At 41.5% G+C, this 72,089-nt stretch overlaps 1 protein-coding gene across 18 annotated transcripts; it reads left to right on the top strand.

Moving 5' to 3' along the window:
* Nucleotides 1–17,155: 17,155 nt before the first annotated feature.
* tle3b (TLE family member 3, transcriptional corepressor b) lies at nt 17,156–47,163 on the top strand. Of its 18 annotated transcripts, XM_070917089.1 has the most exons (21): nt 17,156–17,214; nt 17,815–17,915; nt 18,133–18,196; nt 20,292–20,336; nt 26,541–26,603; nt 27,101–27,205; nt 30,445–30,477; nt 32,791–32,995; nt 34,091–34,107; nt 36,950–37,072; nt 37,984–38,034; nt 38,448–38,603; nt 39,551–39,686; nt 40,176–40,348; nt 40,982–41,058; nt 41,153–41,402; nt 42,254–42,501; nt 42,727–42,874; nt 43,023–43,173; nt 44,810–44,886; nt 45,775–47,163. In XM_070917089.1, exons 1-21 carry the CDS (start codon nt 17,191–17,193, stop codon nt 45,880–45,882), a joined length of 2,355 nt encoding a protein of 784 aa, XP_070773190.1. In that variant the 5' UTR covers nt 17,156–17,190; the 3' UTR covers nt 45,883–47,163. The 18 variants fall into 18 exon arrangements, with proteins under 18 accessions (XP_070773190.1, XP_070776249.1, XP_070779106.1 ...); XM_070920148.1 differs by lacking the exon at nt 30,445–30,477 and having other exon boundaries at nt 27,101–27,175; nt 32,794–32,995; XM_070923005.1 differs by lacking the exon at nt 30,445–30,477 and having other exon boundaries at nt 27,101–27,175; nt 39,551–39,659.
* The last annotated feature ends 24,926 nt before the right edge of the window (nt 47,164–72,089 follow it).

Below are 72,089 nucleotides of genomic sequence, written 5' to 3'. Positions count from 1 at the left end.
GCAGTAAAGTTGAATCTGCCCTCTCCAACTGTCACCTCTTTATTATTTTAGTGACTTGTCTTGACTATTGGATGTATTGTATTTGGTATAGAGATTGACTAACTCTTCATCTAGTGCCCTCATCAGGTCAAATTTAAATTTCTTTAGTGCATTATTTATTTATGACCAAACACATGCAAAGCTGATGACATTCCCATCAGCCTCAGCTGTACTTGCTACACTAAACACGCTAAACTAAGACGGTGAACATGGTAAACGTTATACCTGCTAAAAATCAGCATGCTAACATTGTCATTGCGATCATGTTGCCATGCTACCGTTGGCATTTGGCTCAAAGCACCGCTGTGCCTATATACAGCCTCACAGCATGGCTGTAGACTCTTTGTCTTGTTATTCAGTATTTATAAAGACACTATATACTCCTATAGTACTCATCTGTAAATCTTAGAATAGCTTGCCTTCTGCACATTATACAGACATCAGCTGCCAAAGCCACTTAAAAACAGCCTGACCCTGGATGAGGTGGTGTTCTGCGTGTGTGGCTCTTTGAGTGAGAGAACTGTCTGTTTGAGAGGCACTTCAGTCCGTTTCTAAAACATATTTGTGAGTGATGCTACAAAGAGCATGAACTTAAGTACACACTCCTGTAGCTGCTAAAGCTCCACATCGTGACCCCTGAGAGGCTGTTGATCACGTTTCGTAACAATCTCATCTTCTCAGGCCTGGAAGATTGAACGGCTCAAGGAGTTGCTCTGTCATTCACTAACAACCACTTGAACCTCGCTACCAAGGAGACCCAGGTACTCCCCAAATCCCAATTAATGAGAGAAAGGCTTTAAGAGGGTGTTCTTGACTCTGGCTGTGACAGCTTAATTGTAATTTTGGCGAGGCCCCTCTGGCAACAATCTTCTCTACTTGACAGCTCTGTGCTCCTGATTGAACTGAAAACCCTCTTTTGCATATTCATGTACTTACAAGTGAATAAAGTATAGTGGTGGAACATATGTCCACTGAGAGGATGTGTGCAGTCTATGTAGTTGTATATTATGTATCTTCATAACATGCTTCCACGGTGGATAATTGGAATAAATGTGTTGATGACAGTGACATAAATGTGATTCTGCATTTCAGTCAAATCTGATTAGTCCTCAGGAATATATCTTTATAACCTACTTGACTGTTTATATCCCAATAACAAGCCAGTGTACGTATCTTTTATTCGTCAGATAACCCGCCAATAGGGGCACACTAAGACATAATCCGCTTTAAAAAAGAGGAGAGTTCCCTGTTAATGGAAGAAGGACATTTTGTATGTGTCCATGTATATAAGAGCTTTGAGGAAAGGTTTTGTTTATAATTTAATTACTGAAGCCCCAATTTTGATTTATTTTCTTATAATTCTTTCCAACTAATATTTAATTGTCACTACTTACAATTAAAAATAATTCTAACACAATTCTTAAAAGTGATAAACTTTAACGTGAACCAAGTACAATTCAACCAGTCAAAATAGATTTACAAATATATTTATTTAAGTAAAGCAAGTACTTTGTTTCTGCCAGAGAAGACACAGATTGCTTAGTTAGCACACACTGACCACAGTGTTTCTCTCCTGATATTATTTTATAAAAAACTGTCATGTCAGTCATGTGATGCCCGATACATGAGCCACTTAATAAGGTCAGTATCGGCCGCTTATTCTAATCTAGCATCGGATCGGTGCTTTGTCTATCTTAGAGTTAAAACACATTGTCACAAGTAAAAAATGTCAATTGAATGATTTGAAATTATAAATTAACTGGTAGAAATCCCAGATATGTATTTTAGAAACAGCCTCACGGTGGATATATGCATGTCAAGATCTGCTGGCAGCTCAAGTGTTGGCCTTTAACTGTGTGGTTGACTGTTTCATCTTCTGCCCTTTCTGACTACATGTGGAAGTGTCCTTCAAGACACTGAACTCCAAATTGCTCCTGATCTACGTAGGGAAGAAATTGCAAGTGGCTTGGGACAAAATGAAGGAAACAAAATGGTTGTTTGATTAGACTTCAGGTAAAATGTAGATTTCCATGAACAAATGGGCCTTGAGTGTTATATACTTCTTAGGCAGATTAGCTGATGTTGGCTGGGGACTTGCTCCAATGGAAGGGGGCCTTGTCGTAGAAGGCTGTGCCCCCAGCTTTTTGCTTCTGAACATGGGAAATGAATGAGTAATAATACTGAAGAGAAGAGGGTTTAAGAAGGTTTATATGGAGTACATAAATCAGTGATTGTAGGGAGGTCATGTAATGCTTCATGTGAATGACTTCAGTGAATTCATACCTTCACATATCAATATATGTGAATATATTTTGTGGTTCACCTGCATATTTAACTGTAAACTTGGATGCTTCTCAATGGATATGTGGAGCTGGGTAAATGCAGTGCTGCTGTTTATTGAATGTGCATAAAGGTGGCAGAGTATGAGCATCTTATTTACCATAGTGGCAGACTGGCTTTCCTTCGTATCGTATATTTTTCTTGTTTATCACAAGTGTAAACAATCAGGAATCTGTGACAACTACAGCGCTGACCGTCATGTCATAAGTTCATCTAGTACGCATTTTACATGTGCACATCAAAATCTGTGAAGCTAGTTGGTGTCTCTACAAGCTGGTGGAGCATTTTAAAGATTTTTAGCTTGTGTCAGTTTTTGTATCCTTCCTTTGGGTTATTTATCTGTGGTGCACAAACTCTTTGCTGCTGTGGTGGAGTTTCACCCAGTAGACACACTGAACTTTGCAGCTGGGACTATTTCTTTGGTAGAAAGTAGTTCCAATGAAAACTGTTGCCACTAATGTATGTGGATAAAACATCCTGAGGAGCTGGGACACTGTCCCAGAAATGACATGTTGCTGCTGAGTTTTGAGCAGCACAAAAAAGTCTCGAAACATTAGCACATAAGGCCAAAGCTACCCTAAGACATTAACAGTATGTTGGCTCTTTACAGTCATGTAAGTAATACATCACATACAAAACTAAAGGTGTCTGCAAAATTACTGTATTTTTGCATTATCGTCTTTATTATGGGAAATCTAGTTTTTGTGCATGAAAGACCTACATTAGCATAGTATGGGTGCCTTGGTGCAGCATCCCTGACTTCAGACCATTACCATCAAGCCGATGCATACAGGAGTGAAAAGGCAGCAAGATGCATTAACAGAAGTCTTTTTAATGTTTGTGGGGGCATATTCTTCCTTTTATGAAGTGCACTATATCTCGCACGATTCCTTCTCCTTATTAACATAATATTAGCTTTGAAAAGACTGGAGCTAAATGCATTTTTCTGCATGAATAATGTAAGTAGGAGACATGTCGTCTTCCACGTTTCTTCTCCACGCATCGTGCAGCTCTTCCTCTCTGAAGTAGATGTCCCTAAAAGCCTTTCCTGGGAGAGTGCAGTGAGGTGGACAGCAAAGCAGAACAAAAGGTTATTTTGTTGAAAGAGGCAGAGTGGTGACAAATTATGAACAACTCATTACACTGAGGTGGCACTTTGTAGAGCAGCGAAACACAATCAAACATGGAGGATGGATCTCTGGGGGAGTGTTGGAAGGTGCTAATAGCTCCCTGTCACTGACTAAATGAATTACATTAAATTTCCCCAAAGACAAAAACCTCATTAATACTTCAGTGCGTTTCACGTTTTAGGATTATTTTTGGTGGTATTTCTGGTCTGTTAGATACAGTACTTCACAACTTTAGAAAAACCCACATATACTATACAGAAAGTGATAGAGGAAACAGAGGGTGTGAGTTTTTTGTAGTAACCTTGACTCCTAAAATGTACTTTTAATTTACTACCAAATAGTTTTAGCCTAACACTTAATTACTGCCTGCGTTATGTTTACTGGTTTTTCCAGTCCAGAAAGTATTACGTTCTCGTACGTAGTTTGGGGGAAACAGCTAGTAACTAAATCCACCTTCCAGCACCTCTAAAGTTCACTAATTAACACGTTATATATCTTGTTTGTTTAATCTGTACAAAAGACTAGGTGTAAAAAACGACAAGTGGTGTTTTGGAGAGTTATGTTCTGAAAGTATTTCTTGGCCGGACGCAGTGACTTTATGGAGATTTGTCGTCATGGTGACGTTCCTAGGCAACCAGCATAGACTCCTTTTATGGGGAACCATGGGATTGGAAATGAGGCTTGTGCACATGCTCCCAGCTCCACGATGATTGAGATTTACAAAACAGAACCAGGTGTACGTGCGGCTTTATAAATCTAACTTTATGCATACACAGAGTTTTATGCATTTGGCCCCAGGAGTCTCTGTTGTTGCCCCTGTTTCCAGTTTTTATGCCAAGGTAAGCTAGCTTCATATTTACCATACAGAGGTGAGAGGGGTATCGATCTTCTCAGCCAACTCTTGTCAAGAAAGCAAATCAGCATATTTGCCAAAATGTCAAACTATTCCTTTAAAATTTAAAATCCTATGGTACAACATCTCCAGTATGCAGTCTGGCGAGGCTAAATAGGTGTTTGAAAATACATTTTGTTTAGTTATTTGGGTCTAAAACTCCAGAGTTGGTGTGAGTTAATAAAGGGTTGAACTGCTGTATTATGAATAGTGATTCATGTCTTATCTCAGTTTCCTTCAGTTCTAATAGGGTCAGGGTCAAGTGTGGCAGTTCGCTGAGAGATTGGACGTGCAGCGACAGAGAAGATGAAAACAAATGAATACATGTGGTTTTAAGTGTTTCCTGACTTTAACACTGAGGAATTTGATTGGTAAGATATGATTAGGTATAATTAAGCAGCAGTTACAGCAGCAACATCAGATTTGCCATAGAAGAGTGTCTCAAGTCCACTCTCTACAGTATTGTCATGGGTCTAAGTTTCCTCTTACAGGGCTGTGGGGTGAAGCAGTGTAACCCTCCTCTAGTCTCTTGGATAGAGTTATCAGCTGTTTGGATGCTATGGTGTTAAAGAGAGCCACTGTGTGGGCCAGCACATGTTTCCCTGGTGGCATCATCAAATCCCCACGGCTGGACTCCCCACTTTGCTTAATATCCCTTGTCAACAACTGCTTTGGGTTCAGTTCTCGCCACTGGTATTCTAATCAGTCGCTATTATGGGCTAAACAGCTACACCGGCCCTGAGGCCAGCTGCTGGGCATGTTTGCATGTGTTGTGTGTTTGGATGTGTTGGATATGCGCCTGCATTGCAATGGCCTGCCAGCATGGGGGCAGCACAGTTTGTTATACCTTTGATGACACACATATACACACATGGACATGACTGTGGGTGAAAACAAACACACACTTCTTTGTAACAAGAGGAAATCTGGAATGAATTAAAAATGTATTAATTTTATGTTCAGGCATGACGAGTGATGACACCTTGGAGTGGCTGCCTTTACTAAGGCCTCCCTAACACACACAACTAATGCATGTACGCACTCCTTTCTTATGGTAGGACCTGGCTATACAAATGATACAAACTTTGATATACTGCTTATACGTTACATTGCTTAACAATGTCTTAACAACCAACCACTTCACAGCAATGAAGCTATTTCTGACCCAACAAACAGCCGTCCTTTAGGAACAGACAGCCCCCCTCCCAAAATAGGAGTTAGCTAACTACCTGCTATGGTTTTGGTGCTGAAAGTCAGATAGACGGGAGAGATGAGCACTCACTCTAAAGAAGCGTATTGCCACAAAATAGGACAGCTCAACAGTCACAAAAATCCTAAACGTTAAGAGCTGTTAATTAGACATCGGTGGTTTGGCCACGCCGAGAAATGAGATAGTCCCAAACAAGCTAGGCTACTTGAAGTCTGACACTGAACCAACTGCTGATGTACAACTGTTAACTAAGTCTAAAACCTGTGTCAGCAAAGATGGGAAATATCACAGAGTTGATTTATTTAAACCCCAGCAATTAGACCCATCCCCTGCAACAAGGAGCAAGGCTTTCAGAGAAACACCCCACAACATACTCTGCTGTTACTGTCTGCTTTGCCCAGTGTTAATAGACACATCACACATGCTGTCGCTTTTTTAATGTCAAAAACATGATGCTGATAGGTTGAACATGATTTTATATATAAACGATAAAGAATAATATATATCGTGATAGATATCAACATCAACTAATATGAAAACATTATCACTTTTTTGTGCCTTAACATTTTGACACATTAGAACACAACATTAAAGTTACCAGCAGATGAGCGACAGCTGTTTCCTTCATCTGAGTGAGAGAGAGAGACTGAATGACAGAAAGTGATGGGCCGTGGGCAGCGTGCCAGCCTGAGTGATAAGTGGACCACTGCAGAGCTATGAGTGTGGAGAAACCTGATAGCAGGACGGCTGCACTCAGCATGTTAGAGGTGAGGGACAGAGGGAGGGAGGGCATAACACCGACAACAGCATTACTTTTAAGTGGTCGGCTTCAAGATATTAACACTAGATGCTGTTGGATTGTGCGTGTGTGTGCTGAGTTAATGACACGCCGTGCAGAAGTGTGGTGCTGAGAGGAAATCAAACTAGACCAGTGAGTGAAGGTGAAACTCCATCGCAAAGTCTCGTACTTCTTTTGACGCTTTGTGAGCATATTTGTTTCAAATCCGGTGAATCAGAAAGCACAAACCACGTTTGCAACTGACAGCATTTTTTTGTGAGCGGTGTATTTATCTCACAAGTACTTTCTGTTCGAACTTGTAACCCACACAACATCTTAAAAACCTCGCTTTTGCTTTGATTGGTAAGACTTTAGAAAATACCCTGTGGTGCTTCCTTAATAGGTGTGTTTAGCTGCTGGTTTCCATTCTCACGTTAACAAACATACACTGCAGTGTCAGAATCTCAGCCCTGTTCCAGACCTCAGATCACCTCACACATTTCACATTTTGACGAGTGATTTGAAGGTCTGGTATTCCTCTAAAAATGGCTGTTAGAAGCAACCGAGCCAATCAGAGCCTTTGTGAGCAGGACTTAAGTTGGCTGGTCTTATTTTACTTTGTGGTCATCTTCTACTCTGCCTTATCTATTATTTTCCTGTATCAAGACACTTTGTTGTTTGTTATAACCTGGTAAATAACTCTATCTGGTTAAATAAACAATGTGTGTATTTTCTGTATCAACTGCCATTTTCTGCAACCTTAGGTTTGCAGAAATGTTACGTTATGCTAATATTATGCTAGCTGATGCAGTGTTGAACAGCAGTTTGGATGAAGTTATAGAGAAATTTCCATTCAGTCTAAATGTGAAACTGAAAGAATCTATACTTTAAAAATTCAGTCAACACTCTAACTTTAGTGCGATGACATCAGCGATACTGTACTTCCTCATTCCAGTTCCTTGAAGACAATATGATAGGTTCTGAATTTATTGCCGTGGGTGGGGCAGGGTAATTAGAGCTATTGATCTGGCTAAATGATAGTCTTCGCCTAGCGCTGAAGGGCATGTGCTCAGCAAGTCCCGGTATTATCTGATGACCCACGAAATCGATGGCCTGGCTGCAATCTCCCAGGTGATTTACCTCATTCCATTTATCTCACAAGGCTGAGTGGCTCCACATGCATGAAAACAGCATACAAGGCCATGTACCTTATTGCATACTCTCAATAAGCATGCATAAATGCTACACAATTTCCTCTGAAGTATACATGAGTGCAAACACATCTTGCTTACAGTCCTAAGGCGCTGCGTGTAAGGGCTTGTTCCCTTGGAAACCATATTTTGCTCTGGTCCATAATGAACTCAGTTCTCTGGTAGCCTGCAGAGTGACTGATGAAAAAAAGATCATTACAATGAGAAGACATTTGAAATGTCACCAAGATGTCAGGCTGCTCTCACATACTTGAAGATGTTTTTTTCCCCGTCCTTTCTAATAGAAATGGTACGTTGGAACAAGAAGCCACGCCAGGTGAGCGCAAATCTCTGACAATAATGAACAATTTAATAACAATTTACCAGGCTGCAGCCTCTTCAACCGTATGTATGTTTATCGGATGTTGAATGCTGAAATATCACCAGCACAATTGACACTTGAGATATGAGATATAACACATGAACAGAAAACCAGACAGGTGAATTACAGAGATAATAACAAACATATTAATGAGAAATTAATTGAAAACAATAAGAAAAATGCATGAAAATCTGAAACTTCACGTTCTTTTTCTTTAAAAAACAACAAACAGTAATATAAAGCATTACAGCAAGACCAATAAACTGTCTATTACCTTATTGCAGATGTATCAGTATCGTTGTCTGTACAGAAATGCCAAAGATATGTTTGAGGCAGTTTTGAAACAGTGCACATTACCAGCCAGTAAGAACACAGATTCTTTAATTGTAATAGATTCTAGTAAAAGATATTTACATGAGAACCACAATATTCAATATAGAAAGGTCACAATATGATCATGTGGAGAGACGATCCATGCCATAAAACATAAGTTCAAAACATAGAAATTACATTCATCGACAACTAATTTGCAACTATGTCTTTTGAAGGAAAGGTAACGCAGGCTGAATTACCTTTTCTTTTAAGATAATGAGGTATTTCATTGGTTTTCTGCCAAAATATCCGCTCTTGCAATAACAATATCCATCTATAGTGACTACCGTATTATTAAACTTAAAACTACAGACATTTTAATAATGCTTTATTAAACTTTCCATAGTTTAATAATAATGCTTTCTCAAATAAAGTTTAATAAAGATTGTGGTCGGTTAAATACAGAAAATGTCTGCAGCGTCTTGAATCACGAGACACGTCGTGATTGTTAACATTCAACTGAAGCCACAATCTTTCCCTAACCCGAACCAAAGTGCTTTTGTTGCCTGAACCTAACCACAGACGGGACTCTGAATACGAACCCCCGGCCTCTGGAGTCACAGTTCTGCACTTTGTATGACCACCTCCCTGTGACTCCGTAGCACTTCATTCATTGTCAAAAAAAAAAAAAAAAAAAAAGGTTTCCTGTCAACATATCAACATAATCCAGGCAGCGATTACGTCTGTCAGCAGAACATAATTGGAAAAACAATTCAATAACATGTAAACCTAACTAGACAGGGTTGACCAGGCGGTATCCTGTTTTTCACTGGTGTCGGTGTCAGTGGTAGAAGGGGTACTTGGCACCTCCCTGGGTGTGTTATCATTCACTCGGTAAAGGCAAAGTGGGCCTCACCATCATCACTAGGTTCCGTTTTTGCTCTCCAGCTGAAGGACATGATGAGGTCACTATGTCGACCTGCTTCTTACAGCAGCCACTTGGACGGTAATCACGAAAAATAACACCAACCCACTAAAGAGCCTAACACCGGGCTGGCCTGTAGACCTGGTCACATAGAGTGCTGACTAAATGAGGTTATTAATCACAGAGCACCAGAGGCAGAGCCATTCTGAATTCATGAATGCTCAACAGAGCCGGCTGAAAAAAAATACTCAATAGCAACAATTGTGAACTCATTTCAAACTGACACTGCATCTACAACAAACACTGAAACTGTATGAGCACTCAGAATTGTATTCTAGTGTGCATATGTGTATAAATGTGACTAAGAATAAATCTGAACATCTTTCACATATAGTGTGAAAGCAGGAATAAGGCAGTCAGAGTGTTAATATCTCCAAGCTTCTTAAAAGACGGGAACAAAAGGAAAATTTGTCAAGGCACTTTGAGGAGCCTCCTGCCTTTTCTCACTTCTTCACTCTTGTTTACCTTTAGTACCTCGACGAAACGCCCTGATAGACAGCTGTGTTTTTAAAGAGCTTACTTGTCACAGGTTTTCTTTGCAGAGGATGGGGCCCTCTTTCAAGGGGGGATTACAGCAAATCACCAGATACCATTTTAAAACAAGAAATTCCTCGAGATTCCTCTCTGTGTTTGTAATTCAGTTCTGTGTAACTCAGCTCACTCTGTTAATGAATAAAATACAATTTTGAGACTATTCTTACCCTTTGATGTGTGTGTACAGCTCCACTATTTCCTCTCCAAACATGCATGTGTGTAGGCCTATATATGCACACACACACACACACACACACACACACACACACACATACAGTATATACAAACAAATGCATGGACATATTTTTTGCTGAGACACCGCTCACGTCTGTGTTTGTCTCTTTTGATAAGGCCCTTTCATCTTGTTTGCATTGATTACAGGCTGACGAGTCACAGTGATACACTTAGGGGCCCTATTCATGTCTGCAGCCCCCGCGACACACACTGGGTCCATTGTGGTGAGGAATGTCTCCTTTCATGGCCTGAACTCGCCTGTGAAAGCATGTCAATAATCCCCAGCCAGTGGGTGCTTCACAATGCTGCTGCGACCATCCAGACCAACTAGACCACTAGGCCCCATGTTGCACTCCTCCAAGGAAAAGGGACTGGGATGGTTGAAAGAGCGGTTACAGTTGAATGGACGAAGTAATTAATCTGATGGATGCTGATAATCAAACAACTTCACAAAAGGTGAGAGTACTTACACAAGAAGAAAAGCACTAATCAATGTTTGAAGCAGTACACAATCCCTCTTCATTTATAACCACCTCACATACCGCGCCAAATATCTGGAGAACAGCTTGATTGCTTTGCACAGCCCCTCCTTGATTTCACGCTGCAGGCCTCCAAAAGGCGACCTGAACGTGGTTTCTCATCTCAGGAAGTATCGAGATCCTTGTGTACAGCAGAAGCAGGAACCAGCATCAGTTCGCTATAGAAGCTGTGGTTTTGGTTCTGAGGATTTGTTTGAGCAGAGAATGTGATACCATAAGCAGAATAAATGGGATTTGAGTCTTCAGTGGCCACTAAAGCCATTGAAAATATACATCAGTTATATTTATTTTGGGGCTGGTGTGAGTTGGTGTGGGAGGGGAGGGGGGGCAAAGGAAGGCTGAAGGAATCCATTGGCCAAGCTCTTGCAGCAATGGGAGTGAAAAGAGCCAATCATTGCTCTGTAAAGAATTAAAACCACCTCTGCAAATAGCCCCAATATTTGTGTAGTGCCTCAGAGTGGGAGTTTCACAGCATCTGGGTTTCCAGTGCAAATAAACAGTGCAGAGGTCTACAAGGGTGGACTGCCCCCCCCCCTTATCCCAGAGGTGAAGCCATCTCCTTTGTTGTTGCCTAATCTAGGCCTCTCTCTATTGAGTGGGATGAAAAGTGGATCTGTGTGTGTGTGTGTGTGTGTGTGTGTGTGTGTGTGTGTGTGTGTGTGTGTGTGACATATCCATGGCCCTCAATGTGTGAGATGAAGCTGTATGATAATGTCTGTTTGTATGTGGTTCTTGAATCAGAGTCTCAGGCCTGTGGAGACCGTGCGCTGTGTTTGCCAGTTCCCAGATAACCCACATCCTTACACTGGACCTACACATACCAATCCCAGGATCCTCAGCGCAGAGCAAACTGACAAATATCAGCACGACTGACCAACGACTCTGCAACAACAGCACCTGCCCACTGGAGATATGAGGAATAGAAGATGATGTTGATGTGCTAGCAGTTGATTTTGGACAGCATAAAGAGCCATACTTGACAACCTAACAGCTCTGGCTGTCACTGCAGAGTAGAGGTCATCACAGGTCCACTCAGTTCTTCCCCACAGAGACCTGACTCAGGACTTAAGACTTGACCTGAATTGGCAGGGGTCTAAATTATATTAAGTCTGATTGGGTCAGGGTAGCGTCCCATTGTATTGCAACAGGTCTTGCATTTGTGTGTCAATATGCTGAAGTGTATCAGAGCAAACTATCTGGTCATGTGGTCTGTCATAATCATCACAGGAGAAACATATGGTTTTTGATGCGAGATGGTGAGAAAATTTGGAGGAAACTGACGTGTTGTTATTGTTTTGGACCGCGGCTGCTTGTTAATTGGTGATGCATCACACTGCTGCCTGTGTTGGTGTTCTTTCTCTATTATTCAATTAAAAAAATTCAGACCCATTAAGACCTTATGTGAATGATTGGAGCGTGTGCAGCATGGTGGTTCCTCTGATGACATTAGAGAATTTGCTAATATACTTTTCTTTAACTCCTTTACATTACAATGACAAGATAGATGTGTGTGTTTTCAGTGTTTCTATGCAAAACATAATGCATAATTTGGCTTGAAGGAAACTCTAGATGAAAGGTAGGAGTCTGAACCACCTGAATGAAACATGCAGTGTAAGTATACAACAGGAAGAGCTACTCAGATAAGTACATCATTTCTAAACATGAAACAAACCTCCCAAAAACATCTCAATGTCATTTTCAAACATGGTGACACGAAAATGAGTAGGTTGAAATAGTGCCTTGGCAAGTGAGTTTCAAGTGATCATAAAATACTTGGTAATTTGCTCCCTCTTTATACTTGGCAACATCCCACATTTGAGGTAGAGGAAGAGGTTTTTAGCAATGCCACTCTTCTTGGGAACTTCTACCAGGCAGACTTTACAAACACACTGTGGTTTATTCTGTTTTTATCACCCTAAAACATTCATCACACATGAGAACAGAGACATTCAATCATTTCAAAGGTGGCAGTAATTTATACCAGAATACAGTGTGTAGATGATCAGATAGAGACACCGTAACATCCATACCTATGGGTAATGTAGTCTCAGCATAGCAAGCAGTGGAAATACACACAAACAAACTTTGCACAGAAAGAGCCTGTGAGGTGAAGTGAACCACTGAGCCACTCGTGGTCCCGTTTCCTGATAACGATCTTAGAAGTTATGAGTGTTTTCTACGAATGCTCTTCACGCTGTTACTAGCTTCTTAATGTGGGCTGTTCGATGCTGAAGGTGGTACTGAATACACTCTAATATACGTCTGCATATTTAACTGTTTGTAAGTCATGCCATTTATTAAAAATACATCCATCACAAATTGAATTGAAGAAATGTTTGAAGCTTAATGTGCAGTCAACGGCTTTCAGCTTACTGCGCTTTTATAATTCATGTCACTGGGTGGAAGTCAGTTTAAGAAAGTAAACTTTGATTTAGCTGCTGCTCGAGACAGACGTTATGCTTCAACTCATATTAAACCTGAAATAAGACAGCAAGGGTTCCTATAGGTGTCATGAATAAGCGCATCATCTATTGTTGTGTCATCCTGTCATCATTTCTGTGTGAGACAAACACACGCTTATATAAATAGAGAATATACCCTCAATAGATCAGTCGAGAAGAGAGAGAGGAAGACAATGATGGCATAAACTGGCAGATCAATTGCACAAATGAATGAAATTGTTACATGGACACAACAATTAATAATTGGTTGTTAATTATTATGATTTATCATAATTGTTGAATTGCTTTGTGTGTGTTAGTTTAGCTTTATTTTCTTATTTTCCAACACCTCATGAGCTTAAGAAGGTTGGTAAGATGGATTTTACCATCACTTTTAACCTTAAGATGCTTTTAGGCAACGAGGCTGCACAAAGTTAGAGACTAAATTGCTCCTGGAACCTGAATTCATGTATCTGTTCTTGTCTTAGTCCGTTTTTCTTATACTTGCAGTCGAGACTCATGCAGTCTGCAAGTATGTGTTCAAGGTCAAAGGTCAAACCACGGAGAGGCAGAGAGGAAATTATTTCAGTGGATGAGTTGAAAATTTGAATTTTTCCCATAACTCAATAATTAAATTTCCATACTTTTTTATTAAAATATAACACACAAGATTGAATATATCTCCATATCATAGCTCGCATTACGTTTATTAACTTTTGTGCAACACTTCTTGTATAATTCCACTTTTTTTCCCCCTCAAGGCTGCGTCATACTGAAGCCTCATTTGTAAAGATTCTATACATTGTCACTTTACAAAGTTGCTCATGCATTTTGGGATTTCACTTCAAGGTGGATTGGATATCTGACACTTCCCTCAGGAAGCTTGGATTTTGAGAAGTGCAAAAAGTTTATACAGTATGTTGCTCATACTGTCTACAGCCTGTTCTGTACTATGATTACAACCAGGACTGCTAAGATCATTTATCATTAGAGAGGTTTTGTGTGAAAACCTTCTTTAAAGTCTCCCAGTGAGTGTGTAGCTTACTGACATGCCCTCAGTGCATGAGTTATTATCCCAACTCATGTCAGAGCATCTGCAGGAGGGATACATTTGTTGCTAAGCAACAGCTAAAGATCGCAGCATGCTAGCTACAGTTATGCTCAAAATTTGTTATTCTTCTTGACTTTTGGGCCCTTTGTTATGCTACAAACAATATAAAATTGAGTTTATGTGAGCCTGATTAGTTCTATCTGCATTTTAGAAATACTTTGCCTTTACATAGCGTAGCTTAAGCACTAAGAAGAAATATTCATAAATAATTAACATTTTCTAATATCTGATTTATATACGAATATTTATATTTCATATTCTTCACAGACTTAAGTTGAAGTTTCCTCTTAATGTCCCTCTTGACGCCTGTAAATGCACCATACGTGTACTTCACTTTTAAAATCATCTTGAGGTAGAGATAGATTTATTTTAAACTTACAAAAATACTAGTAAAATTATAATGAAAGTCTATTATTTTAATGTGACCAAACAACTGTCCCCATAACATGTAACAACATCCTAATCAAGTCAATAAAATGATAAATATCATAAAGGCTCGCCAAACCTAGTCTACTTGTTTCAGGGAGTACAGAAACCCCATCCTTAAATTTAAATATGAAGGGGACGAAATGGACACCCAAAAATACAATTTTAGGAGAAAATGAGGGCAGAAACAAATGAGTGAAACGAGCCAATGTTTGAGCGAGGTAAAAGCTTTGTTTTGTAGCAAATGTTTTCATGGAGGAGGGGTTGAAGAGAGAGAGAGGGAGGGGGGGGGGGGGGGGGAATCAAACAGATATTTAGCCCCTACTGGCTTTTTTTTTCTCCTGCTTTTGTTTTATGCAGGGCTCTTTTTACCACATGGTAGTGACAGATTGTTTGAGCTGAAAGGAAAAGCCATTCGAAGCTAATTAAGCAGCCATTCCAGGCACTATTCGCAGGCAGGAGGGAGAGTAGCACAGGCATTTGTCAGCGCTGAACCCAACGTGGGTTTAATTGACAACCGTGGCTCCTGACTGACAGCTTTTCCAGCGCTGAGCCAATTGTAAGCCGCGCAGGAAGACAGCTGCGACACTATTGGATAAAAGGCAGTGAATGTGGGGTGGGGGGGGTGGAAGAGGACCCACGTGGGGCCGGGCATAGCGAGCAACACTTGATAGGCTGATATCCTCACGCGCAGACGTGTTGTAGCCTACCTAGTGCTGCTGATAGGAAAGCTTGTAGATGCTTGAGGTCTCGTTAGAAATAGGTCGATCAATTCAAGTCACTCAAAGGACACTCTGCTGTAGATTAAGCGGTATTCACATTTTCTGCGTACTTCGGGTCGTGAATGAATTTGAATGAGCTCCTGTTTTCCTTGGCATAGTACTAGGACGTATTTCTTTTTATCGGTGCCTCTATCCTCTCCTTGAATTGAGAGCAGGAAAGTGTGGTGTCCCTGTTTCAAAAGTGAAACTGTTGTTCGGGTTCAGACTAGCTTCACTTATACGTGTTCACATACTAAACATATGTTACCACATTTACAGCCTAATGCTTTCATTAAAATGATCAATTCTGTCTTTAGCTATTTTCCTGTTTACACCTGTATATTGTGTTTAAATCGGCATAATTTTTTAATGATGAAACTCGCAGGTGTATACTCATAATCTGACACGCTAAACCACCGGCTACAATGCGCGTACATATAAATTATTGCCTTTGTTTTGAACAAGCTGTTGAACGCACTGAATGTCACTGCAAATCCAAAATGGCGAACATGTGAGGTCACATTTCGCAGCCCAATCAGAACGCTGGTGTACTGAACATCCCCACGTGGGGATGCCGCACTATGATTGGTCACCGGTGCTAAACTCCTTCGGAGAACCCAATTGGTTAGCGCAGGGCCCTCTCTCGGCAGTCGGGTCCTCGTGTCAGTGCACAGTCTGTGTGTGGTACAGCGAGCGGCGGAGGAACTGGGTATACTCAACAGCAAGCTAGTGGTATATTTCACAACGGCCGACATTTTAACAAAAAACTCAACCCGGTTATTCGCCAAAAAATAATCTTTGGACTTACTTGAAGATTCGCGTACTACTACTGGATGTAATATAGGCTTCATTTGAAGTTGTCTGCCGTCAACAACTCGTCCCAATCGAGGGGTTTCCAACGTCCGACCGGACGGAGAGACGCTCTCCGCCTCGGGATCACCGGGGTTTTAAAGGACTCTCAAGGGGCAAAGAAGAAGAAGTGTATGAAAAATAGAGACGGCGACGGACATTTTCCGCCCATATCATTCCGTGGTGACGGTTACAAGTCAAGGATATTAAGCTTTGTGTCTGGATACTATTTTTTTTACCTGTGCAGAAGAGAGGGGAGGAATCAGTCCAGACAAAGGTAAAAAGGGCGACATGAAGAGAGCCGCTAACAAGACGGGTGGTGGTGGTGGTGGTGGTGGTGTGGCTTTATGGCAGCCGACTTTGAACGCAGCAGCTCCTTGTTTTCTCATCTTCCCGGACCACCAAAACAACCCGTTGTGTGTGTGTGTTAGCCTATTTCCCCCCTTTGTGGAAGACAACTCGTTAGATTTATGGGAAAAACAAAGCATCACGTCGTTGAGGGTGTCATGATCAAAAGTACCAACTTTGGGATTTATTTGATACATCGGATCAAACACGTTTTTGCTGGCAGTCTTGTTTCTCCCTCTGTAATGAAAATCCAGGCGACATATTTAGATTTTTTGACAGAAAATGGGAATTATTTAAGAAAAAAAAGATAAAAACATCGTAATGGCACAATGAAGATAAAAACATTTTTATTGTAAAATTGTCAGGGAGCGGATAGTAGAGCGGTCCGGTTAAGTTCATGAAGCTTTTAATTTCATTTACAACCAAGGTGCTACGGCCGCTTGCTGCAGAAAGTGATTCAGCTCCTCAGCTGTGCCCCGTTTTCTGTTTGCTTAGGTACAAAGGAAAGGCCGACGGGGTGATACATCCAGTGGTCGGGGTCTGAGTGCGCGCCTCGCAGCCGAGAACAGGGCTTTGTCCGCCGCCATCCTGCGTATACAGGGGAGGGGGTGGCGGTGATTTACCGCACCTTCACTGGGATTACGGAAAGAGAGAAAACACACCGAATTCCCTTGTGTAAAGGACGCGACATGTATCCACAAGGCCGGCATCCGGTAAGTAGCTGTCTTTGTTACTATTTGTAAATTGATGCAGATGCACCGCCCTTTAAAGTAGCCTAATTAGCTCGTCGGAGCAGAGCTGCTGATCCACACCTTACTATTTATGGTCTGCATCGGTGCTGCTGAGGCGCTTCACTCTGGCAGGAGAGAAACTGTGAGATCGTGTTTATTGGCAACAAGATCAGAGCTTTTTGTTGAACTCAGGAAAGTAGATCATCACCGCCTTCTCCTGTAAGCGGACTTTAATTTCTCTGTGCAGTTTGTTATAGTTGTAATTTTTTTTACAGTGCTAAAAGGTTAATTGTGCCCTTTGAGCAAATCCCACAACTTTGTGTAAGTTTTTTTTATCCCTCCCTCATCATCCTCTGCCTACCATGTAACATTACCTTGAGGACGGATAAAGCGACCCACCTCTGTCACTGCACATGTTGAGTGAAAGCGGCTCTTTCCTCCGCCAGCCGGGGCTCAGGGGAAATGCGACGACAAACCATCAAGAGAGCAGAAAACACACAGTTTACCAAGAAAGAGATGAGACTATCTGGACTGTGATGGCGTTATTTACACCTGCGGTATCTCCAACCTTGCACTTTTCAGGCACCTCACCAACCAGGGCAGCCTGGCTTCAAGTTCACTGTGGCAGAGTCCTGCGACAGGATCAAAGACGAGTTTCAGTTCCTACAGGCCCAGTACCACAGGTAATGACTAGCCTGCTGTAAACAGCACTGGCTTCCTGGAAAGAATTGGAAGAGGAAGCTGCCTGTTTTGTTCCATTTACACTACACTGGTGTTACACTCCTAAATATATCTGTTGGCTTAATATACCCAAATCAAAAATGTGCTTTAACTTCTGTATGTAGCAGATGTCAAACTTACCATGAAGCATCATTTTCTTTCTCTCTTTTCTTCCTAAAGTCTTAAAGTGGAGTACGATAAACTGGCGAATGAAAAGACAGAGATGCAGCGTCATTACGTCATGGTAAGAGCAATCATTGTAAAGCTGTGAATGTGATTTAATGCTGTATCCTCTGTTTAGCCTCAGGTGAACAGTCACAGGTGGTGCAGCTCTGGTGTTTTGCAAATGCCATGTCGCCATTTGTCGCTGCTTGGTATTGTTGACTCTCGCCTGTGTTTTCATTGGATAAGAAGGTGCAGCGGGCGGGGTGTGTGTGGAGGGGTGGTTGAAACTCTAGCAGGGGTCAAATGTCCAACTATTGATTGTGGGGTGTGACGACCCCCTCTATGGCTCTGGGGTCCTCTTTATGACCCTCCATCACCCCTCCCTGACACACCCAACACGACCCACTGGGGGTTAATGTCTGGTCTGCTGGCTTTATGGCTGAGCTAGAAGGTTTCCTGTATTTCATTCAGACCCTTTTGACTCACCCAGGGGTTGATATGGGGAGACTTGGTGTGGTTTTCTCCAAAGATCACATAAAGATAATGGACTACTTGTTGGGGCCAGACGTTGTCATTGAAATCAATATCACAATATCAATGAGAATATTTTTCCACTATCAATATCACAATGTGGGAAATATATGCAAAATCTCATCTAAAATAATCAAATTGACGTTCAGTGCAATGAACTTTTTTCACTGTTTTGCATTGCATCAGACAAAACTGGACACGTGTAACACAAAAACTTGCTTTGAATCACTAATGTGGACGATGTGATGTCATATCATGTAGTTTAATTGATTAGTCATTCAAAAGAAAATGAATCGGCAACTATTTTAAGACCTTTAAGTCTGTTTAGGTAATTTTTTAATCAGAAAAGCTAACCATTTGCTGGCTCCAGCTTCTCAAATATTAGGAATTTGCTGCTTTTCTTTGTCCCTTATGACCGTAAACTGAATATCTTTGGGTTTGGACATTTGAAGAAGTTATGTTGGGCTGTGATGGGCATTTATTCACTATCACATTATAGACCAAATGAGTCATCTGTTAAACAAGAAAGTAATCAGTAAGTGAATCAATGATTAATGTAATAGTTTCAGCCATAATATAATTACAATACAAGTCTGTATTAAAAGTCTGTAACCAACAATGTTAAACCATTGTGCAGCCCTACTACACATTTAAGCTAAGATAGGTGCTTGGTTTGTATCACAGAGCTGGGAAGGGGTGAAATGTAAAACTGCTCCAATACTGAAATTAAAACATGTCACATTCAGTTCAGAGCTCCCTGATGATCAAATAGAGACAAAAAAAAACAGTGCGGCTGCAAAGACAACCCAACACAAAGGTTCTGTCTAATACAGGAAAAGCTGCATTGTGCGAATGGAACGGGAACAATCTTTATCTGACGAGTGATGTAACTTAGACCTCACTCTTAGTTTGTGTATGTGCGTGCTTATCTTGTTTGTACATGAAAGGAATGACTTTAACCAAACGCAGCAGTACGTTTGTTAAATATTATTTTCCCTGTGAGGAACCAGAAGGTGGTGGGAGTAGCTATAATAAGTGGAAGCTGTTTGCTGTGTGTTTGATAAACAAGACAGACAAAGTACTAGGCTTTAGTTTGTAGCTGTTGGTGGGCTCACAAGCTCTTGGCAATCAACAGCAGATAATGTTGTTTTCAATAATAGTATTGGCTTTGTCTTGGGTTTTTGAAGCCGTAGACAGCGTTTTTAGCTCAAAGACTGGCAGCTCTCAGTAGAAGTAAATGAGAACAGTAGATAATTGTCTGTCGACTGTGGTTGCACAAAGAACATGAAGTTGTCAAACTCTTTGGTTAATGTCAGTGTGTGTTTTTGTGGCTCACCCTTGTGCTGCAACACGTATTCAACCTGTCTCTTTTTATTGTTTGGATGCTTTAGAGGACTGATAAAAATGTAATTTTTAACTGCCTTGTTGCACTAATGTTCTCCGTAGTGAAAAAGTAACTTGGGTTTCCTATTTTGTTGCACACAAGTAAGAAAGGGCTCATGAAGGATACAAATCTGGGATCATGCCTGACCATGCCTTACTTCTTTGATTCAATGTACCAATGAAAATGCATCATTGAAAAGTCTTTGTTTTAGGCTAACTTTATTATGTATTAATGTTTTCTCTTCTCTTCTGTCTTACAGTACTATGAAATGTCCTATGGGCTCAACATTGAGATGCACAAACAGGTATGTAGCCATATCAGGGATGATCTGTGTACAGCCAAAACACTGTTGTTTTTTCCCCCCCTAGTGATGAGGAATATAAACACACCTACACACACATACCTGACCTTAGTTTCTACCCTCATCCTTAAATGGCTTTAGGAGGCATACACATACTGGCTTCCTGTAGTGAAAATGCTGACAGGCTAAACAACACGAAGGGCACGCTGCCTGATGGGGATGGTTTGATAAGATTAAAGTGAAGTATTTGGCAGACAGTCTGAGAGGATGTGTTTTTGTGCGGTTTGTCCTTCTGAATGTGTGTGTGTGCATGCACATATGCCTGCACTATTCTGTGTCTGCTTCCCCAGTGCCAGCCGGGCTAAAAGCTCATTAGTTCATCTGCCACCCAGCACTGGGCATCAAGCTGCAGTTGAAAGATTTCTGCAGATGAATAGGGTGAAAATATCTGCAGCTCCCTCTACACCACCCAAGGAGCCGTTTCAGTAGACTGGAGGCATGAAGGAAAGGAGGGGGCAGATACGTTAAAATCATCTCAGCCTTGAAAATAATGTTTCACACCAGGCGTCTTTGTTGGTTTGGTTCCAGTTGTTCTTTGGCCTGTCATGTCCAGAGTTTTGGAGGCAGGTTGTTCTAGTGTTTGTGGAAACCAACCCTCAACCCAAATACTGTTTAGTTAGCTTAAACCCTCCACGCCACCCAGAGTGCACCCTGCTGTGTCACATCCTAACGTCTTACAACACAGTGTTGGAAATAAGTGTTGTCGTTTGATCAGCTTCTTAAACATGAAGATTTGCTACTTTTCTGTGTTTTATGTTATTGTAAATTAAGTATCTTATTCTTTTGGACTGTTGGTCGGACAAAACAAGCTCTCTCAGGATGCCATTTTTGGCATTTTATGGGCTAAACCATCAATCAAATAAATCAATTGAGAGATGAATCTAATAATGAAAATAGTTGTTAGTTCCAGCCCTTCTTTCATACCTGTAAGATGTCTGGAAGTGGACATTTTGAGCATTTCATCTTTAGTGTTTAGGCGTGTCCGCAGGATAAGGAGTGTGCACGCCGTCTGGTTGGCTGTAATTGGCTGGTTAAACGTTTGGTGTGGTTAGCGTAAGACATCTGCTGATCCCATGTCTGCTGTAGACACCATAGTCCTAAATTCAAGACATCGCCCCTCTATAAAAGTCAGATTAGCCCTGTAAAGAACACTGCAAAACCACTGTGTTTTGCTAAAGAACTGACCTGAGGCCTTTTGAAACCCAGATTTTCTTTTGTATTAACAGACATCAGCATAATCTTTTATTCAGTTCACTTGAAAAAAAAAAAAGCTTAACGTGATCTGACGATGCCCCTCTTTTATCTGTCTACACATACATTTCCATTTTCTCTGATTCTGTCTTTCCGCCTGTTCCCCTCAGTCACCTTTGCCTCCTCAATTCTCCTTTTCTACCTCCTCCTCGTGCCCTTATGTCTTTTCATTGCCCCCCCCCCCCCCCTCCGGCTGCCCCGCCACCCCAACGATTTGATGTGAATGATGGACCTTGTGTCATTAGCTGTGTGATATGATGTATGAGAGTGGGAGTTTGTCAGAGAGGGAGAAAGAGAGGTGGGGTGGAGGCTTCATGGCCCCTCAGATCCAGAAGGTTAATGGCATCAGTGGGAGGGTAGCCCAGTTGGAACAGCAGCGCACTGCACAATTCATCAGCTGTAGACACTTTTTGTAGCCACGTGGTGTGTGTGTGTGTGTGTGTGTGCGCGCTAACTAGGTATTTTCTGTTTATCAAGGAGCTCGCTGCCTCTCACTCCCCACCCCTACCCTCCCCCCATTCTTGAGCGTTTTCTGTCAGGCACTTATCACCAACAAGGAGGTTGGAGCGATGCAGGGTGGGGGAGGAGCTGCTTGTTGTGGGTGGATGCTGGTGGCAGTGGACAAAGGGGGTGGGGGGGTGGGATGGAGACAGGAAGGGAGTGAGAGGCTTCAGGGTAAATGGGTTAATCGACTGGTCCTCTCCTGTGCATCTCCTTTGTTTATCAATAAGCCCGGTGGAGTCGACGAAGCACTCTGAATAATGCATGATTCCTGCCACCTCCCTTCCTCTCTCTCTTTCTCTCCCCCTTCTCCCATCCCTGGTGAACGAGTGTTTGTGATGACATCAGCGAGAGGTAAACAGACAGCCCTTAGCTGCCCCTGTTATTGGTAAGAAGGGAGGGAGGAGGGGATTGGGGGGGGGCCTGGATTATTGGATGCAGACAGGCACATTACTTCGCTTGTATCAAAGATTTATTGCAGTGGGAAAAAAGACGTGATAAACTCACTTGTGTGTTGTTATCACTACAAAGCTGGATTGAAAAGCAGGGGATTGGGCATGAACACACACACACATATGCGCATACAAATAAATACTCATATCCCTTACATGGAAACACCAGTTGTGTCTTTACAAACACACACACACTGTAAATCAACTTCGACAGACACACAACTTCCCCTGCGCTGCTGCTGAGCTGAATGGTTGCTAGCGAAGGGATCCATGTGGCTGCCGGGGGGTAATTTGTTTTGACAGTGTCTCTTATGATGGCAAAGAGTGCAGGGTGGAGGTAATCACCCTCGCTTGCTGTCAATAAGTGATTTTAATTAGCGCAGCTCATTAGGCTGCCGCAGCAACATGCCCTGCTGACTTTGTGGTGTGGGTGTGGTGGGGGTTGCTTTGTTTTTCACTACCTCTGTTCTCTGTTGTGGTCCCTGTTTATCTCTTTTACGCTCGCCTACGTTCTGATTTCAGTTCTCTTTGGTAAATTGAAAGCAAAAGGAACACAAGTAGAAGAAAGAATTAACCATCAACGGATCCTATACCGTGCTATTATATTTGGCTGCTTACTTTTGTTGCACCATCTGGGTAGCCATTTTGTTTATCTGTGTGTATCCATTTCCTCACTTGTTGAGTGAATGAGGGAAACCGAGAAAGTGGTTTATCAAGGAGAGTCGTGTCCGTTTCCTGGATGGAGGAAGAGGGTGAAAGTAGGAGCAGAGGGAGGGAGAAAGAGAGCTTGTGCAAATGAATAATTTATACAGGATTCCTGGAATTGTTTGCCAAGGTGATGATGGCCGACCTGTCTCTAAGCCAAAACAAACTGACTACGAGAACACACACACTCTCTCTCAAGGGAGCTTGACGAGGTTATTGGAGGCTGTGAGACATGCTTTATTTTGATAGCCAGGCTAGAAGGGCTGGTAGAACAGTGTTACACAATTAGTGTCTGGGTGTGTGTGTGCACCCAAGCATCTGATGGTGGTTTTGTGTGTGTATGTCTGCACATATAAACTGCATAATTAATTCAAAAGTAAATCTATAAAAAATATTGTCTACATGATTATTTGAATTCTAATAAAATCAGGTGTAATCTGTTGGAAAACAGCCTGTTTGCATGTGCTCCCCTGCAGACACAGATGTCACTTCAGTTTTGTGTGTATGAGCTCAAAATAGAATGACATGCACATGCAAAATATCCTTCATGCATTTGTAATGAACAAGATACCTCTAAGTGGCTCTTTCTTCCTCTGCTCTGGCTGAAAAGATAATTCCCAAACAGCCATCTCTGCCCCCCCCCCCCATCTGTGCCACTTGGTTTCTGCGCCAATTGAATCCTCGTCAGAGACTCTGCTCTCCACTTGGGGGCTAATGCCTGGAGCGACAAACAGCCAAATGGCTTTCAACGCACCATTGACAGAGGGATGCAATGGAGAGAGAGCCTCTCCAAGCTCTGGTGCTACTAGACAACCCTGAGTACCTGTAATTGTGGAGCTGCAGTGAAAAGCTTCTGCCGGCTCAAAGGCTTCTGTTTTCAGTGGCTTTAAGTGACAATAAACTCTTTCCAGTGCCTGTCTCTGCCACTAAAAGCACTGTGGAAAATAGTGCCTCCAGAGTAAAGTGGGAGTCATTTAAGAGTGCTGCGAGTCACTGGATGTGATGTGTTATCAGTATTTTTCCCCTTCAAAACGGTTGTGAAAAAGTCATGTAAATAAGCCATGTGCCCATTTGCCCTCTCCAACACATGTGAGCTCTGTCTGAACAGAGCGGAGTGACTAAATTTGAAAAGGAAGGACAAGATGTAGCTGATAAAGGCAGCGATTCAGTTGAGGGGTTTTACAGTACGTTTCTGAGGTTGATGTGTGAGTCATGTTGGCCCTCACATTCTCCTAAATTGTCGCTGAGATATGACGGCGAAATGTGCGGCATCGCAATAATTAGGCCACAAAGAAAAATGGATGCAAAGGAAATCTGTTTCATTGTTTTATTTCCTGGCTCCAAAGTAATAATTTAACACTGGGGTAAATTTCAGAGGAAGCCATGGGTTCAAGAACATTTAACCTTAAAAACAAAAAACCCCGAACACAACTCGACATGATCTCAGCTCTCAAAACACCTGGTGCTCCAGTTCACCTCTCAGAAAGAGCTGCTGAGAGAAACCTGAGTTTTTAGCAAATGCACTAAACAATCCAACACAAAAGGCAGAGTGCACCTGAATTCCATGAATGTTTTTGGCTTCCAATGGTGGCTCTGGAGTGGAGATTTGCTATGAACAAATGGATGCCTTTCTTTGTGAATCGGTTTGTGGTGAGGGTTTGTTATGTTGTTGCTCTAATAGCCGAGTGTATCAGCATACCGCTGTTTCCTACAAGCCCCATGTTGCTCCCCTTGCAGCCATTTCCAGAGAAGTGGTGTGATACTGAAACACTCTAATCCTACTGTGTGTCATTGTATCCAGCCCCCGCTAATGATGATGGTTTATGAGTCTCCATAGAGCTCCCTCCCTCTCTTTCTTTCTCTCTCTCTCCATGTCAGCCCCCTCCCCACCTCCCCACTCCCAGTTATCCCTCATTAATTTCCCGTGCCGATCAGATCGACAGGCCGAAAATTCAATTTAATGACCTGCCTCTTTGCTGCGCCTAATATGATTTTACAGGCTGTTCTGGTCAGGGCCCCAGCCCAATTTACATAACGATCAGCCGTGCCAGATAGCGTTGCCCCAGCAACAGAAGAGGGGGAAGATGAGAGAGGAAGAGGAGGAAGGAGGGAGGGCACAGAGGAGAGTAGTGGATATTAGCAGGGAGGGGTGTGAAGAAGCATTTGGAGGAGAGAGGGGGGAGGCTGGATGGAGAGAGAAAGCACAGTGCGTCTAAGGTCAGACTGGGGGTTGTGAGATAATTCCTGACAGGCCAGCAAAGGTCTGTCCCCCTCCTCTTCTCTTCCTGTCTCCCCTCCTCCTAAATGAAAAGAGTGAGAGGGTTGTGCAAAAGGCTACTGGCACCTCCTGTCCCCCTTTCCCACTTTCTTTCTCCTCCCTCCCCCTTTCACAGTCAAACAAGGTTAAGAGAGAAAATGAGTGGAATGCAGCAGCGTATAAAACGGCGGGAAGGACCTCGTCACCCCCCCTCACACCTGCTGGGCCTCCACCCCTAATCTCTCAGAATCAATTAGTTCACCTCCCCCGGTTCAGTCAAACTACATTACCTTAGTGTCAAATCAGAGCGTTTCACTTCACCATTCATCAACCCCACACACACCCCAACCCCTTCTCCTTTATTCTGCTCTCTACTTTTGTGTTCCTTCTCCTCTTCCTCCTCTTTATGTGGAAACAGATTTTTTTTTTTAAAAGAAATGGGTTTTGGCAAAATGTCTTGGGACATTCAAGTGCGGTAGGCAGCGCAGAATATCTATTTATCCAAATGCAGCGTTGTAAAGTGCTCTATGTTCATCGAGCCCTGCAGTATCATCTTACTGTCCCAGCTAATATTGCTTGGTCAATACCAAAGATGCCTCTGATTGATCGGGCCGGAGAGTTAACCTGTCTGCTTCAGCGTGCACCCCCCCTCTCTGGGCTGTAATTATGAAGTATGGACCTCATTATGGTCTCTCCAGCCAGATGGTATTAGCATATTTCAGCCTCCTAATGAAATAAGGCTTGAGTCTAATGGAGGCAGGAGAGAGGGGAAAGTAAATTTGTTCTGAGGGCGGTCCCAATTTAGTTAAGAAATACATGATCTATCCAGATGGACGCTGCAAACATTTGTGTGTGTGTGTGCGTGCTCAGATACACACCCTTTTTGTTTTATAGGTAGGTTTAACTACTTGATTATATTGTTGCCCGTGGCTTGTAGTACACGGAAAGACCTTCTAATGCTTTCTCTCTCCTCTCCTACAGACTGAGATTGCCAAACGTCTCAATGCAATTCTGGCTCAGATCATGCCGTTCTTGTCACAAGAGGTGAGTGTCACCCCAGTTTGCAGCATTTTAAGAATGAGAATAATTTAATTCACTCTGCGCAATAGCCACCCTCATAATTTCCTGTTATTGAAGTTATTGAACAGAGGCCCTGTCAGGAATGACAAGGCATCGTCATAGTACAAGACATGCATCCATTGCATAATAGGAATACAGATTTGAAGCAATTATCTCAATCATGAAAAGGTTATTGAAGTGACAATTTTAGCAACACAAGCCCTGTGAATAATGCATTTTAATCATAAAACTAAACTAAATTATTTTAATGGCTCGCCATCACTAAGAAGTGCTGCTCCTGTTCCTTCTCCACCTGTCGTTATTCAACAATAGCCAAACCTAATACAAAAAAAATTTAAATCAAGTTTTGCAGAACCTACAGGCTTTTCTGGAAAACAAAGTAGATGAAACTTAACATGCAAAGAGCTTAAAAACATTATTTTCTGTCATGAATCTAATCTTTGTCTTTATGTGTCCTGCAGCATCAACAGCAGGTGGCTCAGGCTGTTGAACGAGCCAAGCAGGTGACGATGACTGAGCTGAATGCTATCATCGGGGTACGTGGACTTCCCAATCTGCCTCTCACTGTGTGTATACCCCCTTTTTCTTCCTTCATTTGACCTGAGGCCAGGGGCAAAACTGCATGCATAGAGGAGGACCGGCACTGCAATACAGACATTTAGGCTATTTAAGCACGCTACTTTACAGGTTTATTTCAGCTTTAGTGTTGCTTGTCAGAGATAACCTGGGAAAGGGCCTAAATTCAGGAGGAAAATGGAGTTGAAACTGGAATAAGAGTAGCTTAGTGTGTTTTCTTCCTCCTGTCTGTAGCATGTAAATGTTCAGACTGAATACAAACTAGCAATGTAGTGTCCTCTTCACATGTGCAGACTTGCCCCTGTCTCCAGTGGTTTATTATGTTTTTATATGAGTTCACAATGTTTGCAATGTGCTGTCAATATGGGTGTTCACTGCTGTAATTTCTCTGATTGTTGGTTAACCATGGCCTGTCAGCACGCAGGGTGCAGCTCCTAACAGCCGCTCTGCACTGATTTTCTCCTCTCAGACGGAGTCAAAGAACATCTGATATATAGTAGCACGGTCCAGACTGAGATCAGATCATTGGTGTTTCTCAGATTTCACTTTGGCTGCACTTTAATTAGATAAAAGGTTCCAGCCAACAGGCTTACTCCGACCTCTGACCCAATAGCAGGAGGAATTAGAGTGGTCAGGTTGGGACAAGCGTTGTGATTGCAGCAGAGATTACAGCAGTATGGACGTAGCAGGTCCTGAGCATTAGTAAGGGGTAGTGGGTAGAAGATTTAGGCTGCTGCTAGCCTTGTAGTCACACCATATAAATGGCCTAAATTAGCTACTTTTGTTGTTGTCTGTTAGAAAATAACCAAAAATGCCCATCACAATCTTCTAAAGCCCAGGGTGTCGTCTTCATATTGCTTATTTTGTCTGTTTTAATATCACATAAGACAAATATATGCTGCAAATCCTCACATCTGAGTGATGTGACGATCTCTGTGAAACCAAAAAAACAGTGGCTTTGCTACCAGTTTGTTGACAAGTTTATAATGTATACTATATATAATATAGACTTGGAATTGCAACTCTGAGAGACAGTTGTTAACGTTATTTTCCCACTTGGCTGATTATAATGACGTGTACGCAGCATTATGTCTCCAGTGTTGATGTATTTCCCAGTAGGGTTTTACAGTCTAGGACAACTCTTGGCTTTTAACTTGCTGGGTTTTTTTTTTACCCTGATTATATTAAAAGTACATTTTCTCATGTTTGATTCGGTTGAGAGCATCTGCAGCAATCAGAAACTTTAATAGAGGAAAGGACTGCATTCAAAAATCAGTAATTGACCTTTTAATTGTGGCTACAACCCTAAACACACAAAATCCACTCTGGCCAAACATACTTTTCAGTGATTTGGTCTTTCATCTGGTTTTATTTAACTACTATAGGCCTAGCTGCTTTTTAATAGCCGGCTTGGACCCAGATGGATACCTGACCCTTTTGATTAGCCCTCTGTAGCAGAGGTTAGTCAGTGGTTAGCTAGCCCCACTGGTAGGGGGTCAAGTCTAATGAGAGGCAGATATCGAAATTCGATTAAGGTAAATGAGCCAGGAGCACAACCCCCAGTTTTCAAGATAATTACATCCTATTTCCTTTTCTTTCTTTTTTTCCCCCTCCAACCAGCTCAGTGAGACTGTCCACAACAGGAGTGACCCTGCCTTCATTAAGGGGGCAGGGCCAGGCAGAACACACACACACATTAACACACACACAGGAAAACAGACTTTAATTATTGGGTCGAAGACGTGGCAGGTGATCAATCTCCATGTCCCCACAGTGTGAGCGAGGCGGTGTCTCAGAGATATTCAGAGAGCATCAGGCAGCTACCCACAGCAGTTAGATCAGAAAACAGATTCAAGTTCAGACACATTAACACACACATGAAAGATGTTTGCCCTGCAGATGTTTTCACCTGGAGCGCTGGCTGTCGTTATGTGAAGCAACACAGTATATATTAAAGTCCCCCAAACATCCAGCAACCTCACCCTCTCATCATCATCTTCTGGGACAAAATATTGCTCTTTTATATGAAGCTGAAATGATAAGTCGATTCACTGATGAGTCAATAATCGTGCGAGTCATTAATGAAGCAAAAAGGCTAAAAAATGTACCAGATCCAGCTGCTCAAAGGGAAGAATTACTTTTCTCTGTTTTATGTCGTTGTAAATTAAATAGCTTTGAGTTTTAGCTGATGGTTGAATAAATCAAACAATATGAAGACATCACCTTGGACTGTGGGGAAATTGAGTTGGGCATTCTTCAAGATTTTGTGATAATTACAAAAAATAAAGTCTACTAAATGATTAGTGAAAATTGAATATCACAATTTCTATAAAAATCCATCTGGCGTTCCCACCAAGTACAAAACTAAGTGAAACCGACACCAGGAAATATGAAAACCTTTAAATAGGGTCCTACGCTATGTTTTGCATATGTTTTTGGCCCGTGGCGACACATGATTGAGTTTGATTTGACAAGTGTCAGCAGTGTAGTCTCATTTCCATGCTCCTACCCTCATTTCCGTGATTTCAACACAGGGCGAGATTGTACTTGGATAATGTTTAACGACTCGGTTACAGGTGGTGTGCTGCTTATCGTCAACCCTTATGTAAATACTAATCTGTGGAACACAGCGTAAACTTTTACACTGCCTGCTTTTGTTTTTGATGTCACTCTGGTTCATTTGCTAACGGTGAAGAGAAAAATGTGCATGTTTTTATTTGGGTGTGCATTTTTTCGCACTTTTGTAGAAGGTTATATTTCCATCTGGTTTGAGTGTGAAGGCCTTTTTATAAAGTAACAGTGACTTATCTACACGTTTGCTGCTTGTTTTTTTTTCCAGTGTTTCAGGATGATTGTACCTTTTTTATGATTTGTATATTAGTTAGCTTTATTTTAATCAAGGTTAGTGTTAGAGTTGAAACTTTGTTTTGATAATCAAAGTTTTTTTAAAGAAAAAATGCCCCGACAATCCCTCCTTCCCGCCTCTTACATGTGAATATTTGGTGGTTTTCTTTATTAGTTAACTGAATGTTGGACTGTCAAAAGAAACAATTTGAAGACATCACTCTAGTCTATAAAAAGTCTAAAAATGAATCTGCTGATAAATTGATGATGAAAATAATTGTTAGTTGCAGCTCCTAGTTTTTATTGTCCTCTCCAGTTTTCTTGCTTGTTGCTTGTATCATTTCTGGCTGAATCTCTCCTCTTCCTCTCTCCTTTGACCCAGCAGCAGCCGTCTCATAGTGTCTACCCAGCCTTCATGGTCAGTGTTCAGGAAGTTACCAAACACAGAGAAATCTGTTTTTTTTGTGTGTGTGTTTAGTGTTTTGAACTGCTTCATGGCACTCTAACATGTTGTTTTGTGAAAGGGAGGTGTTGCCTTTTGCAGACAAAGCTTGACTCTGGTATGTTTGGATATATTTACCTGCTTTACTCAGGTGTCAGAGATTTGACAGCACTTTATTTCTAACCTCAATCCTGTTCCAGTACTGAAACCAACCAGGTTTGTTCTTGGCGTAGGGTGTAGTGGTCTAATCTTTGTCGCAACAACTGCAGAAAATATGATGAGCCACAGAAGCTGTTGTAAAGCACAGGATAAGTAGGTAATGTGGCGATCATTGCCAGACTTATTAAGACAGTCTGCCAGCTGGTTTGTGCTGGTGCTGTTGATGCTTGTTCCACCTGACAGTACTGTTCTGCAGGGAGCCAGCTTCGCCTAGTTAACTTTAATTGCCTGTTTCCTGTGGAAGTTGCCTGAGCTGCGGCGGCATTTACACATAATGAAAAAAGATAAGTGTGAAAGGAAGCCAGCTCTTTATCCATGAATATTGAATTGGAAGCAATTTATTTTCTGATTCCCCCCCCCCCTCCTCCCCTCCTCCCCTCTTTTTCTCCCTCTCCCCTCCTCGGCTCTCCTCGCTCCTCTCCTCAGCCATAGCTCGTTAATGAGGCTTCTTGATAATGATCCCTGCACGCTTTTCCTCATTAGGCACACTCAATGGGGACATCCCTGCCTCAATCCCTCGCTCTTTCATTCTCTTGTTATTTTCTGATTCTGCCTTTCCCTCTTCTTCTTGTTCTGCCCCCCCCCCCCCCCCCCCCCCCCTTTTGGTTTTGCTTGCTTTTCCTTTTTTCACAGCAAACAGGCTGCTCGGCACAACAGCACAATATCGATTAACAATGCCGCCCCTCAGACGCTTATATCCATTGTACGATTTCAGGTCCAGCTTGACACAATGAGCTGACTGAAATATGGCCAGCTGCTAAATAAACCTTTTAAATGTGGTAAGCCACTATATATACCCTCGTCTAGTTCATGTAATGAATGTATGGATGAGGTTATTCGAAGTTCTATCTAGCAAGCAGAATAGCAATCATGTTTTTTTTGTTTTTGGAGAGGCAGTTGATGGATGTGCTAAGTGTTATTTAACCTTGTTTTAAAGCACTTGCTTCCCTCTTGGCTGAGTGGCTATTTAACTCCTGTCTATCTACTCACTCCTCTCTGGCTGCCTCTCTCACACAGACGTCCGTGGCCTCTTGGGAGGTGTGTGTGTGTGTGTGTTATCCTCTGTGTCTGTGCTTAACAGCATTTTGCTGGAGGAGTGGGCATGCTTGCTTGGTTTTCCGGAGTGTTGAAAGGTTTTGAGGTTTTCAAGTGTAGACCTATTGATTTTTAACTGTCCCAGCTATGATTGAAGCACGGTGGTTTGGGAGGGAGCAAAACGCTCAGTATCATTTCTGACGATCTGATATGAAGAGTACCAGATCTGCAGTGTAAACCTGGAGGCAGGCTTTTCAGAGGCACAATGTTGTAGCTCATTCATGTGCAAACCTTGGAGCCCAGAGCTGCTTCAGCCAGCGTTGTGCTCAAACTATTAGTTAATCGACAGCAACTTTGATAATCCTTCAGTTAAACGTCAAATATTCTCTGGTTTCAGCTTCTCAAATGTGAGGATTTGCTGCTCTTCTGTAAATTAAATATATTTCTGTTTTAGACTGTTGGTCAAACAAAACCAGCAAGAAGACATCAGTTTGACTTCTGGAGAGAAATTATGTAGTAAAAAAAAAAAAATACTTGACGGATGAAAATAGTCCTACTTTGCACTGCTGTTTTAGCACCCTCAAAAAAAAAGATTATTTTATTGATGTGTAATTTAATGTGATAAATCAGCTATAATGTCTAAGTCTAAGTTGTTAAAATGTGACTTACAAAGTTTATTTTGGGGTGATAATACACAACCAAAAGCCAGAAGACCTTGAGAGTGGGAGATAAAGTAACAATAACACAGAAATGTTTTGGAAATGAATGTGTTGTACTTTCAACCAAATGATAACCATACCGTACATCTACAGCTATGAACCCAAACTGTTTCCCCCCCCTTCAGTGAATGAGCTGGATCAGCATGTTGGCAGTCACTGTCAGGCTGCTATTATGCATAAACGGTTTGGCCTTGAACTAGATGTTGTCAAAGCCAGCCTCTAATGCATAAGTAGAGTGTGGTCATTCATGGATTCACTTCCCAGCCGACCCACTTGTCCTCTGTCTTGTCTCCTGTCTCTCTGCGTTTGTCTATAGCAGCAGCAGCTTCAGGCTCAGCACCTCTCTCACGCGGCCCACGGCCCCCCAGTCCAGCTGCCCCCGCACCCCTCAGGCTTGCAGCCTCCCGGTATCCCCCCTGTGACGGGCGCTGGCTCCGGCCTGCTGGCTCTGGGTGCTCTTGGCAGCCAGGCTCACCTGCCTGTAAAGGATGAGAAGAACCACCACGACCTGGAGCACAGAGGTGAGGAGCACAGCCTGCCGCGCACACACACACACACACACACACACACACACACTTTAGTACTGATGGGTGATTGTACCTGCCAGCATCTGGTTTAACCAGCCCGATACATTTATCACAGAAACATGTCGCTGTATGTGTTTCAGTGTAAGCGTTTCTGTACAGATTCAGTGAGAGGAAATATTTATTCAGGTTATTCTACTTTTACTTACTAATTTACTCACCAACATATGATCATAAAAGTACAGTTTATACTAACATTAGGAAACAGGAAAGAAAGAGTTTGTAGAATTTGAACACCAACACAATTGCACACACTGTCGAGGATAAAAAATAAGTTTGTGACAAATTAGTCATGTATCACAAATACAGCTGTTAATGTTGATCTAATAAAAAAATGACATCCTTCTGTACCTTTTTTATGTTCTTATAAATCACCCTATATAAAGCGTCTGTAAGTTGTAACTTAGGGCCTCACAATAGGTTAATAAATAATTTACTAATACTTTATAGATCAGTTGTAAGTTATATGATCAAGTTTTGGGTTGACAGGCTGTGAAAAGTATCTCTTGCTGGTCAGTCGTTAATAGTCAATTATTCAAAGTCATTAATAAAGGCTTATGGCTTTCTCACTTTTTAATATGCCATTAAGTCTGCAGTTATATAGATTAATAATTAATGAATTCATTAATATAGGTTTTTTTTCTGTTAATGAATAATTAATAAATGGATTAGGTCCAGATGCCCCACAGGTCAGAGGTCAAACAGTCCATTAGAGACCTGATGAACTAAAGATCTGAAAAAGACAAAGCAAGAGTTCTGCTGGAGGAGGATAAACACCAGACACCTAATGGCTTATAACTGATTTATTAAGCATTAATAAAGTTATTAGTTACAACTTCCTGTACCTTCTGTAAAAGGTGCATTATTAGAAAGTGGTACCCAACTTGCAGATCAGAGTAATCTTTCAGCTGAATAATAATTGTATTGCTGTTATCTGATTGGAGAGCTGAGTCGTGGTGGTACTAATTTGTGTTTTGCTTTTCTCTCCTGGCCCCTCATCTTTTCACTCGCCTCTGGCCATTCCTCTGAAAGAGCGCGAGTCGAGCACGGTATGTTGACTCTCGCCGTCCCCGTCTCCTGTGTGTGTCTTGACTTTGCCGGTCTCTGGCTCACTGTGTTTGGTGATTAGGTGTACTTTACATAGACTTAAGCCCACTGTTCAATAGAAATTCATGCTCTCGGTCTAAGAACGCCCACATTTTTGTGCTCAGGAGGGTTGACTGAAATCAAATAATGAAGTCTGGCCAAATAAGCCAGTGCCATCTAATCCAGGTGGAAAATGACTCCAATCACTGTGCGAGGATTAGCAGTCAGCTACCTCCTTTAATTTCAGCACAATTAAAAGCGGCTTTGACTCTCCGTCTCTTCTTCCCTCACCACTTTAGAGGATTCACTGTTGCATGTGTCCAATACCGACTCCTTTTCATCTAATTTTTCTTTTGCATATACCTTTTATTTTCTGTTCTTTCTTCTTCTTGTCTCACACATTTACTCCTTTCCACCACTTTTTTTTCTCCCTCACTGTCTCAAGCTTCCTCTCTCTCTCTGTCTTCCTTCTCATGTTAAAGTCCTTGTTTATTGGACTGGCTTAAAGCTCTCAGTTAGCTGGAGCGTAACGCTCTGTTGGATCTGCTCGGCCAGATTGAGTTCCCATTGACTGGCCATCCTGAATGAGCCCACTCATGTCTGAAGGGAACCCAAACTCGTCGCACATCTCGTATGGTGACGAGCGGCTGCCAGTACTACCTTACCTGATCTCCTCGCCATCCTCCTCTCCCTCTCCTCCAGTGCGCACACACACACACACACACACACACACACACACACACAGTCTTCCTGTCCTGTTCTGTTGTCTCAGGTCATCTGATACCAGAGTTGGAGGCAAGTGCAGGGTTATTGAGTCTAAGCAATCCGTTAAAGGTCACAGGCGCACAGATACAGACAGGCTGTAATGCTGTAGGAGAGTTTTGTCTGTCAGACAGCATCTTCACACCAAGCCAGACTGAAACTCTCTGTGCAGCTTTCTTTTCCACAACAGCAGCTGTTTCCACATTCTGACCTGAGAAGGAGGAATGTCGAAGTGGCAGAAAGCTGCTGGGTTGGCTGAGGGTAGTTTAAGTGTTTGTGTGCCATTAACTGCCCAACCACAGTGTTTTTCTTTTTTTAATTGTCACTCTCCACTTTCCTCGGCTCAGGAGGTCTTTTTTTTTATGTGAACCTCTCACTCAGTTTTCAAGCTGTTACGGTTGTCTGCTGCTCTTCTTTCTGCTCCCGTCTTTAGCAGCCAAGAAGTCAGACATCTTCCTTCTCCCTCTTTCATCATATCTTTCTGTGTCTGATGAAGGCAGGGATTTGTTGAGCTGCCTGACAGTGTGGGCTGGCCTCACGGTTTGCTCGCCTTCACCCCCCCCCCCCTCGCCTCCCTGCCTCCCTGCCTGCCTGTCGGCCTGTTTGGCAGTGCCACCCCACCCCACCACACCAGTGCCCAGACTACAAAAACCCCGTTTGCAGCTTCTGAGAGAGTGCCAGCCTGTCCGGGCATTCCCAGTAGTGGGGAGAACTCATTGCCACACTGCTACGCTCTCATTGCTTGCCAAGTTCCTTTCCTGTTTTGCTCTCTTGTCTTTCTTCCTCTTTTTTTTTCTCATTTTCTCACTCTACCTCTTTCATGGCTCTTTTCTCTGCTGGCAACACCCTCTTTGTGTCTCCACATTGCACTCTTGTCCAGGTTCCCTCAATAGACTCTTTCTTTCCTTCCTCTTTTTTATCCTGGTTGATTTTCATGAACTTTGCTGTCATTTTCTGCTATTTTGTCACTGACCTGGACAGCGCACACAGACAGACACAGATACACACACAGACACAGAGACACACACACACACACAGACTTAATGACCTGCAGTCATTAACGTGGGTTTTACAGTTACACAGTGAGAGATCCTGGTCACTTTTGTTTTTATTTGCATGTACTTGCATGTCACAGACAGAAAAAGTGCAGTCAGGAATGTAAGCTGTGTTTGGTTTGAATTGTTAATGTTGCTTCAAGCGTGTCTCTGACCAGGTCACTGTGAGGGACTACAAGAGGATTAGATGTCAGGTTGTGTGTGTGTGTGTGTGTGTGTGTGTGTGTGTGTGTGTACTAAATATCCCATGCTGCACTCTGCTCACACCTCACCTTTTCTCTCCACCTTGACTTCAACTTGCAAGCTGGGTGATGCGTAGGGCAGATGATGCTTTTGTCTTCCAGAGGCGTTTTGTGTGTTTGCTCAGCTGCCTCATCTGTTTCCTCCTTGCACCAGTGCCTTGGCGGCGGCAGCAGCAGGGCTAAGCTGTCCCAGAATCCTCTTCTGCACCTTCTATCCCAAATCAGTCCAGTTCAGTCCAGGAGCATTGTACGTTTAGCTTTACAGTCAATATTGTCACTGCTCCGACAAAGGAAAAGGCTCCAGAGAAATGCCTGGACTTAAACACACCATTTAGTAGTTTCTGGCTTTTCTGGTTTCTGAGGGTTTGTCACTTGTCCCAAAACATTTACTTGACTGAAGGGCATGTGATTATTTTTTTAAGTCACTTACATCTTGCACCCTAAGCCAACAGAGAAGTTTATTTATTTGCAAGAGTCACACAGTTTGTTACTCCATATCATGTCCAGATGGGTGAAGATGGAGCAAGATGACATTTACAATGTTGGCTGAGCTCACTTCCTCACATAAAATGTTCTAAGCTGCAATTCAACATGATGCAACACACAGAAATGTTCATAGGAGTTGAAGCATATATGCCTCAGTATATTATATGGTTATTGACAGTTTTTTGGGATAAGAATCAATGACATAGCATACTCTGGGGCAACTCTGATGTCATCTGGCTACATGTTATTGTTGTTGGCAGAATAACTCCGTGTCGCCATCAGACAGCCTGCGGGCAGCGAGTGAGAAGCACCGCGGATCTTCAGATTACGGTCTCGACTCCAAGAAACGCAAAGTGGACGACAAAGACAGCATGAGCAGATATGTGAGTGTTTGTGTTTTTATTAGTTTCTTTGTTTGCAGTGTTGCATGAATGAGTTTAGTAGCTCTCCTACTGTAGCTGTAGGTGGGCTCCTGAGCTTGTTTCTGCTCGTATTTGAACTTTGATTAACACTGTATTAAGCCACTCTTGAAAAATATTAACCTTTAGAACAGAAATTAAGTATAAGCAAACCAAAATATAGCAGGAACACTAATTAACAGACAGTTTATTATTATTATTTATTATTTCATTATAAAATCACCGGGTTTGGTAATGCTTCATTAGGGGTCTATGAATTCCTAATAATTTCAGAGAAAGTGACCTGGAAAGGAGTATATGTAACCTGTAGTTTACTTATAATTAGAAAAAGACAAATTACAGCGTCCAATTAATTAATTCCAATCAAATATTAAGGCAGTGTATCCTTGAGTCTCAGTTAGTGTCTGAACATGCAAACATTTGCAGTTTGTCCACAGGTGAGTATACAATTCAACATATATGAAGGATAAAGTTTCCTATAAGGAATGAAAATTAATTTACTTTCTCTGGATATCAACAACTGACTAAAATAACAGTCTCAGAACTGTGTCTCCATTTTCTCTATACTTACTACCAAGTTACACACATCTTTCCAGGAAACTGCAATTGTTAGGAAATAGTGGACCTGTAAAATAAAGCATTACCCCGTTTCATTTTCTATCTATTATATATTATAGTATTTTAACCAAATAATAAACAAATGCTACTGGTGACTCAATTTTAAAGTAAAAACAGGTTACAGAGTCCATAAATCTGGTGTGGTCTTTCATTTTGATCTAGTAGTCAATAATTGGACTGTACTGGTTTATGCTTGCTGTCATTTTACACTGTTAGTGGTCTCCCAGTAAGATGAGCCTGTCGCTCCTTCATTTCAGGACAGTGACGGAGACAAAAGTGACGACTTGGTGGTGGATGTTTCCAATGAGGTAAGACTACGTTTGAACTGAGCTGCTCAGCCACATTCCTCCGTGTGAACACCTCGTAGAAACTAAACACAGCTCTCTTTTGTCATTTGTCTACTGAAGCCTCAACACCTTTCAAAAGCATTGCCAAAAAGTCTGTCATAATATTTGTTGTGTGTGTGTGAGTGTGCTTACTTGCTGCATTTCTTTTGCCATTCATGCATAAAGTAAGACAAAGAAAACAAAGAGAAAAGGGAGTGACAGGTGAATGAAAAGTGTGTGTATGTGTGTGAGGGAGAGTACGAGCATGCACAAGTATATTTATCTGTGTTTGCACATGAGGCCCCGGTTTGTTTGACCTACATGTACATGCCAGTGGCTTTCCTCCGGTCTGTTTGCTCAGTCTGGCTTTCTGTCTGTCTCGTTTAACTCTGTAGGATCCGGCTACCCCTCGAGTCAGCCCCGCTCACTCTCCTCCAGAAAACGGCCTGGATAAATCACGAGTCCTGAAGAAGGATGCCGCCCCCAACAGCCCCGCCTCCGTCGCCTCGTCGGGCAGCACGCCGTCCTCCAAAGCAAAGGACCACGCCCATGTGAGTGTGAGGGACACACTGAAAGACTAGAGAGAAGATGAAATAAGGAGGTTACAGTGGAGGGGGTGAAGGGTGAGCTGACAGACTAAAGGGCATTTGTCAAGTGAAGTGGGTGTCTGTGTGAAGGACTAATACGTAGGAGGCTTAGCAGTTAGCTGCTATGAGGGGCTTGAAGGGGCAGAGGGTAGATGCACTCTCAGGAAATCAAACCCTGTGGCTCACTCCTCTCAATCTCCTTTATGGCTTACCCAATAAATGGTCATTTCTTCCTCGGCCCGAGGCTGTAAATAACCTGGAGACGCGGCAGCGAGGGAACTGCTGTCTCCCTCTTTTCTTGCTTCGTCTCATCTTGTCCCTCTCCATCTCTTAATACTGAAGCGCTCACTAACCAGGCTAAAACAATCCTCACGCCTCGGTTTTACATAAACCATTTCACTAAGGATTAGGACAGATTTGTAGCCCACATCACTACCCTCCACCTCCCATGAAACCCAGCTTCTCCCCGTCCCTCATTAGTGTGTGTCACCAGGCTAAACCCCCGCTCCTCTTACTCGATCTGCAGAGGAAGAGAGATGGATTAATTGTGAGAGAAGTGTTTGGGCCACCATCTTGCTTGACTTCTAAGCAAAGGTTTATACCCCAACCACACACACACACACACACACACACACACACACACACACCCCATGGCTGTAGTAATGAAGTGTCAGTGTTAGATTGGATTACCTTGAGCCGTCCACTCAGATTGTCACTCTGGATTTCCCTGCCAGTGGGGGTATTTTTGACTCACTGGGGGATTTTTTTTTTTTTTTTTTTTACTCTGGCATGGATGCTGTTTCATTTATGTGTGTGTGTGGCTAAGAGTGAGAGTAAGTGGACTTACAACTTTCAGTAAGAGGGTACAAAACAAGGTTGCATGCAGAGGTTAAAGAGTATCTCTGTTTTAGAATGACAAGTCATCCACACCGAGCCTGAAGTCCACCACACCTACACCAAGAAATGAGGCCCCCACACCAGGAACCAGCACCACTCCAGGACTGCGGCCTCTTACAATGGGCAAACCTCCCGGCATGGAGGCTTTAGGTACATAAACACCTTCACTGTCACACTCAAGCGATTCATTGATTGACAAAAAATAAGCAATTTTTTGCTATTTGGTATTTTTGCTGGAATTATTTTTCTCTGAAGATGAACGGAGACGTCTCCGCAAACCTGATGATTAAGCTTTGCTGTTGTGAGAATTTGCTTTAGATTTTGAAGTATTGATCGGGCAAAATAAGCATTTTAATGGCATCAATTTGGGCTTTAAGAAATAGTAATGGACATTTTTCACCATCTTGTGACATTTAATGGACCAGATGATTAAAATTTAAGAAAGAAATCTGCAGATTAATTGATGATAAAATCTTGAAAGTTCATTCGTGACCTTGGAAACAGTAATTGACCAAACAATCTCACCATGAGGTCCATTATTAGCTGTTCTGGAGCTTTCGAGTATATCACAGAGTTGTCCAGTCGTCATGGATTTAATAAAAAAAAAAATCAAATTCACACGTCTTCTCTCGTCTCTAGCCGCCCCGGCCCTACGTACACCTCTGTCCATTGCGGGCTCCTATGCCAGCCCGTTTGCTATGATGGGTCATCATGAGATGAACGGATCCCTGACCAGCCCAGGTGTCTACCCGGGTCTCATTTCACCACAGATGAGTGCTGCAGCTGCTGCCGCCTATGGACGCTCACCAATTGTAACTATTCCAGCTTCTATATAGAATTTATGAATCAAATGTGTTTATAACTGAATGAATGAAGCTCTCCACATATATTCATTTATATATTCCTCCTCCATCGGTTTGACACAACAAGCGCTCGCCAGCCTCTGTATGAATTATCCTCCATGGTTGTAGGTTGTTAGCCTGTTTGCAAAATGACTTTGAGAAACTTTACATTCATCCTGTATTTCCATAGCTCATTGTGAATGTTTCTGCTTGGCTGGCTGCAGCTTGTGGTGTGCACATAATGAGAAAGTACAAAGACGCCGTAGTTCTTTTACTTTGATGTTAGTTAGTTAGCATTTTAAAGGCTTTATAAAAAAAAAAAAGGCTCGCCCCCAAAATGCATCTCCGTGTTTGAAAATCTCCCAGGCTTTCATTAGCATTAGCAAGTGGGATGTTGTAGCCTTGTGTAAAGCTTCTCTGTATGCAGTGAATCTGAATCTGCGCCTTTCAAGGGATTTGCCTGGAAACAATGGTTCAGGAGTTCCTCTAGGCGTTAGCAGATAAAGTGAAGCATACATTTTAAAATTGAATATTAGTTTAGTGTAATTTACTTTTGCCGGCTATCGGTTGTTTGTTAACTCTTGGCTCTTCTTGCTCATGCAGGCAGCGTTTGACCCTCATCCTCACATGAGAGCTCCAGGCCTGCCAGCCAGCCTCCCATCCATTGCTGGAGGAAAACCGTGAGTTTTAGATTTTTGCTGTTTTCTCATTAACAGATAGCAAACACTTCAAAGCTCAAAACTGACCATCTTTCCCTTCCTCTGTCCTCTGCAGAGCTTATTCTTTTCACGTGAGTGCAGATGGTCAGATGCAGCCCGTGCCCTTCCCTCCAGATGCACTGATAGGACCGGGCATCCCGCGCCACGCTCGCCAGATCAACACACTGAGCCACGGGGAAGTGGTGTGCGCTGTCACCATCAGCAACCCCACACGTCACGTCTACACCGGCGGCAAGGGTTGTGTCAAGATCTGGGACATCAGCCAACCAGGCAGCAAGAGCCCCGTGTCCCAACTCGACTGCCTGGTAACTACTCGTTATTGTTTTTTTAACAAGTCATGGCAGAGGAAAATGTTTGTTCAAGAGTTTCAGATCTGTTATTCCTGTGGATGTTTCAAAGTGCTAACAAGGCATCCAGAACATGTACTCATGTTTCATGAGGTTTCTGCTGTTGGTGTCCTTCATTAAGATTTTCTTGAGCATCAAATGTAGCCTGACTCCACATCCCAGCGTAGTTTCCCCCCAACAGACAGAGATGTGAACAATCCAGCAAAGTGTTTCACTGCTGTGCTGCAATAATCCTTGGTGAGGAAAAAAAAAAGCCTGCTGAGTAATGATGTTCTGATTGGCCAACCTTGTCTGCCATTACCCAGCTCATTACTTCCTCCCAGCTGCCTCCCATTTCTCATTTTGATACTGCGGCTTCATGCCGTTCAACTCATATGGCCTCCAACACCCTTAAGGTGCGTCTAGAGTGCAATTGGGTCTTATAAAGCCATCAGGGTGCTGTTTTAATTCGACCAAGAGCTTCCACAGTCCTATTGATCTCTGTCTTCCTGCTCTCTTGGAGCCTGGCCAACAGCTGCTGCCCCAGTCTCTCCCTGCATCTCTTGTTAAAGCTGACATCCACATCTTCACTGAAACACGAAAGCAGCAAAACCAGCAGCAGTCTAAAGGCTTCACTTGTCAAAGAAAAGCTCCTCTTGAGTTTAAGTAGAGAGGGTTTTGATGTGGACACTGACGTACGCTGCTAATCTCTCTTTTCTCAACAGAATTGTAAAAGTTTGCTCTTACCCTCAAATCGTCTGATTCATGTAGATATTTCACCCGTTACATCCAGTCATCAAGATCGTGACAATACTTGTTTTCTGTTCCAGAACAGGGACAATTACATCCGCTCCTGCAAGCTGTTGCCTGACGGCCGCACCCTAATAGTGGGTGGCGAGGCCAGCACGCTGACCATCTGGGACCTGGCCTCACAGACGCCCCGCATAAAGGCCGAGCTCACTTCCTCTGCTCCAGCCTGCTACGCGCTGGCCATAAGCCCCGACGCCAAGGTCTGCTTCTCCTGCTGCTCGGATGGAAACATCGCCGTGTGGGACCTCCATAACCAGACCCTCGTTAGGTCAGTGCTCTGCCATATTAGTAAAAATACATCCCCTGAGCCAAACATTAAGCACATAATTTAAGACTCACTCACTTTGGATGTGCGTTACAGGCATCCTTTAATACACAGCTCATTGTTTCTGAAGAATAAAATAGTTGGCCACCAACATAAGACACCCTTATTGTTGGAGCTGGAAAGGCTTTCTCCTCCTGATGTCATGTTTGGTGTCTTGTGTTGTTTCAGGCAGTTCCAGGGCCACACAGATGGAGCAAGCTGCATCGACATCTCCCACGACGGGACCAAACTGTGGACCGGAGGGCTCGACAACACTGTCCGCTCCTGGGATTTGAGGGAGGGACGGCAGCTCCAGCAACACGACTTTACCTCACAGGTAGAGTTTAAAACAAATGTTCCTTTCATGCAATACAAAGTTGTCCAACATCGCTGACACATCTTTCACATTCAGTGTGTCTGATCTTTGGTTGAAATACTGTTGACACTTGTTGGTGATTATGTCTAATTCAACTATGTTGTTGCAGATCTTCTCGCTGGGCTACTGTCCCACTGGAGAATGGCTGGCTGTGGGCATGGAGAGCAGCAACGTGGAGGTGCTTCACCACACCAAGCCTGACAAGTACCAGCTGCACCTGCACGAGAGCTGCGTCCTCTCACTCAAGTTTGCCTACTGTGGTAAGTGACCAAAGGCAAAGAGGCTCCTTGATGTGTACACACAGACACATGGGTAATATAAAACATCGTCAGGGATTTAAAGATGCTAGTGAGTATTTAAGGCTAATTGTGCTATTTTTTAGACTAAATATCAAAAATAACATAAAGGGAATTTAGTATTCTCCACCAGAATTACAAATCAGCATAGAAAAGTCTTTGTAACAACATTTAGACCATAATGCAGAGAGTCAACTTAATAAATAAATGTGGAATTTTTAGAGTTGGTTGGTTGCTAGTCTGTAATTTCTTAGCTAAATAAATCCTACTGCCCTGCTGTTGAATGTTGTGAACGTGGATTTCTCCAGTTCTTTTACTGCCGTCCTGCCAGGCACTCTGCTAGAAACCACATCCTTGAACTCTGTGTGACGGCGTGAGTTTTCACTCTAGATTAGCACTAGCTGTAGCTTCAGTGTTCAGTCGGACATATAGCTACTACAGTTGGTTACTGGTGGCTGTGCTGCCTTCCATTTAGCTTTTTTCTGTAGATGTCGAAGTGACTGTTATTTAGTCACTTGCAGGGTGATTAAAATGCTGTTAATTGTGAGAATTTGTTTTGAGTGCTGAATTGTGTTGAAATGTCAGATGGACGTTTGCTCACGTCACTGTACAATTTAAACTAAAGACTCGTAGCTGAATTAACAAGGAAGCTGTTATTTTACAAAAAGGCTCATTAGAGAAATTCATCACTGCTTTTGCAGTTTGGATCATTCTGCCTGTTGGGCAGACCAGCTGGTTTCAAGTTTGAGGCTCAGATAAATGAGATTTCACTATCGCCTCACTTCTTTTTTTTTTTTTCTACTTTTTTTGCCAGAACTGTCAGTATTAATTTCCCCTCACAAGACCCCCCACAGCACAGCCTCGTATCTCTGCCACCACAGAACGGGTTAATTCAAATGAAGCTCACTGCTTCAGAGCTCTTGCTGTCACTAATTAAATCATTAGCCAACTAGTCAGTCGGGTAATTAATCAGAGGGTGATTTAAATAATTATCAGAGTGGAAATGGTGTGAGTCTCCTTCATCATGTGCATTTTATGATTGTTAATGTAATAGTGTTTATGGCAATTGATAAGGTTACTACAGTCACATGTTAGCTGTTGTTGTGGATTGACGGTTTACTGTAAATCTCTATTCTAAGCCTAGAAAAGACAAACAAAGGCGTAGGTTTCGTTTCAATTGGGGGAGATACATATTAAGCTGGAGGTCCTTCCCCAAGAAATTTTGTGTGTCAAACACTTAATTTCCTGCATTCTGGTGAATTTTTATGCTCCAATTTGTGCATTTTCTACATCAGTTTAGGGTAGAAATGTTGTCTGTCTCTGTTTATGTAGAGGAAAACAAAATGCAGGGGACAATTCAAAACATAATGGACTATACTGCAGTAAAGCCCTCGGGCATTTTGTATTAGTTAGCAAACTAGCAAACCACACTTAAATTAAACATTAGCTGCCATCACAACTCCCAAGGTTTTGGCCCAATATCAGACCTCCTTCTAGGTTATACTGCGGTCAAACCAGCCGTCATTCGTATCTCTGTGGTCGTGTATTAGCACACATACTTTCAGATTATATCCTCAAGGCGTCTGTTCTGTGTTTGCAGGTAAATGGTTTGTCAGCACAGGGAAGGACAATCTGCTGAATGCATGGAGGACTCCTTATGGTGCCAGCATATTCCAGGTAACTAAGATAAACACAGACTCACACAATTAAAGTGGAAGTATAAAGGAACATTACAGCTTGCATCATTTGTCTTTAACCCTTGTTTAGTGAGATAAAGCTCTGAAATACTGTTGCTATTTTAAAATGTAAGATTACCTGTATTTTGTAACACAAACTGTTCCCAAGAGTGAACCTCCACGCTTAGTAATCATGCAGATAGTTCAGACATGTGTAAAGCTAAAAGTACTTCATGTTCATTGGCTGTTTATGAGTAAGTATTTGCATATTCTCAAATTACTAAAACTAAGAAACTAAATACTTAACAGTTATTTTCCATTAATTGTTTCAATTACTTGTCAAGCAAAGATATCGAATAGTTTCTCGGTTTTATATGATTGTAAACTGAATATCTTTGGGTTTTGGACTGTTGGTCAGACAAAGCAAGACATTTGAGGACGTCCATTTAATACATTTAATAGACTAATGATTGACTGCAGTTACTACTACCATTATGGCCAGCAGCGCAGTGTAAGATTTTTGACAGAAGTAGTTTTTTCTTAACATTATATTCTATATATATAATATATATTATACTCAGTCAAGACTCACTCTGTTTTCAGTGTTGTTACTTACCGGAAAACCATAATTCTTTCATCAGAGGGACATCAGAGGCTCCTCCAGCTCGCTATATGAGTTAATCTGACTAGCATGGTCTAGTTAACAGCCAACAGCTGTATCACTGCTGATGAGTGGAAGTCTCTTTAGTATTTATTTTCTGAGACATGGACCTAATTATATAGTATTCAAGCAATTCAACAGTAATTATAACGCTTGCTTCTTAAGAAAAACTACTATGTAACATATGAGGAAGATTTAATGGTGACTTCTGTGATTTTTACTTCACAGTCGAAAGAGTCGTCCTCTGTCCTGAGCTGCGACATCTCGGCAGACGACAAATACATTGTGACAGGATCTGGTGACAAGAAGGCCACCGTCTACGAGGTGATCTACTAGAGAGAGGAGGCTCCTGCTCTGCTTCAGCACTTCTAATGAGATGACTTTTACTTTTCCTCCCGATCATCCGTCTGTGGACGCCGCCGCGCTGAGACGAACTAGAGATTTGGCAAACTCAACAGGATCTGTTGGCCTAAGGATGCTTGTGCTGACTGTTTTTGTCCTTTTTGTTTTGGAGGGTTTATTTTTTGGGCTACACATTTTTTTGTGACTTCTGAATTTTTCCCTTGAGAATATTTGGGTGTGACCCAATGAAGCGGCGCTTCATTTCTGAGAACCTTGTTCCCCAGACGTCTTGTGAAAAGTGTACATATCGGATTAAATAAAAGACATTTTATATATATTATAAGAATATATATATTTTCATGTCCTGGGTGTACTTGTGATGATTTTTTTTTTGGGCCCACTCTGTCTTATGCCATGATGTTTGAGTGGGAGAGCAGAACATAGATTAGAACTTTTTAACAATTTTAGTCTTTGATTTTCTTAAAGCACACTCTCCAGGCTGACCTTTTCAGAAATCAAACAGAGGAGCATGAAACTTGTAAGTAGGACGTTTCGTGGAGATTTTAAAATGGCCTTTTGTCACAGTGCTCTTACCGGACGATGAAAACGTGGAGTCCTCTGAATCGGGCAGCGCCTCGGCTGGTTTGGAACACTGTGAGACCGAGCGCGACCCTATGATTCAGGAAACGAGATGGATGTAAATTTAATTCCTATATATAAAAAGACCTTTTTAAAGTGTACATCTCTGTCTGTGCTATCTTTCTCCCTGTTTGTTTTACCTTGTTAGATTACGGGAGATAGAGAACGTTTAATGTTTAGCCTAACCCTTGGACCTCAGTTTGCAGCAGACACAAACTGGATGACAATGTGCTTTTTGCTAACTTGACGTAATATGGATGTTGAATTGCACCATTGATTTCTTGGCTACAGACTAAACTAAAACAGTCCAATCTGCGCTATTGGACTCATCCTTTGTGTCTTATCAATATTCCTGGAATGTTGTTTGGTCGGCCGTGATGGCGAGGCAGAGACATGAGGAAGGAGGGAATGGCAACAGAAATACACAAATTAGAAGATCAAGTTTCTCCCGTGTTGTTAAGACAACAGTGAATAATTCTGGTTTGTACACTGTGCTCCTGATCCTGTCAGCATTTCCCACAAGAAATTAAAAAGGGGCGAAATGCGCCAGTCCCTCTGAATCACACCAAAGTATGTAGCAAATGCTGTCAGCACTGAAAAGACATGTACAGTTGTTAATAAATCAATAAAACAGTTTTTGTAGAATAATTTCCTTGTGATTGACCTACAAATGGACTCTTCTGATGTTCTTCAGGATCTTCTTTGTGCCTTTGGCCTTTGTGTTGTGAGAAGCATCAGTCTTTGACATCAGGGCCAAAGCATCCATTTAGGACACTGAGATCATGTCCACCGTATTTGTTTTTAATTAAAGGAATAGTTCGACAGACATTTGCTTTCTTGCTCAGAATTAGATGAGAAGACTGATTCCACTCTCATGTCTGTGCCGTAAACATGAAGCTACAGCCGGGATATGGTTAGCTTAGCATAAAGGCTGGAAACAGAGGGGAAACCGCTAGCCTGGATCTGTTGCCTGGCAACAACAGGATTCCTCCAGAACGTCAGTACTCCAGGCCAAGAAATAGTCTGGCCGTAACCCCCCCCCCCCCCCCCCCCAAAAAAAAACACAACTTGTCAAGCTATTCCTTTAAAAGTACAGTTTATAAAACACCCACCATGCGCATGTTTTTAATCTCATATGTTTAAATTTATCAACAAAATAATAAATGAATTGGGGCTTTAGCATTTTACACCTTTATGTTCACACAAGAACAGTCAACTGAAGAAATAGAAGAATAAACTGTTAGAAACCTGGTGAAGTTTGTCTGAGGTTAGTGGGGGGGGGCAACGAATGACCTCAGTATTTCTAAAATCCTGAACAACACTTGATTGGTATCTAATGGCCATGTATCACTAAGCTCATATTTCTCCCGTGTCTCAGAAAAGTTCAGGAGTTAGAAAGGAAACCAGTATTTGAGGATTGTCCGAATGATCAGTTTTGACTCACCTCAGTGTGACCATGGACTCGTTCAGTCCTCTTGGCTCGTCTCCGTGTGAAGTTCACAATTACATGTTGATCTCTGAAGAGGAAAACACACAGCATGAAACATATTAGTGTTCAGATGGCAGATGAGATGAATCGACACTTGAGCTTTTGTTACATTCTGAACTGTTTGAATAAAAACAAACACGTTAAGGGCTGAGAAAGTTATTTACTGTAAGTAGTTCATGTAATGGCTTTTGCTGGTTTTACTGGGACACTCTTGAGGGACCGCTACAACCTGCGAGAGATGAGAGTCATGTGACTGATGGAAGCCAAGCCAGCACTACCGCTAACGAGCTAATCTGCTAGCATGTTCACTGCTAACTTATTGGCTACAGTGTTATCTAAAAGACCAAGCTGACTGTGGGTTTGACGATGTCGTTTTATGCATTAAAATGTAAAGGCTACCTTGCAGGTCGCAGCGGTCCCTCACGAGACTCCCCGTTTATCTACCAGTGTAAATATATGACCAGATGCCGGTCTAAACACCAACCTGGTACTGTTCTCGAGTTTGGTGTTCAGCCTGTAAATTCAAAAACACAAAAAAACAACCCAAATGCCAGTGTTGACAGAGAAATCAAGTTGTTACTGTAATGGCTGTTAATGGGGACAGTTAAATGTCACAGTTGCGACACACAGACTTGTAATATATTTGTCAGCACACACACTGATATGAAACAAGTGAAGTGTGACGGAGAGAGAGGAGATCTAAACTGAAGAAAAAAGGTGTGAGAGAGACGGAGACGGTTGTTGTGAGTTAATGGCTTTGTTTCCAGACGGGATGGTTTGTGGTTTCAGGCCTGCTGACAGGAGTAATGGTGGGAAGGATGAGACACACACACACACACACACACACACACACACACACACACACACACAGTGACTACTCTGTTGCTTCACTTGAATCACAGAGCCAGCAGAGACACATTCAGTCACACTCACATTTCACACACACTCCCACACACACCTGAGAAAAAGACAAACTACTTTGGGAATTTGTGGCTTTGTGCTGACTTCAGTGATGATTGTGAAACAGGATTTGAGGATAAAATATCTCACAAACGAATGTCATGCCAATAACAACCAGCATATGATGATGAAACTTGGCTGTTTCTGTTATGTATTTGGTCGAGCACAGGCTTACATACGATTACTCATGATGTATACTATAAATGTCGGTGTCTGTGAATCCTGTTTTACTGACTCATCGCCCTGAACAGTTGCCACGTCTTTTCCTTCTCTTTCTTCCTCTCCCACGTCCTTTCCCACTCTCTTGTTCTGCTCCCACCACAGGTGGTGAGTGCATTCATTTTCACTTTTGTGGGGGTGCTGGCTGTAAGGCTGTGATTTCTGACTGTGAATGTGAGAGAGAGGGGGAGGGGGGGGGGGGGGGGGGGGCAGGGTGGTTAGGGATGCAATATGGGGCGATTTCTTTGCCATGCATTTCACCTAACTGTGTGGGCTGGAGGCTCTGTACATATGGCTGAGATATGCATGAATACATGCATATTATTTTCTTCAAATAACATCAGTGGTCCTTGTGCAAATCTGTCTGCTAGAAATTAGAAAGTAATATATACATGTATATATTATACATGTATATATTACTAAATGGTTTTGCCTGATACGTTTTAAAGGAAACTGGTGATGGTTTTTCAGGTGCATAAAGTGGCACACAAGTCATAACAAGGGGGTCAGGGCGGACCATGGACCAGGGTTTGTGTTTAGGTTAAGGAAACTAAAATACTTGAGGTTAAGGAAAGATAGTGGTTTTGGTGAAATACTGAGATGTCTGGAAAAGTAAATAAGTCCTGTTTTGTGCGTTGACTTTTCAATATTTAACCAAGATGAAGATCCCTGACGATGACTAAGTGCTTTGACCTAAACTAACCATAGAAGGAGTTTAATCCAGACAGAATTATGTTTCCTTAAAAATGTATTTGCTGTTGCAAATTAGTTGTAAACAAACCTTCCCTTGACCTGGGACCATCGAGCTCCGCCTACATAATATGCATATACATCCAATCACAATGATGGAAACATCGAGATAACTGAACAATTATTAATAATGTGTAAATGAAAAGGCCTGTGATAAGATGTCATTATGCTGATGACATATCCTATATCAAGATATGGGCATGTTAAAGGATAGGTTCACATTACAATACCGATGTGCCCATCACAAGTGTTATATCGCTATCCCTAATTGTTCTTCCAGTCCACACTGGTCATAAAGAGGGTCCGTTCCTAAAGTGATGGGGGACAAAATTCACAGTCCTCATTCTGTGTAAATATGACTCAAAGCTCAACTGAGTCAGATTTAGTCAAATCAGATGTGTATCTTCCAGAGTTTTGGTCATTTTGGCCCACTTAATTTGCACAGAAAGAGGATTTTGTCTACCATTACATTCACTGAAATATAATTGGAAGGGATCTCTTCACAGCTAGTATGAACAGGATGTTTCAGTGTTCACATGTATTGTTTTAAGATGTGAAAATGTGAACCTATCCTTTGATATCAGGCGTAAATGGGTTATATGGTTGAACAGGTAACAGCCTCAAGATAAAAATCTCAACTGGCTGGTTTGCTCTTGTGTTGTTGACATAAAAGCAAACCAGTCCAGCAGTAGTTTTACCTTCGCATCAAATGTAAAGATTTTTTTTTTTTATGTGTGTGTTTTGATATTTGCCTAAATTGACAAAAAAATATAAAGGAGACATGTTTAAATAAACAATATTTAAAACGTGTCCCGCCATTTCACCCAATCCATAAAAGACATTTTCCCTCCATCTCTGCTAAAAGCTGCCTGTGCTCCAGTAAAGGCTTCTAACCACTTTGAGAGGCTCGGGCCTGTAAAATCCTGATGCAAGGCGTTTTTGTTCTCTTGACAGTCGAGAGCTTTTGCTGCAAAGGAGAAGTGATGCAGGGCTCTACCTCTCTCTCCTCTACATTTCTCTCCTTGGCCCATTTCAGCGGGGAGGAAAAGGTTTTTACTCTCCTTTACCTGACAGCCGTCTGATTTCATCTCTCTTTTACAGCACCGTGAGACGAATTGGAGAGCAGAATGATGAGGCTTTTCTCTCTCTTTCCATCTCTTTTCTCACCGAGACAGCCTTTTATGGTTTCATCTTCCTCTCCATGCCATTGTCAGCAGTTACACCCCTCCACATCTTTCTTCTCTGTGTATCCCCTCTGCAGTGGCAGCTCCTATAAGCACATCGATTGGGCTGAACCAAGTAGCCCGAAGAAAAACGAGAGAGGACTGTATGAGGGTGCAGTCGCTTTTTTTTCCTTTAAAAGAGAGGAACAGATAAAAAATGAGAAGCTCTCTCCTTTCTCTCTCGCTCGCTGGATAACCAAGTGCTCGCGGAGAGCAGCGGGAGATTAAAGGGAGCTTGTGTAGAGGCAGAGAGCGCCGGTGCTTCAGCTCCCAGAGGTCATTTGGGTCCCTTTGATAGTGTTCGGGCCTCGCTCCATCTTCTGACCTGTCCTTAAGATGAGAAGCTTTCATCAGTCTCTGCTGGACACAAGAGCCCACTCAGGATCAGGGGCTCAAATTAGAGAAGGGCTTTGTGTGTGTGTGTTGAATTTTCATATTGTTATGTATAATTCAAGGCTTTTACTGTTCCCTTGATCTTTGATCACACAGACTGCCGAGAACAATGTTTAAACTGGATTTTTTTTTTTAAAGGATTCAGGTAAGAAAGAAAACGAAACGAGGAGGAGGCTTCCTGTGGCCAGCTAACAGGACTGTATACTGAGTGTTGACTGTATATGATAGAATCCAGTGGATCTGCGATAAATACTACCTCCGTGATGCTTCTCAGGTTCATTTTTTGTCATGTCAGGGACGTGTTGATACAACACTATTGTGATTTTTCAGTGAAAGATTTTACACAACACATACTGGAATCCAGTACAAACTAAGGCTTCTTAAAAAGTAACTTACTGTAAATCCAAATCCACTTTCTAAGTCACTTTATCATAATCAATCAATTGATCCTGGTCTGCAATAGTTATAGTAGTAATTCTACCCAGTCGACCAAAAATAAATGAAAGTTAAAGATCATAAAGTTGAACCGATACCTGTCTGTCATCATCTCAACAATAACTCAACATTACTGTTTAAGTAGCATTCAAATGCATTTGTAATTGAGGTACAGTTCAGCAGGGATTCGTGTTAGCGTGTTCTCCAACATGTTGTAAATCATATTAAGCAATATAAAAGTGAAGCTGATCAGATTTCCCTCCTCATACACCCCGTCCAAACTCAAGAACAGTTCAATTAATTGCTTTCACACTGTCATTTCACAGATGAAACGTACGCGAAGGTACGCTTATTTGCTTTCTTGCCCAGAGTTAGATGAGAAGATTGATGTCACTCTCATGTCTGTACGATAAATATGTAGCCAGCGGCCAGTTATCTTAGCTTAGCATAGAGATTGGAAACAGGGGGAACAACTAGCCTGGCTAACCAAGTCTAGCAGTCCAGCACCGCTAAAGCTCACACATTATTAACTGTTACATCTGTTTTGTCATAGCTTTCCAAAAATGTCTCAGTATCCCTTTAGTATCGAGGAGGACAGGATTTTAGAGTTCAAAAGTAGGATGCATAAAGACTAGAGGATCAATGGACTCCTCTATCACCCACTCTTACTGAGGAGGCGGAAAAAACAAAGAGGAGGAACATGTGTTTAAGACAAATGCACATGATGTTAATACATACAGATACAGGATGTGTCATTTGGAAGATTTTGGAGCTTCATGAAGGCAAAAGAGTTCATTTATGAAATGAGGGAATAATGAATAATAAATCGCAGCTCAAACTGGTGTCTCAGCAGACAAACAATGTAGTCAGGATGTTGAGTAATGAGCACTGGAGTACACAGTCATAGTTAAAAATACATTTTGTGATACACGGCGATAGAAAGCAGAAGAGTAGCTCACAGACACTCAGTAACTACTGAATAAAATACTTTTTCATTTCATGGGACCTGTGAAAGGAAAACTGTGAAACACTTCTCACAGCAATCGCTTTAACTGCCAAGGTGAACACGGGGGTTAACAAGCTCAGCAAAGCAAATAATTGGTACAAATAAGTAATTAGCACAGTGGAAGGGCTCAGATAAAATGTGAAGGAGCACTAATTGAACATGATTATAAACTTCCTTCCTTCCTCCTCCATCAATTGGAGCTGTAACGAGGACGTCCTCAGAGATAATTAGGATCACAGGGCAAAAGAGCCACTTCAGAGAAACTGAGGGAGACTTCAGTTCAGTAAAACACAGCATGAGGAGTTTACTAAAAATACTGAGGAATGATCATGTCATGGTTTCCATATCATCCCCATGCAACTTAGACTTAACAATATTATTCATATTAACACTTGATCAAATTACTCCACTTGTATATTGTGAAAGGGTCACTGATACTAACAAATCCATTGACAATTAACTGATGAATTTGCAGCTTTATATCAACAACTCCACTGTTTAAAAAGATGTGGAGTAAACTAGCGTCCGGTGAAGAAGGTTGAGAGTTTAGCAGCTAAAGAACCAGGTGTTTCTCACAGGAGATGGTGGAGAACAAAACTAAAAGGTGAGACTTTATATTCATCAGGTGGCCTGAAACACAACCTCGATGAGATGAACATGTTTCTCTGTGTCTGTTTTAGTGGGTTTATGTTTGCTAACACACACTTTAGGTCAGAATACTTCAAAATATCCAAAACAAAGTGCCTAAAATTCTCATTGTAAATGTAATGAATTCTAAAATGAAACATTCAGATGAAAAATAGTATATATCCTCAGAAGTTGGTCTACATTAAGACTGCAACTAGTTTGACCTATAAAAAGTCAGAAAACAGTAACAGTTTGTTTTGTCCAAAACAACAGTCCCAAAACCCAAAGATATTCATTTTACTCTCATAGAAGGCTAAAAAACTGCCCAATACAAATATTGACATTTGCTTGTAAAAATTACTTAAAATGATTAATTGATTATTAAAATAGCTCCCAATTCATTTTCTGTCAATCTGCAGCAACATTTCCTCGTGTTGCTACTGGACAACCCTGTTTATGTAAAGAAGTTGTCAATATATATAATAAAATGTAATATAGGTAATGAATTACATGTAATAAATTGCAATAGTTGTGACAAGGCGACTTGATGTGCCTAATTATTTAAATACTAGAGTCCACTGTCACAGTCAGGTTCCACTATACAGATCACCATTACATTCACAGCATAAACTTCTATGCTTTTTTAGTTTTTTTAAATAAATGCTGCAGAAAATATTACCATAAAGTTCAACAAATACAAAGTACTAAGAAGTTCAAATGTCAGGTTGTCAGGCAAATGTCAGACTGTTTGATTATTTGTGGTGCTGATCTCTCCATTTTATTATTCTAACCACACGGGGGGACATGTATGCAATATTTGTGTGCATAGCTTTAATAATCACTGGAGGAGGTAGACACAGGTGTTACCAGCGTGGGTTCAAAGATGATAACTGCTGTAATGACATCGATGGTTTGTGAGAAGTGAAGGTGTTTGTCAGTCTTTGGGGGTTTGTCTTGATGACATTAGAGACTGTAGACGATGTGACTGATACGCAGCTGCCTCCATGTGAACACTCTGACCCACCATAATCACTCCAATTAATCTCTGTGTTTGTGTGTGTGAGGGAGAGAGAGAGTAGTTGTCTGTGTGTTTATTTGAAATCTGCGGCTGCTGATATATCAGCACAAGAAAATCTGAGAAACAAACAGTGAGTCTGCTCTGATCGTCTCGTCACATGTTGTGTTGGATAAACTCTGTAAGTTTAAGTGTGTACAGTGGTGGAATAATCGATCAGATCCTTTACTTAAGTAAAAGTATGTAAATATTATCAGCAGAATTTAAAGGATCAAAAGTAAAAGTACTTATCATTATGCAGTAAAATGTTAGTCAGTGTTTTACTTTTATATATGTTGCATTTTACTGCTGTAGATTATATATTGTTGGGTATTTTAATCTACAGCGATGCATCTTATTCTATTAGATCATCATATGTTTGTAGCGTCGCTATCCTATGAGAACCAAGTATCTCTAAAAAGCTAATCCAAGTTTTCTTTAATAGTTTATTTAGTTTAAGTTTCTCAACCCATAAAGGAACTTTTTATACTTCAATTTATCAGAAATATTCAAATTTAAAATCAATGTTTTGGATTTGGAGATACATGGTTTCCACTGGACAAGAAAGGTGTGGAAAAATTGTAATCTGAAAAGTAACTAAAGCTGTCAAATTTCTACTTGAATGCAGTACTTAAATGTACTTGGCTATGTTCCACCACTGAGTGTGTATGTATTTCTGTGAGATGTGCGAAACATCAGTCAGTCACACATTAAACCCATCAAGCCCAGTGGGACTCGTATTGCCTGAAAGTTGGTAAATATGTTCGTCCTTGTGGTCGCTCTGTATCCTGTAGTTCAACTGTAACCCGACGGGCAACGGTTACATAACAAACACAAACTGAAGTCAAGTTGGCAGACTCATCTCTGCCTGGTGGCGACTAGTCTAATGTGTCTAATCTTATGCATGTTTTTACTTTGCAATGCACACACTGTACATTTGAACTGGAGTAATGCACATTTGTTTTTAATTCTTGTAAGAATGTCATCTTTTTGCAAATGTCAAAACTGAGAAAGAAGAAAAAAGTCATTACGGATTTATTGCAGATGTTCTGGGTGAAGAACTTGGTAACTTTTTGATATGTATGACGTTTGTTTACTGTTTTAAAAATCAGAGAAACAGTCCTTGGACATGGCAATAGAGGATGTGCTATATTCCTTTTAATTACACTTTCTTATACAACATTAGTTAGTTTGAAGTTAAGAAATCAGGTGAAGTGACTAACTTCAAACAAAGAAAAGAGAGGAGGAAGGGAAGGTTAGAGGAGGTCAATGTAGAGAGGGAGAAGTGAAATGAAGCCGGAAGGCTGACAGAGGAGCAGGAGGCTTTGTGCTCTATGAACAGGTCATTTGTTTGGGTGGGTCACGGTGGTTAAAAGGGCCAGAGGAAAGTGAGGTGCCAAGTTAATGTGACAGGCAAATGAGTGTGAGCCTGTTCCTGGGATTTCTATGGGCTTTATGCAAAGCGAGAGGCGAAAGGGGAAACTGCCCATTCAGTGTGGCAGTCAGTGTGGCAGCAGAGCGGAGGAGGGAGCCTCCAACCAACAGGAATTCAAAGCAGCGGTCAGAACAGCAGACTGATTATAATACTGCTTTGAAAACTGGATTTAGTCAGAGAGGCTAATCAAATAATCAGCCAACTGTCACTGATGATTAACGCTGGTATGTTGCATACATGATGGATGGATTGGCATGTGTATTTATTAATATTTATGTTTTCTTCGAATCAGTAATAAAAACCAGGAACAGGAATACAGGAATACATGGTATGCATAATCAGAAGTATCTTCATCTCAGCACACTGACAATATTCAACAGCCAAATGAGCAAACAGCTGTATGATCCAACAGTTTGAATGTGAATTGACATGTTTAATTGCAGAATGACACACGTTCCAACAATGTGAGTGAAAACACAAACAAAATGTATGAATAAGAGGGGCAGCAAATGAAGCTTCTTCATCAGATAAGACTAACCAGATCTCATGTCTGTCACGTCAAGTTAGCAATCTCCCATGACTGAAGCGTGTTAGTGCACACACACACACACACACACACACACACAAAAACACATGTTAGCTCAGACACAGACATGTTGAACGTGCCCCGAATACCTCTGCAGGGAGACAACCAGGAGACATCCTGATCAGATGCCTGAACAACCTCGGCTGGCTCCTTTTGACACAAAGGAGCTGCAGCTCTCCTGTCCGAACCCCCTCAAAGAGATATCTGAACACCTTCACTTGGGGCAGCAACTCACACGTAACCAAATGCGACCAATCAACAGTTCTCCAGCAGAGAACCATACTCTGTCCTTGGAGTTTCTGACCTTCATCCCGTTTGCTTGACACTCGGCTGGCTGTAAGCCGCCAAAGCTCATGCTGCGATTACAGTCCAATTAGCCGGCAGATATACTGGCACAAAAGGAGAGATGCAATCCTGACGTCAACAAACCGGACACTCTCCACTACGCAGCTATGCCTTAAGTTAATGCATGTGATCATCAGAATCAATGACAAGGCAGCAGAAACCAACACGTACCAAGAAAGTGCTTGAGCAATGCTGCGTTCATGTTATATCAAAGTTACTGTAATTACTAGTTTCCGACTTGAAAACAGCGTTCACGTAACATCCAAGTTGTTATTACAACTGGAACAATCAGATCTTTCTGAAAGCTCCATGGATCCATGGAAGAAAAAGCTAACAAAGGTGGATCCCTCCACTCCGTGTTCAAGGTAATTATGTTGTGTAGTGTTATATTGACCATATCCAGAATGTTTGACCCTCACACCATCAACTCTGTAATCATAAAAATGTCTTGAGTACTGTGACCGCTCCTAAATTATTATTATTATTATAATTATTCATTGTTGTATTTAATATTTACTACTATTGACTGCTCCTCTGGCACATTAAAGCTTTGCTCTACTTTACTGTAAGTCGTAATTAATGTGAATCTTTCCCATCTCTACCATCCATTCAATCTGTGTGAACGTGACATTACTGCATAAAATGCTGAAACAGCTCTTGAGAGGCTCATAGTAAGAACCCCAGAAAGGTAGCTAGTTAGTTAGCTAGCAAGCGCAATAATTTCCTTTAAATTATTTTCAGAAATAAAAGAGATGTTGTAGAGATGTGAGGGGAAATAAGGCTTACACGTTGTTCTTAGAGATATCTGGGCATACGTACATTTGTAAACACAAATGTAAACACTAAAACACTCTCTCTGTCCACTCTGCTTGTGAGAAAAATTGTCACAGTGGCAATTTTTAGAATCGCAGAAGCAAAAGCTCTTCCTCTCTGTGTCTACTCTGCTTCTCAGTCTGAGTAACAGACACAGCATATTCCCTCTCCCTCTCTCGACCTGTCTCACACACCATTACCCCTGTGAGGCGAGGAGACAACCCTAGCCAGGGGAGAGCGGGAGGAGGGGCGGCATCATGGGTAATGTCAGTAGACACATGTCAAAAGTACAGCCTGTGTCCTGAAAAAGCTGTGTGTGGTGTGACAGCGGTCCGCCTGCCGCTAACCCTGCACCCCCCCCCCCCCCCCCATTCCCCCCCGACTCCGTCCAGCCGACAGAAAAGCTTCCTGCATTAGCCCCGAGGGAGAAAGAGAGCAAGAGAAAGCCAGCAGGGAGGGTCATCAGCACTACTCCGCTAGGATAAATGCTTTTCCTCTTGCAGTCTCACCTCACTGCACAGCTTTTGTCCTCAGGAAGAGTGCAGAAGGGTTTTGTGTGTCAGAGAAAAGCAAAAGTGTGGGACAGCAGTTGTGTGTGTGTGTGTGATAGCAAATAAAAGACAGACAGTGATCGTGTATATGTGTGTGTAGTTTACCACTCAAATATACTCAACACACACAAATCACTTGACAAACCTCTCAACCCCCCAACCTCCCTCTATCAATTCCACTACTATGAATCAAATAATTGGCTTTTTAATGAGACAGCCTTTCTATTGTCCAGACGCCTCCCAGTCCAGCCATCATAATTCAAACCACATTACACTACATGGCCAAAAGTATGTGGACAGTACAGAACAGTGGGCATTAATCTGCTGCTGTAACAGCATCCACTGTTCTGGTTTTAGGCTTTCCACAAGAGTTTAGAACCTGGCTGCAGGGATTTCCTCCCGTTCAACCATAAGAGCATTAGCAAGGTATATTGATGTATGATATTGGTTCATCCAAACCATGCAGGGTTGAGGTTAGGGCTCTTTTACAGGGCATTTCTTTCACACCAAACTCAGAAAATCATTTCTCTATGTTTGAGCACAGAGATTCATTCTTGACCTTTGTAGACGCGTAAATATTCCCAACACAAGGTCCACTTACTTAGCTAATCCCAAGGTTTTCAAGTGTATTCCACTTCAGTCTCTTGACAGCAGGTGGTCGTGGGGTCAAAGTCATCGACGAGGAGTTGGTGGAAAGCTGGAGAAAGATCAAGGAGGCCATTCACATCCGACGGGCCTCATCCAAACCATGAAAAAGTACACAAAAACGAGTATGAGTATGAGTAGGCTTCCACATACTTTTGGCCTTGCAGTGTACCACATACAATGCATTCACAGTAATTATTTATTAAAACAAATGACTGCTAGACACATTTGTTATAGCTGAAAAGCAGCTAACATGCTCCACTGTGTGTGTTGTGGGCTGGGCCGTGTATTTGTCTATCTGAGCGTGTATATAGACCATCATTGAGCTAACACAGGGTAAGCAAGGACAAATAGTACTGATTGCTGTGCTGCAGAGGGCTGATCTGGGATCAGAAGAGAAAAATGGAGAAAAGCTTAATTTTAGAGTGCGCTTGGATTTTCAGAGAAGTGCTTGGATGAGAGATTAGATCTGCTCATAGGACACTACAGTTTAATTAGTGAGATAAACTACAACTCTACAGTAAGAATTAAGACATACTAATGAGGCATACTCTTACATATCAAACCTTTAATCAATTTACATGCCATGCACTGATGTTACAGTAAACATTATTTTCTTTCCTTTCTGTTTCCCCTAATTTTAACAGTATGTCCAACCAGTGGTAAACATAACGCTCTTTATGAAGCAGGTCCTCACTACATGTTGACATATACTCACTGAAATGCTGTTGAAGAAATGGGTATAATATAGGCTATATGTAACCCTGACACTGGTTATAGTATGTGACATACAGTGCATCCGGAAAGTATTCACAGCGCTTCACTTTTTCCACATTTTGTTATGTTGCAGCCTTATACCAAAATGGATTAAATTCATTTTTTTCCTCAAAATTCTACACACAACACCCCATAATGACAACGTGAAAAAAGTTTATTTGAGATTTTTGCAAATTTATTAAAAATAAAAAACCTGAGAAATCACATGTACATAAGTATTCACAGCCTTTGCTCAATACTTTGTTGATGCACCTTTGGCAGCAATTACAGCCTCAAGTCTTTTTGAATATGATGCCACAAGCTTGGCACACCTATCTTTGGGCAGTTTCACCCATTCCTCTTTGCAGCACCTCTCAAGCTCCATCAGGTTGGATGGGAAGCGTCGGTGCACAGCCATTTTCAGATCTCTCCAGAGATGTTCAATCGGATTCAAGTCTGGGCTCTGGCTGGGCCACTCAAGGACATTCACAGAGTTGTCCTGAAGCCACTCCTTTGATATCTTGGCTGTGTGCTTAGGGTCGTTGTCCTGCTGAAAGATAAACCGTCACCCCAGTCTGAGGTCAAGAGCGCTCTGGAGCAGGTTTTCATCCAGGATGTCTCTGTACTTTGCTGCATTCATCTTTCCCTCTATCCTGACTAGTCTCCCAGTTCCTGCCGCTGAAAAACATCCCCACAGCATGATGCTGCCACCACCATGCTTCACTGTAGGGATGGTATTGGCCTGGTGATGAGCGGTGCCTGGTTTCCTCCAAACGTGACGCCTGGCATTCACACCAAAGAGTTCAATCTTTGTCTCATCAGACCAGAGAATTTTGTTTCTCATGGTCTGAGAGTCCTTCAGGTGCCTTTTGGCAAACTCCAGGCGGGCTGCTATGTGCCTTTTACTAAGGAGTGGCTTCCGTCTGGCCACTCTACCATACAGGCCTGATTGGTGGATTGCTGCAGAGATGGTTGTCCTTCTGGAAGGTTCTCCTCTCTCCACAGAGGAACTCTGGAGCTCTGACAGAGTGACCATCGGGTTCTTGGTCACCTCCCTGACTAAGGCCCTTCTCCCCCGATTACTCAGTTTAGATGGCCGGCCAGCTCTAGGAAGAGTCCTGGTGGTTCCGAACTTCTTCCACTTACGGACGATGGAGGCCACTGTGCTCATTGGGACCTTCAAAGCAGCAGAAATTTTTCTGTAACCTTCCCCAGATTTGTGCCTCGAGACAATCCTGTCTCGGAGGTCTACAGACAATTCCTTTGACTTCATGCTTGGTTTGTGCTCTGACATGCACTGTCAACTGTGGGACCTTATATAGACAGGTGTGTGCCTTTCCAAATCATGTCCAATCAACTGAATTTACCACAGGTGGACTCCAATTAAGCTGCAGAAACATCTCAAGGATGATCAGTGGAAACAGGATGCACCTGAGCTCAATTTTGAGCTTCATGGCAAAGGCTGTGAATACTTATGTACATGTGATTTCTTAGTTTTTTATTTTTAATAAATTTGCAAAAATTTCAAAAAAACTTTTTTCACATTGTCATTATGGGGTGTTGTGTGTAGAATTTTGAGGAAAAAAATTAATTTAATCCATTTTGGAATAAGGGTGTAACATAACAAAATGTGGAAAAAGTGAAGCGCCGTGAATACTTTCCGGATGCACTGTATGTCAATAAAAACATCACCTCTTTAAATCCATCCACGGACTCACACATTAATCCAACAAATACGAGCAGGTACATTCAAACAGACTTTCTTTTACAAACAATCAATAAAGTTGTATTTGGCTTTAATGGAGCATTAGTTACTCAGTTAACATGAGGATCCTCCCAGAGAAAGAAAGTGCATTAAGCACTAAAAGTACATTGGTATTTCCCTACAGTGCAACTAACTGAGTGTATGTGCGTGTACATGCATGTATGCATGCAACGTATGCATGTATGAAGTAAAACCACAATATGACTTGAATTACATTTGACAGTAAATTGCGTGTGGTGTTTAAAATAGAGTCTGCTGGATGTCATCTCATGTCAACATGTATTTATCTCTCAGCCCTGTTTCCTTCACTCAAAATGCAAATGAATTCAAATCTGCTACTCAGCTCTAATTAAGAGGCAGTAACAGAAATAGCAACAAACTGAAATGTTTTAATGGTTTCGTGCTTCTGGTATTACAATAATGATTCACAATGTGAGAGAACGATGATTACACATTCACACGCACACACACGATAACGGACACACTAATGGAGAAACAAAAGGTAAGAACTGTTCAGATTACCTATGCAGTGAAAATATTAATTATTAATATTAATATTAATTATTAATATTTTTCACCGGGTGTGGTGTTTTTTTGTCTTCTTCAAATCTCTTCATTGTTTTTTTTCACAGAAATGAATAACAAACACAACTGGTAACAGTGTTCAGTGGTTAGTTGTTGTTGGTTTGTAAATGTGTCTTTTTTGTCAACACGATAGCGTCACAACAGCAGTCATGAAACTTTACAGGTGCGGGGGGGGGGGGGGGGGGTCAGCATGTTGACTACTAGAATCTAGTCTTCACACAAATAAAGTGACACACCATAGGGGGTAAAAACATGCGACCAGCTGGTGATTATCAAACTAGCTTCAGCCTGGTTTTTGACTGGCAGCGCCGTCTGCTCTCCTCTGTTTGTGCAGCAACTTTTTCCTCCAACAACTCCACCCGACTGTGACTAACTGAACCATTTGCCTCCGCTTTGTAAACTTGTAAAAACTCAGGTTTTCTTTTGTACCTGACGTGCTGCTCTGGTCAGTTACTGCAAAGCGAACACACCTGGCATGTTTTGCTTCACAGTCAGTGTAGTCAGACGCACTAGATCAGGGGTCTGCAACCTTTACTATCAAAAGAGCCATTTTGCCCCCTCTTCCACCAAAGAAAATAGTCTGGAGCCGCAAAACATAACACAGCTTATAAAGTTTTATAAGTTTTATTCTTTTTTCGATTAGATTTTTACCTGTTATAACAAAGGAAAACCCGACGCACGTCAACCGACGCACCTGAACATACAAACAAAACCACATCAGCTCCGGCTCTAAAATGAATGTTTTTTTGAAAAATAATAGCCTATTAAATGCTAGTGTTCTCACCTGTTTAATGTGACTTCTGTTTCTGAAGATCGCTGCAGATCTTCTCTATGTCAGGGCTGTAAGATGTGACTTTGATCTTCACACAGGACTGCAGGCTGTCATCTGTGAGGCGGGAGCGATATTTGGACTTTATGAAGTTCATGCTCGAGAAAACCTGCTCGCATAAGTATGTTGAGCCAAAGATGGACAGGACTCCAAATGCATACTTTTTCATGTTCATATACGTGTTGGGAATGGCATTCCATGTTTCAAAAACCAGTTTGCAGAATTAAACTCTCTATTTTCTTCTAAGACTTTTCTTTTTTTGGATTTACTCATGGTTAGCTTACCGAGGGCGGGGGGCTGACACTGAAGAAGCCGCCTGCAGGTAAAGGCGAGGGCTGTAGACGTGGGTGTGACGCATATTTTAGTTGACAAATTATTAAAACTTTTTTTAAATTCGATGTTAAAGTATCACCTCGAACACCCAAATAACCGTACAACATAAACAGAAATAAAATAAATTAAAATTAAATTAAGAAATAACCGTTATTCATTTTCATGTTTTTTTGTCAAGGCCAGAGGGAGCCACTACAAGGAGGCTGAAGAGCCGCTTGCGGCTCCAGAGCCGCGGGTTGCCAACCCCTGCACTAGATGATGATACATGTGGCCTGTGTTGTGTGATGTAATGCTTCTGCTCTCTTTCTCTGAAGGTTAATGTTGCCAAACCTCTTCTAAATGCTCTCTAGTGAAATGCTCCTTTCCTTAAACCAAATCTTCCACAGCCAAGACTGCAGCAGCTTTACTGTTCACTTTCTGCCATTTGTGTTGCTGCTGCACATACTTATGACGTAAATAAATCAACGCGTTGCAATATTGTGCTATGAAAAGTCTTTATTACATTAAGATGTGCTGTGATATCCAAAGTACTTTGTTCAATACTGTTATTTTATTACAGATACTTCAGATACATTTAAAACTCACTGTGGACATCACAGTGAAGCTAAGCAACATTTGTTCCCACTGAAATGCACCGGTTGCAGTTTCAACAAATGTCAAAACATGAGTTTACTGCTGTGCTCCTAATGCATCCTCGTCCCCTTGAACATTGCATTTAGACAATGCTAGACTGTAGAAAGGCTTCCATACAAAGCCTCGGTGAGCTGCATAAGAGGAACAGGTATTTGCCCTCATTTCTGCCACAGACAAAAGCCAGCTCTTAAGTAAAATGTTGAGTGTCAGTCAAGGATTCTTCAAGGCAGCAGAAAATTGTATGGGTCTTTTCTTTCCCATGACAACTACCAATCTGATGATATTATGAGTTTCCACATTTAAAAAAACCTTGTATTGACAGATTGCTGCTATTTCGATAAATCACTATACGAAAGAAGTATTACTTGTTTTTCTGAGACAGCTGAAGAGATGCCTTTTGGCTTCATGTTGGACATAATTTTTATTCCATTTGTTTTATTCATTGTTATTCCTTGTGTGACACACGAGTTCTGTTTCTAACATTTTTACGGTAGCTCAAGAGGTGTTTGTTCGTGCTGCTGTCAGTCTTGGTTGCACAGAACGGGTTAGGGTTAATAAATGTAAAAGGTAAATAACTTTTGCTTGGGATGAATTCTTTGGCCAGAACATGAGTGGTCACTAATTTGCAGTTTGTGTGTAAACAAGCAATGAAGTCAGTCAAGTCAGCCAACTCAAGTGGAATAGATTATTATGTAAATGTAGAGGATGTACAATATTAATGTTTGGCGTCTACGCTTTGACACAAGGAAGCACCAAGATTAGCACAGCAGGGACAGTGGAGTGATCATAACATCTTCCCTACAGGTGGATGCTGGGGTGGAGGTGGGGCTTTTGATATGTTATATAAACAGCAGCAGCAGCAGCAGCAGCAGCATTGCTTTCAGGTGAGCGGCGTGGCAGCAAGACTGAGCAGAGCACTGACAGCTTAGCAAAAGGCAGTGGCATAATCAAAGGGGTGTGTTGGATTTATATCGCAGTGAAAGAAGTATGTGGTAAGTAATATGTAGTAAGCTTGCAGGCTTTGCTTCATTTATTGGAGGCTCTCTGAACTGGAAGGTGTATCGTGTTTAATTTGGCTTCTTAACAGACCCCAAATAAGTTATTAGCAATGTTTTGTTACAATGGCAATTAGAAAACTATAATGTTTTGATGAATATTATGTTACGTTCTTATGTTACGTTTGGCCTTGCCCTTAACCTCCAGTACATGGTGGAAATACACCATCCTTTCCCGCCTCTGTACATGGTGATAATAAGCTGAAGTTTTGGTAGTGTTGCCTCTATTTTTTCATGCTTTTTGAGGACTTTGAGGAGACGAAGACATTAAGTAGACAGAGGGTTTTTTTCACATCTCAAAACTGTGCTTTTCTTAAATGTTCTCCAACATCTTAACAGATACAGTTGTGCACAGTTGCAGAAATGTGAAGAGACACTTTCAATTCTCTTTGTGATAGCGGAACACACAATATGAGTGTTTTTTAAATAAGAATTTTTGTTCATGTTGCCAGACAACTTCAAATGCATAAAACAGTGATTTGAATGACACAGGAATTACTGTTCGCTTTGGCTAACAGGTGGCATTTATGAACAATGACTCAATATTTTGCTGTTCATTGACCCTAGTAGAAGGAGAGACTTAGGCATTTTTCTACTCTTTTGGCCTCATTACTGTGGCCGGAACACTTTACAAAAACAACCTGAACATGCTGGCCTTGATGGAAGTCATTTTGACACGTAAACAATTATTCACCTCGGTGTGGGGATGAGATCAGAAGAAGGTGGTGCAATAGGTGTAATTCTTGCTTTTTGTAACTATACTTTTGAGAGGTTGTATCTAAGCTAGTGTGTGAATGTCTTTTTAAAACATCAGACCAAAGTCACCACAGATTGTGCTGCTTGTGCTTTGAGGACCCAACCCATTTAGGGAATTCAAGGGTATTAGTTGGTGATTTAGGTTCTAATGAATGGGTTGCCAAGCCACACACACACACACACACACACACACACACACACACACACACACACACACACTAATCCTTCAGTGAATTGTAACTAAGCATTACTCTCACCCCAAACCCTTCTCCCTGCCATGCTAAACACCACCATCTGGTCTCCTCCCTTCAAAAAAGTCAGATCTTGTCAAAGCAGCGTGAATAAGCACACAATGCTAAAAACCCAAAGGACAATCAAAGACTCCAAAAGCTAACTGAAGATGAGAAGCTCAAATATTGCTCCATTACTCATCCTCTGACCCTAAATGTGATGTCTATTATAGCACACCAACCACTGGGGTAGAACCAATCCTAACCCAGTTACTATTTGCATATGAAAGGCTTTAGCCTCAGAATATAGCATCCAGAGAGGTGGCTCTGGCTCTCATTTCAAGGGATATTTAGCCCCCTATTCAGCCATCAACAAAGGACGGGCATTCAGACAGGCAAGGAGGGAGGTAGTGCTTGCTGAGCCGTCACAGAGCTCATTTGTTCTCTTCTGTTTACTTAAGCCTCCCCCTCTTTTTTTCTCTTCCCTCCAGAGGCTTCAAGCATGGACGGGTGGGTGATTGGGAACCCTCCTTCGCTCCATCCCAGTGGGAGAGATAAACAAGCAATTTAAATGGTAGTCAGAAAAAGGTTTAGATTTGCATGCATTTATCGGTCAATCAGCACTGCCGACAATCATTGTCAAATGTCGGTGTGCAGTTGGACAGAATTATTTATTTATTTTAACTTCTTCTTCTTCCTCCTTTGTTCAGTTGTTAGTGTTGTGCGTGTGTTTGTGTCTATCTGAGAGAAATAATGTACTTTGGTGTATGTGTGTGAATGTCTCTGAGTATGTGTCCATGCACTGTTTAAGTGTGTTTAGTCTCTAATGGGTAAATACTTCTGCTGAGAGGCTTGTTGTGAGAGGTAAAACCAGACAGAAGAGCTATAAGGAGACGGAGTAAAGTAACAAAACACTTTGTATATATATTATAAGGAGTCATGAGACCACCTGCAACAATAACAATAGAGCTCGACCAATACATTTCGAGGCTATTATATAATGATACTGGTATTTGAGATATGTGATCTCAAACATATCTTAGACGTTTCATGTCGCTTACAGGTAAACATATGTTTTAATCCTGGTATATATACTATCAGCCAATATATATTGGTGTAGCTCTAAATAAAGCTTTCAGTCAAGCTTACAGCCTGTACTTTTTATTTCTGTAGCTTAGTAGCAAGATTTGATTGCAAGTATGTCTTTTCTTACACTTAATAAGGACTACATTTTACAGCTATGGCTCATAATATCTTAGCTACTTATTTGCCAACTGCTGTGATACTAAACATATGAAAACTCAACAATAAGTCACACTGTGGACATTAGTATAGCTCCTGTAACGGGGGTTAAAAATAAAGTGTCTCTGGACCAGATTGGGAAAATTCTGTTAGTCTCTGCCTTATGTTGTCATGTTGTGTCATAACATGTTAATGCCAAACAAACTCAGCACCAATTTTACAAAATCTCCCCTAAAACACATGTACACAGCTGATGTACTTTATACAAATTGCTGGTTAAATGAAAGTCACATTGAGACATTTACAGACAACTCCAATGTACGTTCTTCAGCTACATACAGCATCTACAGTAAATAACAGGTTTCAGTGTTAATTAAAGACAAATATGTAACAAGCACACAGGGAGAGTCTCAATAACTCAATGCAGCCTGAAGATGTGTTTTGAGAAATGGGAACAACTCATTTCTCTTGACTGCACTTTGCTATAGCTCAATCTGCCTACACATGTGAATGCAACAAATTCTGTCAGGGAAAGGTCTTTTGGGAAATGTGAAAAACATTAAACTAAAGTGTAACAATAAAGTAAGTACACAAAAAAAATTAATCAGAATACAACTTGAACAATTTTAACAACTCGAAGTTAGAGTAGAATTTCTACAGAAAACATATGTTGCTAACAGGTGAAGCATCATATTAATCACTGAGTGAGATGTGAAAATCTCATCAACAAAAATATGTATCTGCTGAATCAGTAACCTACCTCATATGCAGCCCCTCTGCTTGAATAATAATATATTTGTGGTGACCACAGCAGTCCTATAGCCACTGCTTCAATTATATCCCTTGCTGACTCTTCACTCTTTTTATGATATATGAATGCTTTGATGTAAACGCTCAGCAAAATGTAGATGGAGTACGGAGTTCTTTATTGGACACTGAAGGCTGACGCTTCTGATCGAGCAGTTCTCTAAAGTTGTCAAGACAGAGTCAAATTTTGATTCTCCAGGTTTTACTTTTGATGTGGAAACTTATTTTTCTTTTCATCATCATTCACATATAGTACATACTAAAATTAAAGATACATTAACTGAGAGAGGAATGGTATTATTACTGCTTGTGGATGAATGAATTAAAATCTCCAGACCTGCTGAAATCGTTTTCATGCATGGATAAACATTAAAGAGGTGAACAGAGATTCATCAAGTACTTTTATCAAAGGGAAGGCTGATGCTTAAGCATTGATAAGTCAGAAATCACAAGCTTAAAAGCTGTCAACCTGACAGAACTAAAGGGCAACTTTCTGAAAATGATGGAATAGTCTTTAAGCATATTTTGTCCCACAACCAATATTCATTCAAACTGTGATGTTGGTGAGCAGACACTTTTGTTTGTCTCTGACTTCAATATGTTGTTCAATATATTGAAAATACGGCTATTATAAGGTGTGCTATTATCAAATCTATTTTTCTGTGAGAGTCCGAGAGTTAAACATTGATGGGAGACATAGCTTAAGTTTGTCAAATAGATAAATACCGACAAATAAAAAGCAATAAAAACTTCTTAATACCAGCCGGCCCATATCACTCTCTGGTATTGACACTTTACCAGTGGGGCTGCAGTTATCTCTGACTAGTTGACCATTTTTGTTCTCACATGCTTAAAAACTAATTGATAATCAATCTCACAGGTCAGAAAATTGTTGTTGCTCTATTCCCTAAAGACTGGCATGTTGCTATACCCACATCAGCCATTGCAGGTCAGACATGCAACATGCACAAAGGTGTAAAACTATGGATGGCAACTATTTTTTTTATATTTATAAATTGACGCAGTGGTCCAGGAGGAACTAGCACACCCGTTCTGCACTGGGACATGGGGCACTGTCCAAGGTGCTGAATGAGTTCCCTCTGCTGAAGGAATGCCTTCTGCAATATCAGCTTTGCGTGTGAGATATAGAGCTTTATACATTGTGCTTGAAGAACGACTTCTTTAACACAAAGATCGTTCACTGACTAATGAATAACGTCAGTAAGAGTATAAGAATAAAAAGCGTCTAACGTGATGTCTTTCTCGAACAGTTTTGCTGTTGGTTTTGTCATTGCTGCACTTCTTTCATTATCTGATGCTGAGCTGACCTGTTGACCACAACTCAAAATCAAGCAGAAAAATTCATGAAGGCTTCATGAAAGTAGTAAAAAAATAGTTATATTGAAACATAATTGAGACTGTAAACATTTCACTACTTTCTTCTCAGTAGGGTGTACCATCAGCTCTCATTTCTACAGTTTGAATAATTTGAATGGTAAAATTTTTGCATCTCTCTTACTTCCATTCAGAATTATATTGTGAATATTAAGTGCTTCAAAGCATACACACTTTTATTCCCTAGTAATCAAACTGAGAGCAAACAAGTGCAAACCTTGTGGCAAAGGTTAGATGGTTTGTAGTCAAGCCTCTTGTCTCTGTGCCTCAATCTCTTTATCCCTGGACTGAGCTGGTCCTGGCCCAGGGCCCGTTCCCAGGCTGTGTGTGTGTATCTTTATCCTCCCAGCAGGGAGTTATCTGGGGGTAAAGGGCTCACTACTGTTTTTACATAAACAAAGACTTTGGGATGAAACAGAGAGAGCGTCACGGCCAAATCCCTGTGCCTGGCTGCCGGCCACTGCTCCATGCCGATTCACCTCAGGCACCTTGTGGACACCACGCTGGTCCTGGTAATTAAGCAGCACAGACAGGCACCATGATTAAACTAAGTGACACCAGAGACCGAGGCGGGGCCACCACACACAGTACTGGTTAGAGCCATCACTGGAGAGTTTCCATTGGATCAGACTTTACTTCAAACAGCAGATTACATGATAGATGTGTAAAGCGCAGCCTGGCACTTAATGTCCTGCTCATCGGGAGCAATTTGCTGTTCAGTGTCTTGTTCAGGGACACTACAACATGTGAACAAGAGGAGCTGGGCATTGAACCACCACTCATACAGTTAACGAAAGACCCCTTCTTCCACCTGAGCCACAGACTCACCGAGACTGTCACTGCCAAGAAGAGCAACAGCATCAGCAAGTGCCCCAAAACACGTTCACGTTCAAGTGACGAAGGCCTCTAGCAGCCATAATAATTATGATGGGAGCAAAGGAGGTGACGTCAGGTGTCAGGTGACGTTGTTAAAGAGCGACAAAGTCCCTGTAGGGAGGAGGTTCTTTGTGTGGGACACAAAGAAGAACACAGTAACATTAAAAATTCACATATTTATTTGAATCCCAATCAGCCATTATCACTGAAACAGCTACTCTTCATATGGGTAGTGCAGAGAAAACTTTACAAAAGTAAAGTCTAATATTTATTTGCAGATTAGTTTACCACTACACTTATAAAAATAATAAAAATACATAATAATTAGGCTGTAATTATTCAAAAGCATGCATAAACAAGGCAGAAACAAATCCTGCTCGTCAGTGACAGTCACTAAGTTAAGACCATCTTGAAAATGATCAGCCTTTCCACAGAACAAATTTTTCTGGATCCACTTTCCACAATGTACACATCCCTTGAATCCCTGCACAGTCAAATACAAGCCATCATACCTGCCAGCCTGCATTAGGTCACTGCATTGAGGAGGCACCAGAAAAACACTGCTGACTCCACATCCATGCCACCTAAAGCCACCTGCCATCCCACCTATCACAAGGATTTAAGGCCACCCACTTCCCTCCTCTTCTTCCCTTCTCAACTATGTGTCAACAAAACTATCTTGGACATCCCTAAAAGAGGAAACTAGTGCCAAATCCCTGTACTGTAGTAGAACAAAATGTCTATAATGTCAATGAAAACATTCCTCTCTTTTGTGACAGACTCAGATTCACAGTAATGAGGTTTGTTATCCACCATATCACCATCTACACTATCCTGAGTATCAACAGCCCTCTATAGACTTTGGTATCATGCTCATCCTCGACTGTAGCACTTCCAACATTCAGGTATTAATATGTGCAAAAGCATCGTCAACAAAACAAAGGACAATGGTTTAAATATTTATGTTTTCTTCTGTCTTTCCCTGCAGATACAATATTGCTATAATCCCATGTGTAAATCATGCATTGCTATAAACCTTTAATACTGCATTTGAAAAACAATAAATCAGCCCTTCCCCACAGCTAATAAACAGTGATGTTTCACAGAATATGACAAAGGTTCACTCATAAACAAGTCTTGCTTGTGTGATTCCTCCAATTATGAAAGGCAAATATCCAAAACACAAATCTACGGACTGAACATGAACTCCAGGTAGCATGCCGCTCTTTGCTGTCATCTGAAAACCTGATAACTTCATCTACGATGACTTCATCTTCAAACATGAAGCTTTCACCTGACAATGTGAATGTGATTATATGATTTTAAACCTTTATTTAGACAGGAAGTTACAAAGGTTCCCAGTACAACCACAGTCTGATCTGTTGGCCACTGCACAGCTCCACTGAAGCGGCTGAAGGTTAAGTTCCTTGATCAAGGGCTCCTCAGCGGTGTTACAGAAGAAGAGGCTACGACAGATTCATACTGCCCAACAGATCAAACCGACAAACCAGCTTCTGTATCATTAATAGAAATATACGTTTTGATCAAATTAAAACGGGAATATCTACGTTTTTTAAAAACTTGATTATTACATTTCCAAATGACTGTAAAGAATTTTTACTCTTTCTCTTGGATTCAATACTTCATTGAACCTCATTTTGCCTTAAACCACATGAGGATTAAAATAATTTACTACATGAGCAACAATACTAATGTCTACATAAATTATTATACTCATACACACTTTTAATATTTAAAATTCAATGATA

This window comes from Enoplosus armatus, chromosome 1, assembly GCF_043641665.1.
Source record: "Enoplosus armatus isolate fEnoArm2 chromosome 1, fEnoArm2.hap1, whole genome shotgun sequence".
Classification (NCBI taxonomy): Eukaryota; Metazoa; Chordata; class Actinopteri; order Centrarchiformes; family Enoplosidae; genus Enoplosus; species Enoplosus armatus.
Note: the sequence above shows the minus strand (reverse complement) of the source record. Positions and strands in the feature narration are given on the sequence as shown.

Bases quoted from the DNA above. Each gene is read 5' to 3' on its own strand.
- tle3b (XM_070917875.1), top strand. From the start codon at position 17,191: ATGTATCCACAAGGCCGGCATCCG. The intron at 37,073-37,983 runs GTGAGTGTTTGT...CCTTCATTTCAG, and splicing joins AAGACAGCATGAGCAGATAT to GACAGTGACGGAGACAAAAG. The intron at 39,687-40,175 runs GTACATAAACAC...TCTCGTCTCTAG, and splicing joins TCCCGGCATGGAGGCTTTAG to CCGCCCCGGCCCTACGTACA.